The sequence below is a fragment of the Phasianus colchicus genome, chromosome 6, assembly GCF_987193195.1.
Source record: "Phasianus colchicus chromosome 6, bPhaCol1.hap1.1, whole genome shotgun sequence".
Taxonomy (NCBI): domain Eukaryota; kingdom Metazoa; phylum Chordata; class Aves; order Galliformes; family Phasianidae; genus Phasianus; species Phasianus colchicus.
The window spans coordinates 11,210,655-11,261,751 of NC_143441.1; the positions used below are offsets into that span (position 1 = coordinate 11,210,655).

Below are 51,097 nucleotides of genomic sequence, written 5' to 3' on the forward strand. Positions count from 1 at the left end.
TACCATGACTGCTGCCCTGGGGAGCCTGGATGTTTAATGCATTCACAGGACAGAGTGAGTAGTTTCTGGTTTTCTGGAGCACCAGCATGTTGTATCTGGAATCGGAGTCACAGAAATGCAGCCTGCACTTCCACCTGCAACTGGGTTAGTGAGGAAAGTGGTGAAAACAGGATGCACCCTCAAAGAAACCCCAAACAAGCAGGTCATAAACACGTCAAAAATTGACATCTAACTCACAAACAAGTCTGATCATTTTAATTACTGTGTGCTCATGGCGGAGGCCAGAAGCAGACACATGCTGTATGGGGAGCTCCATGGGAACATGGCACAGCTGCTGGCCAGAAGACACCTATCACACCAAGAGCCAATTCTGTCCACAGCCTCCCATAAACAGACCAAGCAGGGAACAGTGGAAAATCAGTATTTTTTTCCAGGGGTGTGTGTGTGTATTTCAATTCAGATTCAGTGTGAGCACAGCACAGTTTTGGCTGTGAAAAATGAAACTTTGAGGTCAGCCCCAGAAGAGGGTGTAACCCCAAGCTATGTTCTATTTCTGCAAAATCTTTCCAGCACTGATGAGCGTATCAAGCCGAGCTCAACTCTGTCGCTAATATCTGGGATAAGCAGGGAGTTAAAAGCTCTCTACCAAGTTGTGTCTTAAATTAAACACCTTGGAGAAAGAAGGCGTAAGAAATGCTAGTGGTCTTTATTTTTCACTTACGTTAAACAAACAAAAATTCTGCAATTCAAGTTCTTTTGGCAGGAGTGAAAGCAACATGTTTGCGAGGAAAGCAGTGGTTCTCACTTTCATAATGATATGAGCTGAAGGGAAATTACAGGATTTGCTTTGAGGCTCATTATGTGTGGACAGCACTAAGCGTGGGTATGAACAGGGTACACGATTGGACAGAAATGTGGAAAGATGTGTAACGTTCAAGCTATTATGGCCTAGTTCCCACTGTGGTGGACAAAAATGTCATTTTTGCAATGACAATAAATGGGGCATGGCAGAAAGAAAATAACCAACAGGATTAACAACAGCCCATGCTCTGGTTTCTGAGATTTAAGATTTAAGATTTTTTCCCTGGTCTTGTTTGCTTCCCTGAGGGGTTTCATCTCCCAGCTACAAACCAGCTGAGCACTTTGCCTGATTTTAATGCACATCCTGTATGGGTGGAAATCCCTGTCCTTACCCTCTTCCTTCCAGTGATGGAAGAACACTGGGGCAGGTTTTGCTGTTGAGCAGAAGGCATTAGCAGCACCGGCTGCTTCCCTATGGCCGCACTTGGCCCTGAGGCCACAGTGATGACAGTGTTGAAGGATGGTACCAATGACAGCTGAGTTCAGCCCAGAGTCTGTCCCAGTTGTTGCTGTTCTCTTAGTTACTTTTTACTTTTAATTACTAATTAATTACTTAGAGCTAGACCTCAATGGCATTGTGGAAATTTTGCTGGGGATGAGTGAAACCAGCATCAGCCGTACAGCAGTTCAGCAAAGATCGTGGTGTTTGGGCTTCCTAAAGAGAAGGGAACATAAATGTGATTTGCATGCCAGCTTGCAGAGAAGAAGACACACACGATGTGCAGATTCATGCATTTATCCACCACTTATCCCTTCTTTCCTCTTCAGAATTTCTGTGCGCTCTCACACAAGGTGTGCCACCAGCAAAGGGATCCTGCTGTTACCTGCAATCCTGCCCTATGCTTCCCTGGTTTCACAAGGTGACTCTGCACCCTCCTGCACATGCCAGGCTGCCCTGATGCGTTCAGACACATCCTCTGGATCCACTCAGTTGCCACTGGCAAGTGGCACTACATCACCGAGTGTCTGTAGCCAAGGGCCAACTCAGAGCAAGAAGAATGGGACCCGGCACCTCACTCCCTGGGCACACTGGTGGCTCCCTGGGTGACCCTGTTCTTGTTTGGGGATTTTTTTTCACGGTGATTGTTTTTTTTTAATTGGGATGCGACCATGCTGGCAGCAGCCCCTGCTTTTTTTTGGTGCATCTCAGTTGGAAATAGTGATAAAAGAAGGAGCATACCAGTGTTATTGAAGGAGCATACCAGAAAAGTCAACAGCAAGAAAAACATTAAAAATTAAAAAAGAACAAAAAACAAAAAACAAAAAAAACCATCTGTGTTTGAGCCACCATGCAAACCACAGAGAGAACAGCCGCTCACAGGTTTGATTGGGCCTGGGTCCAGGAGCACACACCCAACGCAGCCTACAAAGCCTGGGGCTCAGCGTGGCTGTGCAGAGCAGGGCGTGCAGCGGTGCGGCCGACCTCCCCAGAGCGACCACCGGTGAGTGCCCTACTTTCAGCCAACTCGTTTTCCTCAGTGGATGGGAATCTGTGTTACAAACAGGCTCTTTAATTTGGAAAGGTAGCCTCTGACCTCGCGAAGTTAGGGTGGATCTTTTCTATTGCAGCAAAGATGAGTAGGAGATAACGCAGTGCTCCCAGAGTGACTCCAACCAACCAGCTCTGGCAGCAGATGCTAGAGCAACATTTTGGAAATAAGGCCTTGGGATGGCATCTTGCTCCATGCACTCACCAATACACAGTGAGCTCTAGAGCTTATTTCTTGAGGTCTGGTTTGGTCGTGGGTGGTTTTGGTGAAATCTCCCAATTCTGCAAGGAGATCTGGATGTGCTAAGGAACTCTGAAGCCTGCAGCATGTAGGAGAAAATCAAGTGCTCACTGATAGTATCTGAATGACCATTATGTCCCAAACCAAATGACTGCTACTATTAATATAACTTCTGGCAAGCACAGCGGCAAAACCCCAGTGAGAGGCCACTGCTGTGGTTAGTACAGTGCTTCTTCTGCCTTGAGGCTGACTTCGCAATGCTTTGCTTCTCAGACAGTACGAGCCCAGCCCGATTTCCCACTGCCTCTGCATTTACTGTGATGTGAGTGAGCCTGTGTGCTGCAACACAGCTGGAGCCAGGTGGGTACAGGAACAGGATGGGGATGGGGGCTTTGCAGTGTGTGACAGATGAGAACATTTTCTACCAGTTAACGCAGCCCTGTCCATCATCATTCATATGTACAAAGCTACAGCTGGTCTTTATTTCTTAAATATGTCTGAATATTTAAATGTACGTGTTACATAGATGCATTTCTTTTCAGCCTGTTTTTGCTGGTGTGAATTCTGAGCCACGCAGCGGCGTTGTTATGCTTTGGCCATGTGCTTTCCATGGCAGGCTGCTTTGGATAGATGGCAAACAACATATAGTTTGAGTTCTGCACTTCAGAAATTGTGCATCAGGGCATGGATGACATTGTTCCAAATTGAGATCTGTAATTGATCTTCCAGGGGCCAACGTAATCCTCCATGTAATTCTGTGTCTTGGTAGAAAATTAAAGAAACTGTGAGCACACACTTGTAGCTATTTTTATTTCTTCAATCTCCTCTCAGTGCTCTGCACTGAGACTACTGTTCTTTCATTGAAAAGGACTTGTGCTGCAAATCTCACTTCATATTCACTGAAGTTACTGCATGGAGACAGAAATGAAAGGCTTGGTTCCTAGTTTGTGCTTTCAATATCCAAAAACTTTACATTTTGGGCTAAATTCCAAAACCTCACAAATATTTGCTGCAAACATCCTATGCTGGGCAGTGCACAGCCAACATGAGTGCAGGATGCAGAGGTGACCCGCTTGCTGCATCAGCTCCTGCCCAGTTAGCACTGGGGACGGTACTTTTGGCTGGTGCATGGGAGAAACCCAAGAGAAAGCACCTGAATGTGGGCTGTTCCCCCAGGGAAAGGCTGAGCTCAGTGGTGGCTGTGTGACCTGGCTCATCTGACTTTTGTGATGGCTCTTGTACAAAGCAATCTGCAGCAAAAAGCAGGCTTTCTAGTGTCTGGGGGCATAACAAGCTGCTGTGAGGGGCTCAGCGAGGAGCATGGCTGCCCACAGATAGGAGATGCTGCAGGCAGAGTGCAGGGGATGCAAATAGCTTAGTGCTGCAAGCCACCCCTAGAAGGCAGGTGCTTTTCCTTGCTAGTTGCTAGACAATTCGTGAGAGACATTAAACATTCTCATGAAGTTATGGCGCTTTCAGATGGCTTTCTTTTTTGATGTGCGCACTGGGGACTGTACATCTTATTAAAAATGAAATCACACTGACCCTAGTAAGTCAAAGGGTGTAATCAGCACAGCAGCAGAGAGAAGCTGAAGCCCTAATTTACCCTTAGCTTTTCCTGCATTAAGGATCTTTTCTGCCTCTCTATTAGCAAAATGGAAACATCTCAGAGACATTGGTTTCTGCTTGGTTTGCCCACCTACCAGCCAGACACATCTAGGAGGGTTAAAAAGCATCAGTTCAGAAAGCTAGCTGAGAATCCCACTGAGGTTTATATTAAAATAAAATAATCGAAGAAGAGAGTCACAGTCCTATTTCAGAGCCATTTCAAATTGGTATTTTTTGCTCCCATCTTTTCTCTCCAGATAGCAGTATCTCCTTCAAGACAAGGGAAAAATTGAGTAAAGATGGCACTTGCAAGCACAGTGAGTACACACAAATGTTGCTATGTAATCTCATTTTTTCCTTCCCCCAACATCAGTTTTCTACTCCCAAGAGCCAGTTGTGCTGCCCCACCATAGCAGTGTTACAAAACTTTCTTCCCCATGTCTTTTTGAGTCTGGATTTTTTATGTATTTGAATCTTCTCTTGGGCGTGGGTGCATTTCAAGCCATCTGAAACCCACTTTTTTTTTTTTTTTTTTTTTTTTTTTTTTTTGCTGATGGCTTTTCCCAACTAAAATGTGTGATGCTGGGGATCTTAAGCTACATCTGGTGAATTTATGCTCTCGTGGGCCACCTCAATGTGAATTTACCCAGTGTCCCACCACAGGTTCCCCACCCTGGCAAGACCAGCCTGGATTACTACAGGAATGACAGCGCAGGGCTGTCTGTCATTGGGAACCCCGCCAACGACACAGAGCTCATGTGTGACAGGAGGCAGGTCTGGCAGTTTGCTCGAACCTTCTTGCCCGTGTTTTTCTGGCTCATCTTCTTTGTGGGCACCGTAGGAAATGCCTTGGTTGTCCTCATCTACTGCAAATACCGCTTCAGGAGGAGCATGATGGACCGCTACCTGCTGCACTTGGCTGTTGCAGATCTGCTCCTCCTTTTCACCCTCCCTTTCTGGGCCACGGCTGCCTCCAGTGGATGGATCTTCAGAAATTTCATGTGCAAAGTCGTCAATAGCATGTATAAAATCAACTTCTACAGCTGCATCTTGTTTCTAACGTGCATCAGTTTTGACAGGTACATCACCATTGTTCAAGCAACAAAAGCTAAATCTTCCAAGCGAAGGCGGATCCTGCGCAGCAAACTCGTGTGCTTGGCTGTCTGGCTGGCATCTGTCAGCCTGTGCCTCCCTGAGATAATGTACAGCCAGAGCAAGCAGATTGGTGCTGTGACGGTGTGCAAAATGACATACCCGCCCAACATTGGCACGGCCTTCAGAGTTGCTGTCCTGGCACTGAAGATCACTATAGGCTTCTTCCTCCCGCTTCTGGTCATGGTTATTTGCTACACCCTGATCATCCACACCCTCCTCCAAGCCAAAAGATGCCAAAAGCAGAAGTCATTAAAGATCATCACCATGATCATCACCGCCTTTCTTCTCTCTCAGTTCCCATACAACATTGTTTTGCTGATCAAGACCATCAACATGTACACCGGGGCGGTGTACAGCTGCCAGACCATCAATGGTCTGGACATTGGGCTGCAGGTCACCCAGAGCATCGCCTTCCTCCACAGCTGCCTCAACCCCTTCCTCTATGTCTTTGCTGGGGAGCGTTTCAGGATGGCACTGGCCAGGATGGTGCGGAGCACTGGCCGCTGCTGGCCTGGAGGCCAGGAGCAGTGCTCCTCCTTGGGTGACAGCCAGGAGCACAGCTCCAACTGGTCCTTTGCCATGCTGGGGCAGCGGCGGGTGAGGAACTCACTCACCCTCAGCACCCATTTGGCCTCCTCTGTTGTTCCTGCCTCATGCCAAGTCTTTGTATAAGCCAGTGTCTCCTGAGGGTTATCAAGCATGTCCTTTCAGACATCGTTCCTGCACCCCAAAGATTGCCTTGGAGGAGGACTGGCCTCCTTGGTTGTGTCCAAGACTAAGCAGGGACACTGAGGGCCCTACATGTGCTTCCTTTGTGCCCTGCCAAGCCAGACCAGACCTCGCTCACATAGGGAAGTGAAACCTTCAGCACCACGCAGCAAAATGGAGCCAGACATATTGTGAGCCAAGCTGACAAAGGATAAGAGCTATCTCTGAGGCAGCTCTTAGAATCCATCCATTGCTCAAAACACAGCCCAAATAGCAAGCCTCTCAGAAAAGCCATGAGCATCATGCAAGGATGAACCACACTTCCATCCACGGGAAGTGGTGAGAAGGAGCTGGGCCCTCGCTGCAGGACGGCTCCATGATAACTCAATTTTTGGCCATTGCCTGGTTTCAGAAAGTGAAGGTTGCTCCCTGCACAAATGGACACAATGCTGCTTTGTGGGACAGTCAAAGGAAAGCTAATATTCTGTACTCACTACAGAATTAAATCCTTCTCTTGTATTTTAGCTCTTTGATGTAGGGTGAGAGCAGGTGCAATGCATTTGCTGCAGTTTGTATTTCTCTGCATTGACAAGCCACAGCTTGCAGTAAGAATTCAAGGCCACTGGATGCTCTGAGTTTTCTGTCCCTGAGCACTTAAACCCCAAACCGATGATTCAGCAAACCATCAATTATGGTACCTTTGCAAAGACAACAAAAGACGTTTAACCCAGAACTGATGAGACAGAGAGTTGTAAGATCTCAAACCTATCATTAGCAACATTTTGGTTGAGATGGTCCTCCTGGGACTGGTGGGGTACAAGGTGCATGTAGGTAGGAGCTGCAGCAAACCTACCAGTTTCTTGGGAACTGCAGATGGGCCAACATTGGCACCATAAGGACACAGGAGGTCTGCGGCACCAAGGCTCCCAGTAGTGCCAATTCCTACCCCAGGCACCCCCAAGCTTATGGTGCTTGTTTTAGTGCTCAGGAGGCTTTCTTGTAAATAAAGATTAATAATCTGCTTTAGCGTTAGGTGACTATCAATCATTAAAGCATGTGAGTAAGCACCAGCTTTCTGCAAGGCTTTCCTAACTAACACAGTAAATCTGGGTAGATGGGGTCATACTTTGACATACATTTTTTGAGGGTTTTTTATTGTTCTTCATTTTTTCCTTAGAGAAATAAATGCTGAAAGAGACGTGAATTTTTTTTCTAAATGTGTAAAGGTGGTATTTGTGATTTGTGTGGAGCTCAATTTGAGCAGAAGCTGAAATTCCCTTCAATAAAGCACTGTCACGTACACATCCACTGCGGGGATGGACTGGTAGTGTCTTTGCCTACAAGCCCACTCCATCTTTGCATCTGTACACCCAACCTGTTTCCTCCCGTGTCTGAGGAGAAGCAAATAGACTCCCTGTGTTTGCAATTCCCAGTAACTGACAGCAGACACAACATGCACTGAAGTACTCCCAAATGGGGAGCAATGACATAGGGAAATCCATGCTCCTGCCCAGGGACTGCCCCAGGAGAGCTGCTCTGCCCTGGGAGGTCTGCACACAGGGTGAGTGCTGAAGACAGCAGGTCCCTGAGTTGTCCCCCCCAGATGTCACAGGGAGTGACACACAAAGCACCTCAGCTTCAAATACACACAGCAGAACTAAAAAATCCCCTTCCAATCTTCCACGTGCAGGGAAAAGTGTGGAAATGAGGGCCTGGAAAATGACCCCTCTCTGCTCCAGTACTGCTCTCTATAGCGTTAATTCAAACAAAGGACTTACCCTGCTCCCAAAATGCTGTCCTCCTTAGAAACAGCTGTGCAAGCTTCAGCCATGGAATTCCTGGTGGCTGTGAGCAGCAGGCAGCAATGAGGGACGCCCGTGTTTCAGCACACAGGTGAGCGCTGTGCCCTCACTCAGCAGAAGCGCAGTGGGAAATTCTCATGCGGGGCCGGCGAGTGAAACTGCTGAGGCTGGCGACACGGCGCTGAACTTTCAGCAGGTCAGGGCACCGGGTCGTCCCCCGGTCACGACGTCCCGCTCTGAGTCAGGCAGCGCCTGCAGTGCGCGCTCCCAGCGGGGCTCAGCGCGGAGGTGCTGCTCCTCAGGGGCCTCCTTGCTGTCTGTGTGTCCCATCGCATTTTGGAGTGTGGCCCCATCCTCGCCTTTTCACCTCTCAGTACCTGTTAAGCGTTACAGTCCAGAGGCCTCCAGCCGAGGACGAGGCACTCCAAATACCAGAGAGCAGAGCAGCACTGCCAGCTGCTCCTGGGGCCCTGTGAGTCAGCCAGCCGGGTTTTGCCTCAGTCACCCACAGAAAATGAGGTCTTGGCGAAATGACAGGAAGCTTCCGAGAGCCTCAAGTAGGCCAGGAGCCTGCTGCCTCGTTCCTAGATTCCTCAACCATGCAAAGCCGTGCCATAGTGGGGACTGCCGCCAGTAGCACTGAACTGTCATTAATTCCGTATCTCAAAGGTCCCAGAGGTGGCCATGACTATCAGGCTGTCACGTAGCATCGCAGCAGCCTGTCTGCGGTGTGAGGAGAGGAAGCGACATGAGAGCTGAGGAGGAAATGCCACTTCCTGCAGAAAAACCTGTTCAACCGACAGCATCTCCCACCTCAAACACAGCCGGGGGGTACAGGAATGCCTCTTCCAGGGAGCAGAGCAACTATGGGACAGTAAGGATCGCCATGGCTGCTGCAAACATCACTTGAAGTCACATAACACAGTGTGGTTGTATTCATCCTGAAACCTGAACTACTGATGTGAGCTTGATACACTTAAAGTCACAATTTCCAGGTACAACCTGGATCAACACTCCGTGATTTCTCTGCTCAGACACCATAGATTCCATGCCCTTAGAGCTGGTTTTTTCTGAGCCTGGGATATAGGAATTTCGAAACCTTGTATTTGGACTGCAAAGTGACAATTCAAGGACTAATGGAGATTATACCATTGCCCCATGGCAGCCATACACTTTCACATGGTCCACACAGCAGTGCTGTACTGGGTATGCCAAGGCCAATAACTGGGATTGACAGTAGGAAACAGGTGGGTTAAAATCCCATGTAAGACAGCATTAGGGCTCGGATCATCTTGCCTTTAGCATGGAGGATGCATTGCTCAATAAGACTGAGAATTGATTATTGGAGATTTACACAGAGACTTTCAACAGCTACAGCCTCCCTTTTAGAGCTGTACAGCAGCTCGGATGTATTTGGTCTTTGCAGTTCCCTTGTATTCCATGCTAGGCATGGCTGAGACTTGATTCCAGTGGTGCCTCTGAGCTTCTGCTTGCAGCCCCCAGAAGAAATCTACGAGGACACAGAAATAAGCAGCAACTGAAAAAAAGAAGTGATGACTGATGGTGGTGGGGCCTCTAATACTCCTGTCCCCATTCCGAGGGCCCAGCAGCTCAGGTTAGCCTACACGGGGCCGAGTCTACAAATGCAAATAGATGTTTCTCCAACCCTTCCAAGGCAAGGAGCAGAGATAATATGTAAAGAATGCCTCTCACTCACACAATCGTTCAGTATAAATGGACTCAATCTTATTTTCTAACCTTCTTATTTTTCCTTATTCCCCAACTTTTTTTCCAGCCTAGAAGTAGATCTGATTTATCTTCATCTCTACCTGGCACAAAGCAGACATACACGCTGAATGATAAAGAAGTTTATTTTTTTTTTAATTCCTGAGGTTATAAAAGGAAAAAAAAAGCATCAAGAAACATTCCAGTACATAACTGTCTACATCTCTGTAACTGCACAGATGCTGGGATTCACAAACCTCTTTTTTTTCCCCCTTGTGGAACGTGAAATTTGATGTGAATGGGTTTGCAATTCTTTGGCAGCTAAAACCAGAAAATGTTTCTGAACAAGTTACAGTATAAGTGTCTGAGTATAATTAAAACTATAGTGCAATTTCAATTTTTAAAAAGAGCAAATTCAGGCTTTTGAAGCGGTGCTACTTCTTACTGTGCAAATCTTAGTGATTTCTCATAAAGCAGCATTGAGTAATGCTGAATAAAGGAATTACGTCATTTTCTTAAAATAACTGTATTCTTTCCTCTGCATAAATCCCCTCCTAACAAAAAACAAATTACCCTTCTTTATTCTAGCACCCAGAAAAAAACACCCAATTAGATACGCTGACTTTTTATGCACTCTTTATACATAAAGGTCACAGGTGTGACATCCCCTTAAATCAGTTTTGTGATTGATTTTAAATATTTCTCTTAATTGTATTGCAGGGGATGGTCTTTTAACCAAAGGCCCAATGCAATAAAACACCTGAACCTCTGTAGGCAAACAGATCTATCAGCACTGAAGGCATACCTCACATGAACAGGTTCTTTACAAATGAGGGTATAAAGCGCTTGAGTGAAGTTTCTTGCACAAACCTATGCTTGTGGGCAGTCCTACACCGGGGCCCTGTGACTCCAGCAATAAGTGATCTGGGACAGTCACACAACAGCTCTGTAACAAGAACAGGTTCTTTACTGTGTTCTCTGCACAGCCCCCGAGGTGGAAAAGACTTCCTCATCCAGGTGACACAGTGGGTTCCTTTACTTGAACAGTTCCTTCCAACAGCTGAGCTCATGTCCACTTGTTGCATCTTTACCTGATGGAGTATCTGCTTTTCTGAAACAACTTCTGTGTAAATGCTCTCCTCTGTGAGAAGCAAACATTAATCTTTTATCTTGAAACTACAGGTTCTTGCTCCTCCTCTTAGTCCTCTTTCAGAGAGCAAAAAAGCCAGGTTTTCCTGTCTCTCATGTGACAGGAAAACCTGAAGAAAAGCTAACAGAAAGACTCAAATGCTAAAAAAAAATCATCCAGTGTTTTTATTACCCATCGCTCAAACACAGGTTTTTGCAAACCTCAGGCCTGTCTACACGAAAAACTTGCTTGGAAAAATTTGGCCTACTACACAGAGCCAGTTACTTTAAGAATAAATGGTGCCTTAAAAATATTTGCTATTGAATGAAAAAATCTTAAGAACAACAATGCAAAGAGGAAATCCAGAGGCAAGCCTGTCAAACGGTTCTGACTACAGATAAATACTTCTGAGCAGAGATGTCATATTTTGGCCTAAAACATTTGATGGCATCCCTTTAACTAACATTTGGCATTTTAATAAAGATCTCCTAGTAAGATTAGTATTCTAAGTAAAACAGCAACAAGATGCTTTTAAAAATCACACCTGAAAGCTTAAAGGAAAACTGCAGCAGACTTCAGTAACAGCTGTGTGAAATTGCATAGCAAATGGTATACAGTATCCATTCTTCAGCAATAAATAAACTCTTCTTGCTCAATTAAATATAAACATAGCTTCAACACTGAAATATGCCATAATTCAGAGCAGAGCATTTATGTCTGTATTTGTGTCATTTATTGCCCACTTTGGTTTCTTGTCCACCTCTTTTTCATGCACACAGCCAGGGAAGGGTCTAACTCTTACTGCATCCTGTTACTCAGGAGGAGTAAGGCAGTGCACACCTCTCACCAACTCCTCTGCCCAGCACAGCACATCACATATACTGGGAAGAGACGTTTGAAGAGTAAACCATCCAGGAGCCAGACAGCATCGTTGAAAAGGCCCTGATTCCAGCTTGGTGCCGCCCTGAGTGCAAGTCCTTGTTAGAACGTCCTGAACATGCAACTTAAAGTCCAGGTGGTCCATGAAAGGCAGTCATTCTTTCAAAATCTTCTTCTGGATCAGTGTATTTATACATTGTTAATAACGGAATGAATGATTAGCAACTGTTAGCTTTAACCAGTATTTTTTTTTCCCAGAAATTTCCCTATAGCTCAAACTATTACTACGTAAACGTCAAATGTAAATGCCTCACATCCATCTTTTAGCAACCAGTCTATTGCTGTAGAATCAGATACCCCATGGAGAGTTCTGTGAGTGCTGGATATGTATTCAATTTCAGATGGATTTCTGGAGACCAATTCAAAACTTATGGCTGCTTTCCACTTAGTCTACAGAGAAAAAGGACGTTGCCGGCCTCCTCAGAGATTGTGCTTTCTTGTGAATGCTGCTGACCAAGGTGCTACAGCAGGGAACAGAAATGCTCTTCTTCCAAGTGTCACACAGTGAGTAGTACTTTATTCTACAAATTATACACCTGATTCTGCCACTGGTACTCACCAAGTGAGCTGATTTCAGTGGAACAACTTACAGAGTACGGAGAGCAAAAGTGAAATAAATCGTTGCTTCGTGTTTTATTGCTTTGTAACTGGTATTAAAGACCAAAGCATTTATAAAAGCCAGTTAAGACTTACCAAATCTTAGCTCAAAATATAAAAAACCTCTATAGTTGCTGCTTATAAAACTTGAAAGAGATAAAAAATTCTAGATGAATTGCAATATATGTCTGCAAAGATTGAAGGATTGCATAGTTGCTGTTCTGACTGCGAGAACAGTAGAGCAGAACGGAAATGGGTATGTTTATTCCTCAGTGAAGAGGTCAACCAAATTATGTATTTTTATTTGAATTTCCTTTTGAAGGATATTTTCGTGAGAAATGTCATTCAATTTTCAGTAGAGAATTTCAGTTTGCATTTAGTCACTTCCACACTTACTTTTTTCCCCACTGAAAAAAATTTGGCTGGAACATTACTTGCCCTGTTGAATCAAACAAGATGGCTTCTGAGCAATCTGTACACAGTACAGAACCATTAGTGTTCCTAAAAAGGCTTTGTTTTCTAGTGTATACATGCTCTCTATGTGCATTATAACTATTGCATAGTTTCAAAGTCTTCAAATAGTGGTAATCACAATGCTTACATATACATAAATAATAGCATTTCGTACAAATTTAATTAAAAATAACACAGTATATTCAAGGCTATGGAAAATCACTTCCATCATAGATGACAGGTCGCTCAACAGTCAACTGATAAAACACTCTTTTTGAAATAAATCTGTCAAGAAACAAAAGGAAGAAGAAGATGACTGTGTTAGATGAAATCAACTAGACAGAACGTCTTAAAAGTTAATTCATTTTACACTCAGGCAAAAAAATGACTTGTGTTAAAAAGATTTTTTTCACAAAGGCTGTCGTCTCGTTACAAACATTTTTGACTATTCTATTTATCTTCTCAGAGGTCGAGACAAACAAGTTAAAGTCTGCTATGGTGGGGAGAAGAAAACAAAAAGAACAAAAAACAAAACTCAGGTTGAAGATCTTTTGGCAAGCAGGAAACAATTTCTTACACTTACTTCCAAACAGCAGAGTAATGATACAACTAAACACTTGCACAGCCTGTGAAAGCAAGTTTACTTCACTTTTTACGCTCAGGTAGGACCTACCTAGAAAATGTGTTGTCAAATATCAGTGTGTAGATCCCAGGGTTTCTGACTTTCATCTGTCCTCTGATAGTTTCCTTATGAGAATTGCAGCGAGTCATAGGAATAAGAACCTGGAATTCAATACAAATCATCAATACCCTTAAACACACATTTGACTCTAAGAAATTCAAACAACCCAATCCATTTATCTCTTTCCTTGTGGTTTTTGCTTAAGAGCCTGGCAAGATCAGCCCTACGCAGCTACAAATCAAGCTATACTGAGGAGGAAGAAAAGAAGAATTTTGCAAGCTTGAGCACTTATTTTTACTTAATAATAGTGAGTAATGATGAGACTAGTAGAAGCTATAGGGTTTTTCAACTCAGCTTTTGCAAGCAATGTTAAATTATTAAAGATGTAGCTCTGCCTCCAGGAAAACATAATTGGAAAAAAGAACTCCTTAAAATGCAATAGCAATTAACACTATTGTGGAAATCAGTGGCTATGCTGGCTGATTCCTCTGGGGAGCCTACTGAAGTATGTTACACTTTCTAAGGTAGTAAAGAAACTAAAGATCCCACAGGGAAATAACAGCCTTACTTTGCACTGATCCAGTGGTGTCTCTTCTGATTCTTGGTAGACAACGCTGAAGGAGATGCTTTTAGGGTCTGATGAAAATATCCAACTAATTGTTAGCCCAATCTCTGTAACAGTGATAGGAATGATACTGTAAGTGCTGGATTTGATGAACAGTTCTCTGTTGCCTTCCCCAAAATTTATAATCTCCTCCACTGTAAGGGGTAATTTGACCCTGTAAGTGAGAAAAATACAGTCACTTGAAGAGATCCAATCTAATAATTGTGACAAAAATAATAGTCATCATTTTTCATTTTCTGTTTATTCAAGGCAGTCTCCACAGCAACTTTGAACAGGTCTAACATGATGCAGGAAAACTCAGCCCTAGGTGAAAGCCAGAACTGTAGAAAAGATGAAAGCACTTTTATTTTAGTAAATATGGATATTATTCACTTACTTATTTCACTTTAACTAGAAAAATCTTGAATAAAGCTTTTTAGAGCTTCTGTGATTTAAAAAAAAAGTCTGCTGCCCTCTACTGTTCCTTTCACTCAGAAATGTAAACAGAAATTTGTCAATTTATTATTCTCATCTAGACATTACTTGTACAGAAAACAGGGATCAAGAGTTCAGAGAGGGCAAAAGGATGGAATGTAAACAACAGCTCTGTCTAGCTCCTCTGGAGCTCTTACTACATGCTCTGTTTTACCCAAATAAGCTGGATAAAAGCTGATTTAATGACCCTCCAATTAAAAAGGAAGTACTCAGCATCTAGGTGATCCTGAATCCTGAAGCATTTTATTAGCCTACTTCATTTTGATATCTATTTCAGACTGAAAGTGGTGGGGACCTTTAATAGAAGAATGCTGCTTGCCTTCTTCAGAGGAAACCAGCAGTTTCTAAGAGCTGAGTAGCTCACCTATGTTATCCTAACTAAAACTGATCTAACACATCACCCTTCAGGGCAAATAAATTGTTTCCCAAGCAAAAAATCAACTCATTTGCCATAAGATACCACTCAGTCACCATGACTATTTCCTGTCCTAGAGTAAGGAGTTCAGTTACCAGTCGTGGCTAGACAGCTCATTTACTATAACTTCTGTAATTTGTTCAAAGATAAAGCTTTATACTAAGTTTTATTTACATTGTTACTTTTCCCCTTAGCTGCAATAGCTACTACATTGTTTCAACTGATCTTTAATTTTAAAAAACTAATGATAACTATTGGTTTTGCTCTGCAGCTCAACTACCACTTAAGTTATTTTGCTGGTTCTCTGAACAGTAGCAACAAGCTTGAAACATCCACCACGAAAGGCCAGCATTTCCAAGCAAGGCTTAAGAGAATGGTAAGCAAAGAGGAATAACTCCAAGTCATGAGCGTTTTTGTGCATTAGATTCCCTCTGTGGCTGTGAAAATGACATTCTGTCACTTCTGCATGTAACGGTCAATTTCTGAGCAGAGTACATGCAAGAATTGTGTGCACACAGCTCACGGAGGTTGAGAGATCATTTGCTGAACATTTTATGCCAATCAAGAATCAATCAGGAAGATAGTTCCTGTGAGGCAATAGGTTGGGGTTACCAATAAATAACAGGCATGTACTTCAAAAGCTCACCAATTCCCTCCCCATCACAAAGGCCCAAGTAGCACAGCACTCTGCCTTTGCCTTACAGTTTACTCAGAGTTTATCAGAACTATACAGACTTTCCTCTAAGCCCCTCTCTGTTCACAACACCTCCTGCAATGACAACATGAAGGAAGATTTTATGATGTGACACAGACCCAAATCTTTTCTTCTTGTTCCCTGCTTGCATATAAGTTTTTTAAGAGAAAGGACCTGGCTCATTGCTGCTGCTCTGCTTAGTTGAGATACATTCTCTGCTCCTCCTCAGACTAAATTCTGCTGTGGGACACAATCAATCTGAGCTTCCAGGAGTCTGCACAACACATTCACATAGCTGATATCTGAGATCAGCCTTTATTCTTTCAGTTTGGTGATAATAAAATTGTTCTGCTTACATGATTTCTCCTGACTTCAACAAGCTTATCTCAGCATCTTGAGCAACCTGCCACTCTTCTGATTCATCAAAGGTTGAAGAATTACACGTGCTGTTTCTAGGAGAAGAAAAAAGGAAAGCCATGATTTTCTGAATAGTGTGGGGTCAAATATTATTTGGAAGCTCAGTTCTTCCTTAAACAGAAATGATTTAATAGCCACAGTGACAAATTACGTAATTTTTATTTTGCACATTCTAATGACAAAACTGCCAGGGCAGAACTGCAGCCCTGTTCTGCTAACCGCTGTGCAAAATGCAAACAGCTTCTATCCTGGCTTCATGGGCTAAGAGAAATGCATGCATCCAGAACACCCCTTCAACAGTCTTAAGATAAACTCCCTACTGAGATGCTGCCAGGTTAGAAGCTTTCATCATAGGTGAAAATCTAGACATGGGTGGCAGAGACAAGCGGCACAGTCTGGACTCATCTCTTAAACAAACCCTCCCCTGGAAAATGACATTTGTCCTGGATTTAGTCGGTGAGGCATTTTACAAATACATTCTCCAGCTCCTTATTCTGACACATGGTACACAAAATGTATTTTCTCACGTAGAACCACTATCATACATCTTCTTTCCACACAAGAAATACTGGGTGGTTCAGACAAACACACTGAAGAAGCTGCCACATGATGACAAAGCTGTGTGCCTCCTACCCACCATGGTAAGAGGAAGAATCTCTTATCTACTCCTTACCTCAAAAAAGGCAGATGCACTGGATACACTCTGGAATACCACGAACTATGAATTACAGGGCTGAGGCAGAGATGTAAGCAGCAAAGAAAAGAATGAGTTTGAGAGTCAGTAAACAAATTCTGATAGTTTCCAAGTGAGTTAGAGCTTCTCTAACTGATACTTTGCTTCTCTGCATTGCAGCAGGCTGGTAACTAAGACAGGCTGATATTCTGCCAGAAAATGCCAGAGGCACTTATATACAGAGAATCAAACAGCTGGTTCATTCAAAAGTCAATGGAATCTAATGAAACGTGACCATCACTTACATGTGCTTTTGAACAATAAGGTGTAATCATGTAGAACGGGCAGAATTATTACACTTTCTGTAGACTAATCTCAAAATCAGTGCACAGTTTAGCAATTCCTTTTAAATTCTAAGGGATCTTGCTCTACAAGCAATACTGAGAAGGGCAAGAACAACCCCAGGTAACAGTGCGTCCTTCTGGTCATTAGCAGCATCTGGATATACTGCATCAGTACATGCAGTCATACATGAGCTTAGTGGGCTAAGCATTCAACTGTCACATCATTACACCATAACACCACTGGCTGGAACTAGGAAGAATTTACTGATATGACTGCTAATAAAACTGCATATTCAACTTCACCCACTGTCTAACACATTTCCTGAACTGATAAAGCAGCGTTATCTGTGGCATTCAAGTTCTCTCATTGTTTGAGCAGCTTTTGATGCAATCTCACAAGCTGTTCTCATCACCCTTACAGTAGCATTCCCTCCTGTATGACTTTTTCACGCTAGGTGGCAGCCAGGAGATCATTATGAGCATGCAGACCTCTGGTGGATCTGCTGAAATCCAGTTTCTCTTCCTTTTCTTTTAAAAGTGAAATGAATTGGGGCTGATAAGGAGGAAGAACTGAAGCATGGAAAAGCCTACAACAAAGAACAATTCAGAGAATCCTTGAGACACACAGCTGGAGGCTGGAAGAGCATTTTGAAAAAAAAATATCACTTCATTCTTACCCTATTCTTATGCTTTCCCTCAGGTCTCTACAGTTAGTAACTGTCTCCCACTGCATGGTCTAGTACAGCAGGACTGCTCCTGTATGCAGAAAACTTTTCTCCCAAATGATACTAAAAATGTTGTTACCAACATCATGAAAGGCTTTGGAGTTATAAACAAAAGGACCTTTGCAGAATTCAAACCTGGAAACAGCTGGTTCAACTTTGCACTTGAAAATTTTCTGTCTCACAAGCACCTGAGCTCTGGTAGCTGCAGCTTAAGTGCCTGAGCGGCTGATTTCATGTGGCTGAGCTGCAAAAGCTCATAAGCTGTCTACTGTCAATAGTGCAGTGACTTCAGGAAAGAAATTTAGTCATCCAAAGTCAGAATCTTACTGAGCTATGTGAAAATCAGAAACCTGAAATGGAGAGTGGAAGATATGCAAAGCCCCCTCACTGCTGCTTAGTCCAGGAATCACCTCTGCAAATGCCTCTGATGCCAAGACAAGTGAAGATGTTATCATAGAATGCATAAATGATTTACTGGGCTTGCTGCTAGCAAGCAGGTCAGATCCAAGCCAGGCAGTCTAAATTAGTTATCTACCTTCCCTTCCAGCCTATCAAAGAGAAAAGAAAAAAATAACACCTAGTACAGTGAAGAGTTAGAAGAAAGGATGCACTGACAACTCTTGGAAGAGAATGATTTGAGATGAAGCATGAAGGATATGGAGCTCTCTGAGTTTGAGACAGAGTACACAAGAATACTGTGTATGAAGGAGCACACGTGGGCAGAAGTGGGCAGAGGGGCCACAGCAGACCCATGACATACCTGGGCACGTCAAAGTGACATGCAGACAGCTGAGGAAAAAGAATGAATGGACCTGAAGATCTGCCACTATGTGCTGTGAGTGACCCATACATTAGTATGCAGGAAATCTCAACTATTTCTCAGAATTTTTAGGATTTAACTATGCTACATCCAGTATGAATGAAAAAAACCAGCCCCACGCACACAAAAAATGGCCTTCCCTGCCTTAAAACTGTTGAACTCTGTATGTAAGGTTGAAAGCAACCTGAGAACCAGAGAAAGCAAGTTAGGAAATTATCAAAGTAAAGGGATATCTCTGTACACCAAGTGACAATGTGCAAAATCTTTCAAGATTTTTTCACTCTTGTGATATGGAAGAAGCTTAGCAAGACTCTGTGATTAAGACAGCTGTCAATCATTAGACAAACACAGTGTTTGCAAGATGTTCAGAAAATAGATTTCAAAATAAGGGACTACCAGGGTGCTTTTTAGCCCCATCCCCAGCAGGAAGTAGCAACAATGATTATCACAATCAGTACTAGAAATACTGGCAAGCCTCTGCTCCCGAGATCCTAAATATTGTGTTATCTAGGGGTCACTGAGATTACAGCCAGCTCTACATGTAATCCTATCTGATTTCAGCTGTGAGGTATTTGCTCTCAAAACAAGCTGCTTTTCCTCTCAGAAGCAAAAGTAGTATAAAATTAGGTGAAATTGCTCTATTCCCCCCTGCTCAGATATATAAAATTTGTAACTTTTTCAAGAAACACATATTGGCAAAAATTACTGTTTAGAAAGATGATGCATTATACAAAATGAAATTTTTGGAGAACATTTGAAAATATTTCAACAATAGCTTTATATAAGCATGGACATACATCAAGCTATAGTACTACAGTGTACTTTTCAAACGAAGTATTCAGATATCCAGACGGTCTTAGATTCTCTTTGCTGCTAACTTATGTAGAAGCAGATGTAAAAAAAAAATTACTGAAAGCTGTGTTTACTCTAGTTTTCTTATGGAGGGAAAAAAAAAAGAATCTCATATTTAGCTGCACATTTCCAGTTCTTTTTCTTCTCTGTAAGCAGTATCTTTTAAGTATTTAGGAATCCTATAGAGATAGACCAATTATTTCACACTGAATTCAGTGAAGAGTGTCACAAAAAGAATAGATATTTACTTATTTCCCTCCCCTTCTTGTTCTCTTTCTAATAAGTAACAGTGAATCTGTGAATCTGATAGAATCATTTAGCTACTATTATAAATTAAATGTGAACAACCAGCAACCTTTGACAGCCTGCACACTGATTTTAATGGTGACAGCTGGTCTGGGAGAGCACAGAACTGGGACTACTCCTTTGCACTGTGGAGAAAGCTGGAAGGCTATGGTGGAGCTGTCTAGATTTACTAGATTTGATGCTGACTGCACAAATGGCTCACAATTATTTTGTGTAGTGAACATGTGACTGAGCACAGACGTGTCTTCTCCTTATGCAGAGGTTGGCTACCTATACTGAATGGTTAAAAAAAATCCTAACAGGCAAAATTCAGAAGAGCTCCCTCTCCATGAAACGGTGTTTACTCACAGATCTGTCACGCTTTGATCCAGAGAATCTCTATCCATCTGACTTTCACTGTGGAGCGAGTCCGATTCTTGTACTTGGCAGAGCTCCTCATCAGTGATTATATCAAATGCTGCATCATCTGGAGGTTTTGAGGCTTCGCCTGCAACTGTGCCACAAAAGGACATTAAAGAAACATTAGTAATATTAACTAGTTCAGAAAACAAAAAGCAACCTAAATCCTTATGAGTAAGACTAGGCCATTCCTCTATCTTTGCAGAAGCATTAGGTAACTACCAAGAACCAACCATAATCCTCAGGCAGACAAACCCACATTTAACATACATACAGAATTCTGTCAATACCATTGGGACCAGTTTAATCTGGAAAACAGTCCATGAATATGAAGGTCCCTGGAACCAGAGGTGGCCATGTAAGACACCTACTTACTTCTCAGTGGCATGCAAAAAGCACACTAACCAATAGCCCTCTCACCTGGTGACATCGGTGACTCCAATGAGCCTGGGGATCCTTCCTGGTTGGCACTGGATCCAGAGTCATCTGCATTGTCCACAATCACTCTGGGCTTATTAAAGCAAGCTTTGCAGCAACGCTCCTTTCTCCCACCAGGTTTTGTCACCATGTAGTTGTTGCAGCAATAGTAGCAGAAAATGCGACCGCACATTCTAGACATTATTCAAAACCAAAGGTGTTAGAATAGTACCACACACAGGTGGAAGACATTTACATGACACAGCCTGGGGCTTTGTCATAATGGTCTCACTCTCTGGAAAAGCCCAAATGTCACCTCCAAAGCAGAGGTCATGATACAGACCATGCTGTTTTCTGAGCACTTCACATTTATGAAGTTGTCACAGTTTTGTTTTTCAAAATCATTTAGATCATTAATGGGTATTGGTAAAAACACTTGCAGATCTAACAGGTTTTACTAGAAATGAGCAATTTGAAAGTTGTTACTAGAAATCACTTCACTGTTCACTAATCTCTACTGAATGTTCTCCATAGAGACATTTCCAGTAATGCCTCATCCCTTCGCAGACTTGTTCTCTTTCAGGCTCTGACACAACTTCTATCAATGCTTTTGACAAATGAACTATGAATTTCAAAAAGTATTTCATCTGTGTAAATGCTCATAGCAGATTTTGATTTTGAACAGCACAACAGAGTTAGCAAACTGACCTGCAGTGGTGTCGGCGCACCATCCATGAGAACTCCCTCTGGCAGTCCAGACAATGGTTAACCTCTGTGTCACCCTGCCACTTCTGCTCTGCACTAAGCTTCTGCTGGAACTCCAGAGCATCTGATTTTTGCCACAAAGCATCCTTATCTCTACAGACAGACAGATACAGAAATGAAAAGCATATAAATTATTCATGCTCGTTTACTGTTAACTAACCTCAATTTGAATGCTGGTGAACTTCATCACCAAAAATTGCTTTTTCTGTAATTTCTCAGAAACTTTTAAGAATGAAGATAGATCAAGAAACCTATTGAAATAGTTGGGAATGGAGGAAAAAATACATGTCATGCAGAGAACTACATGCTTTTGCAAACAGACAGGAAATTAAGAAAATTGCACTGTTGTTATATTTTTGACTTTGTTAAAGAAATGTAAAATTTAATTTTCTTATGATCTTGGCTATTACCTGCATCTTCAAATCAAGAATACAAGCGTGAACCACCTAGGCAGTATCCCTTATAATTCTAAGCTAGGATTTTAATTTCTGCTTGATGTTTGTTTTTATGCCAACCTGATAAGTTCTATTAAACGTTCTTCAAGGAACTGTTTTGTTCTTGTCAAGTCATCCAGCTCTGCAAACAACTTCTGGTCATTGCTGTCTTTGTCTGCTGCCACCTTGCTGAGTTTCTCACTGTAATCCAGGGCCTGCTTTTTGGCTTCATCAGCTTCCTTTTGGGTCCTGATCAAATATAAAGGTGATTAAAAATCTTTTTATTAATTCAGGTGCATTCAAGACTTCCCCGTGGAATGTAGTATCAATGAAATTGTTCTCAGCATACATATTTTTTTTTATACCTAACCAGAATCTCCCCAGTTTTCTGCATCACTGACAGAGCACACAGATTTGTTATTCAGTGAACACGGTCAGCAATCAGTAATTTCTTGGATGCCCTGCTTATAGCAAACATTACAATGGCTGCTACACTGGGAACAAAATCAGTGTCCTTTGAAACGTCTTTAATAACTGCAAGCTGAGCGAAAGAGACAAAGTCCTACAGACACAGGTTGCCCAGCATTTGCAGATTGCACTCAAAAAAGCATTTAACACCCCTTTATAGCCTTCATGTTCACAAAAGAAAAGCAAAACAGTTTCTCAGGATATTCTTCAAACACAGAACAATTAAAAACCATAAGGTTATGAGATCTCAGTTCGCTGCACAGTCAGTGGTAAGAAGTGTCACCAGAAAGCTTTGCGGAATGCAGGTTGTGGCTTGATGATATCCTAAGTTGAGTACTTAGTCCTGGCAGTGGACCAAAAATGCTTCAGCAGTGTAACACAAAGGGCCCAGCCAGTCTGAACAGACTCAGCCAATTCAGTTGAATTCAAATATTTTGCTGAGTTTTGTACTGACAATTTTCATCATAGGTAAGAATCACCAGTCTTCCCATGAAAATACATGATATCAGCATAAAAACGTATGAATACATAGGATTTTGTTAACCCATCAGTATTTACGACTCAAGATCTGTTCTGGACTGCCAGATAATCTACATCACACTGACTCACGTTACAGTCCTTGGAAACGTAGCCTGCATTAGATGATTAAAACAAAGAAAGCTTTAAGATAAGACATGCAGGATGTGGTCCCATTTAAATAATTCTCACTGTGTGCCTGAAGCATCAAGGAAAGGAGAGAAAAACAAACTGTCAAAAAATGTTGATTTCTTTTTTTTTTTAAAAAAAGTTTTTTTTTAATTTTATTACTAAACTACAAGGTAAAAGGTTTATGAAATTTCTTGCAGATTCATAAAGGAAGAGAGACAATAAATTTACATCATTAATTAAATTAAGCAAGTACTAAAACTTAGACCTTACATTCACGTGTGCTGTATAATTTATGTGTTTCTTGTCTGAAGCATCAATTTTATATTCCCCACAGAACCCATACATTATTTCCCCTATATAAACTTAGGGTACATAATACACCACAGCAATTTTCAGTACGTTTCACTTACTGGCCCCTCACTCAGCTTTCAGTTAATGGCTTGTGTAAAAGAACCAGAACTCCTACCTTTCTAAGAGTTCTCTCAGAGATGTCACCTCCTCTTCCTTCTGCAGCCGAGCAGATTGCAATTCAGACAGCTGCTCTCTTGCTTCATCCAGCTTTCTAGACAAACTTGTGTTTTCAGCCTAGTGAAATATTTTTTATTTACTGACATATAAAAACAACACTTCACCAAGCACTGGGCTGTTACCAACACACCTAAATAATGCTTTGAAAGAGACAGTTAAAGCCAAACCACCAATTAAGACTATTACTGTATATGTAGACATAAATTATTTGTGTACTAGTGATTGCTTATTTCTGTCACACTGAGTAAGGGATAAACTCAAAAGTAAGATGGTATTAAGCAGTGCCTCTAATTCTTACTGTTCTGTCATTTCAGCTTTTGTCTCCATACCAAGCAAAATCTCTCAAAGATGATGGCAAAAGAATAAGCCATTATTAAGTTTTTTTCACTACCTAGAAGTGAAAAAAAGAGTCCTGTTCATTAAAGCTGTATGAAACATGAAGGACAATAAAATCAAGAACTTATTTCATGGCTAGCCTCTGCAGACAAAACTGACAAATTGAGTCCTCAAGGCACGTAATTGACACAACACTGTCACTGTGTAGGTTCACAAATACCTGCCAGCATGCATGGCCAGGTTCAACAACCTTAATTTTCTTCTTTCCCTATCCCTTGCTCACACTTCAGCATGACACTCCCATCCCATCTGTTCAATAAACACATTACAAAAATCCTATGGCTTTTTTTTTCCAGCTGGGCTATTTCTCAGTCAGATCAATTCTCTTATGCAGTGCTTCTTGCAGCCTGCAAACTGTTGGATCCAAATGTGTGTCTGTGTGGAGTGTGTGTATGACAGATACCTTCTAAACCTGCATCCCCCATTTAACTAATGTGCACATGCTCAGGTCCTGAATGAAACCTGACTAGCTTTAAAAGCAGGACAAGTCCTAAGTGCCATTGTGATTTTAATAATTGCCATTTCCATGGAAAACTTTAGACTGCTACACTTGTATTTACTCAAGGACATTCTTAGACTCACACCTATTTATGCTGCTTTCTTTCTCCCTTTTTAACATTAATGCATGCTGAAACCAAATCTCTGTCTTTGCTTAATCAGATCAAGCGCTTACTTGTAAACCCGCAATCTCTTCCTCTGTAGCATGCTGTTGTCTCTTCTGCTCTTCAACTTGCTCTCTTAGTTTCCCACACTCTTCATTGGCAGCCTAGCAGAGAGATCGAGTCAGCAGTTAGCATTCCTCTAGCTATCCCCACTTCACCTAAAAAAATTTCTAATCCTGAATCATGAGCACTCATACTGCCCTTTATGGTATAAAAGCAATACTCATGAAATACAGCTATGAGAAACTCAGCTTACGGACTTGAGCATCCTCCGTGGTCACAGACTAGCTGTGGTTTGATGTTACTTGCTAAGGACTACTACAGCTGTCAGCAACAAGGCAGCTTAGCTTACTAGGCCTCAAAAGAGTGAGGTAGCCCAAATCATACTCATGAATCCATGATTCTATACTGAGGTTTAAGAAGTGTTTATGAAGAAGAAACATAAATGAATGTACACTATTTTCTCAAACTTGTGGGATTTCTGAATAGTACCAGTGGCATGCATAGAGCCCTGATTAACTGATTAATCTTAGACTGTCTCAGAATGGCAGAATAAACACAATAAAGTCTTTAACCACTAGGCATGTCATTTCACATATACAGGGTTAACTTCTGATTTTATGGAAGAAAAACTGGTCTTCCTGGCTTCTGCCTTGAGCAGCTGAACACAAAAACGGAGAAGGGAATTATCTGCACATTATGCCAAGAGTTATATTATCTCCACACCATCCTAGCTCATCCATATAGATGATCTTTGAGGTACTTTTCAAGCCAGGCCATTCCATGTTGAGACACTTTTAGATTCCCAGGCTAAGGCTAGTTGCACGCTAGTCTCAGAGCCTGGACAACATAAACCCTAGGATTTCACCCTGTGATTTCTGCAGCAGATGGTAAAGCAGGGGAAATCCTGCACAGCTCTTTCAGCTGTAATAATCACATTAATTTACCTTGAATTTTGTCTGATAATTTAGAATCTCTGTACTCATTTGAAATTTTATTGCAGACAGCTCTTCTTGGCTGGTCTCCTGAAAACTCTGTGCCTGTTTCTTTGCTGTCTCCAGTTGTGCTTGCAGACTTGGGACAGCTGAGACACGTATCTGAGCCTCCTCTAGTTTCTCTTGTAGGCTCCTGTTCTCCTGTCTGAGACTAGAGACGTCATGCTTCAGTTTCTCCTGTTGCACTGCTGCCTGTTCTTCTAATTCTTTAAGCCTCTCTTTGGCCTGGGCTAACTGCTCTTCTGCATCCACCTTTTCAGAGGACAAGGCACAAATCTGAATACCAAGTTCAGCCATTTCTGTGTTGGTCCTATGGAGGAGATCTTTGTTTTCTACATTTTCCATTCTAGCAGCTTCCAAGTACTGCTTAACCTTGGAGAGTTCTTCCTTTAGACTCAGCAAATTATTTTCTAGCTCAGTTTTTTGAAGGGCTACTATCTCCTGTTCTCTTTTCAGCACTTCTTCTCTTTCTTTGCATTGCACCAGTTCTTGCACATGGTTTCTGTTGAGGAACTCTGTTTGCTCTTTCAGCTGTTGGACAAGCACTTTTTGCTCCCCCAAGGCAGTTTCTGTGATTGCCAGCTCACTTTTCAACTGCTCTCTTTCATCAGTGGTCTGCTGAAGCTTGACTCGCAGGTCAAGGAGTTCTGTTTGCAGCCTAGACACTTCATCTCGGTTGACTTGCAGCTGCTCTTCACTTACTGTAAGCCTAGAGGCCAGCTCTTTTGCATCTTTTTCCAGAGAAGCTGCCTGCTGTAGTTGGTGCTTTTCCATTGATTCCTTTTCTGATGTGAGGGATTCAATAAGCTTTGTCTGCTGAAGGCATGTATTTTCAACACTGAGCTTTTCTACCTCAAGAGTCTCAGCTTTCTTCCTATGTCTTTCAGCTTCTTCTCTTAGCTGCTCACATTGGCACTCCATGCCTTGAAGCTCTGCTTCCTTCTCTGCAAGCTGTGACTGAAGTGACTCCTTGCTCACCTTCAAAGTGTCTAAGCTTTTTTCTACTTGTAAACTGTGTTGTTTGGCACTCTTCAGCTGTCCTTCAAGTGAGGCATAAGATTCCTTGGTGGTCTCTTCTCTTTCCTTTAATTCTCTATAGTCTGAATGCAGAGCCTCTAATTTCTCCTCCAGAATTTGGCTTTGTCTCCTGGCATTCTGCAAATCTTCATCCAGCTGTTTATTCTGGCTTCGGAGCTTCTTTTCTTTTTCATCAACTGACACAAGGGCATCATCTATCTCACTCTGAAGCTGTTTCTCAGAGGCCCTCAGCCTGGCCACCTCGGCTTCCAGACAATCTTTAGAGGCTTCCAGATTTTTCAGCTTCTCTTCCATCTTCTTCTTGGACTGCTGCAAATCTGCATTCTCAGTTTTCAGCTTCCTGCTCTCTTCACTCATTTCATTTACTGCAGAGTTTTGCTGCTTCATCTGATCCTCCAGCTCCTTGACGTTCTGGCTCAGATGCTCTTTCTCATACAAGAGCTTCTGCTTTTGCTCCTCAAGGCTACACACAGTCTCACTCACCTTTTTTAAATGACCCTCCTGTTGTTCAAATTTTTCTGCTTGTGACTGGGCTTTCTCCTTAAGTGCCTCTTCCATCTTACCATACTCCTCGAGTTTCTCTTTTTCTTTCCTTGCCTCCTCAAGATCTTTTTCCAGTGACCCCACCTGAGCCAGCGACCCCATTACCTGGGTCTGGAGCTCAGCCATCTCCTTTTCTTTCAGGGTCAAGGCCTTCTGAAGTGCATCAATTTCTTTTTCCATGGTTTCCAGGCTCCTCAGCAGCTTTTCACTCTCTTCTCTGGAATCAGTAGCAAGGCGATTATATCTGGACTCCAGTTCCTTCTGCGCCTCTTCTTTCAGCTGCAGCTGCTCTTTTGCGGTTTTCAGCTGACATGTATGTTCATCACTGAGTATTTGCATCTCTGCCTTTTCCTTTTCTGTCTGCTGAAGCTTCTCTAATAATGCCTGTATCTGTAGGGCAGAGTCACACTGGGCTGTAGCTTGCTGTCCTTTTTCCTCCAAGGCAGCATCAACTTTTGCGAGCAGGTTGAGATTCTTCTGTTCTGTGGAACTTAGCTTTGCTTTAAGCTCATCAATGCAAAGCTCCTTCATAGCAACTAAAGCCCTACAGACCTCCAACTCCTCATTCAACAGCTGCAGTTTTGAGGCATAATCCTCCTTACTGGTTACCAACTGTGCCAGCTTTGTTGAATATTCTTTCTGCTGCTCTGCGGCATTCAGTTCCAGTGATTGAAGGCATTTCTGCAGGTCATGAACAGTGCTTTGAGTGGAGTGTGAAACCTCACACTGCTTCTGTAACTCTGTGATCATCTTTGTCAGCCGGGAGTTCTCCTCACTGTAGTTACTACTCTTCTCTTTTTCCAGCTGCAACTGCTCTTTCTGAAGGCTGACAGCTGCCTGGAGCTCCTGGTTTTCCATTTCTAGCTGGTGAATACTTCTCTGAAGTTCCTTCTGCCTCAGCTCAGCCTGGTCAAGTTCTACACGCATCTCTTCAAAGCCCTCAAAGTGTTCAGCATTTAGTGAATTATTTGCATCAGGGCTGGAGGGAAACTCTGGAGCCTAAACAAGCAGAATGTGAAAAAAAGATTTTAAAACTTGAAGCAGAGCTGCATTTTTCAAAGAAAAAGACTCAAACATTCCAGAAATCAAGATGGCTTAACTTTTTGCTTTTGTTTTTTGGTGATGACGAGAACACCGAGGAGGCATTGTTATGGTACGCAGCACCTCAACATCTGAACACCTAATTTTTTAAAAATTATTTTGATTTGTTAGTGTAAGGTAAGTTTGCAATGAAGATTTAACCCAGCAAAAAAAAAAATGTAGACCTACAAGCTTCAAGAGAGATTACACATGCTACGTTCAAGTGATAGCAAATTCAGGTTCTTAATGCGCACCTTCTGTGTTGGATTCGTAAAACTACAAGACATCAACTTATAGGAGCACATAAAACAAATGAAAACATACCTATCTTTATGTTGCCTTCTGAAAATATCTACTTTTTTCATCTACAAGATTGGCATGCAATTGAATCAGCTACTGGACTGATTTTAATTGGCTTTTATTTAAAGTAATCTTTCTGATTATGAGTCTGATTATGAGTCATAATTATCATAAAACTTCCAATCTCTTTGGAATAATACCATTATTTAAAAATTTCCTTCGGCACACATTTAGTTGTATTTTGCTTACCTGCAAGTAATTGCTCACTAAGCTGCTCATGCTGGAACTGCGACTTGGGGGCTTCCATAAGTATGCTGAAGATCCAAGTGAGGACAGTGTCCTCCTGTTGATCACACGGAGATACAATATGTAAGAGAAGACTAAAGACATCATACGTACACATCTTTCTACTGCTGTGTGTAAGATTTGTCTAGTTATAACTACCACTCACAACTGTGTCTATTGTCTGAGCTAAAAACCACTGAAGCTGATGGAAAACAGAACAGGAATATCAAAAGCACCTAGAAAGGATTATGAGGTTGGTAGCTGTGGCTTCCCATATTCACAAGAATCAGTGCAACTTAGCTTTGTGAAATTGTACTACAGTGTGGTGGTGCTCAACCAGATGGTGGCAGCATGCAGCCCTGGAAAACTTCCACTGATAGGCATGGATCTGGATCAAACCTACAAGTTCTTATACTTTCCACTGGTCTGGAAAAAAGACCAGTTTGGTCATTGACTAATTACATAGAGAAAGTGTATACCTGCTCCAACACACCTTTCCTACATTTAAAAGCAGAAGGTGACAATGTGTTGTTATCTTACCTGGCAAATGCTGGCCAAGCAGCATCTAAATCATAGCCTCGTGATGCCAAGTCAAACTGAACATCAGTGAGCTCATAGAGTTGACCCACAATGTCAGAACTCATTTTGGGATTCAGAAATGGGCTTCGTGCATAATACCAGTCACTTGAAAACAGAAACAAAAAAACAGAAGTAGTATTCATTCATACATAAAAAACAAGCAGTTTCACTTGCAAAAAAAAAAAAAAAACACCCACAAAAACAAAAACATCATTATTCACTCTTACCCAGAAAAAAATGGCATGATACTTTAAGTATAAACTGAAAGCAACCCTTTGGTACAAGTGAAACCAAACAGACTGAATGAAGTTCACAGAAATATCATTAAAGGAGTCCCTGCACAAAACATCTTTTGCTCTAGTGCTTGGGCAAAACACTGATAAGACAAAATACTTACTATACAATGGATAATCACACACTAAATACATAAAGCACACAATATGTCAAGGATAAAGGACAGAAAACAGCAAGCAAAATTAAATACACTGTACAATGAGTTGGCTTTTTCTAAAAGCCTTGCAAGCGTTCCTTCCAATTAACTATAAGCTGTCTTTGGTGTTTGTTGGCTGGAGCAAGCCATTGCTCTGTATGACAAGCCAGGAATATGTGCAAGTGCTTCCTGAAGCTTTGTGCAACACTAGCAAATTAATTCTTCCTTATGATATTCAGTACAGAAGATCCAGCCAAAGATCTTCAATGCTTATAAAAATGTCACCTTCAAAGCCCACATATAGATGCATCTACACCATCTGCTTTACAAGCATTCAGCTATAACAACTTTCAGTATTTACCAATCTAAGATAAGTATGAGCCAGTGACCCAGGCTAGAAGGTCTATTATCCTCTGTATCCTATTACCAGTCCTGTAAGCTAACCATTTGGAAAGGTTTCAATTTCTCTCAGATGATACTGGGTCATGTTGCCAATTCACAGTGAGCAAACAGTTATTAGTTAGCAAACTACTTTTCTATTCACCTGGTCACCTTGGTGTTCATAAAACACTGCTGTAAGGTATCTGCAAGCCTTTGATGAACGAGGGAGTAACGCAGAAATGCTCTTCCTTTCCCAAGAGATGTTCGTAGCTGGAAGAGAGAAACCACAGAGAAAAAACTCCTAAATATTGTTTGCAATCATGTAGGGAGGCATGGTGAAGACAGTCTACATACATGCATAAATACACAAAAAAGACACAACAAGCCACTAGCTGTAAAGGAAGAATTAAGAACTACCACTGATAGATGCATCCTCCCAGTACTGTCACTGGGACAAATCTTTTTTGAATGACAGATTTATAACTGTAGTCAGCAGTTGTCCATTTTATAATATCAAAACATCACAAGCAACAAAATCTTCTAATATACCAAGTACACAAATACAGACTATGCTAAGGGCAATTCCTGACAAGGCAAAATCTGAGTGTGCCCACCATATCTGGAAGTGACTGCTTTACTAATTTAAGGTGTTTATGGCCACAGCTGGAAGAGCCTTAGACCCAGTCTAGCCATAGAACAAAAATGTATATCCCCATGGACACAATAACCTCCCAAATGCAAAAATTCTTTATTAATACTTAGCCCTTACATTGATAAAATCTGTTAGATCAAGAACATCTGCATTCAGTGAATCTCTTAAGAAGAATAAAAAACAAACAAACAAAAACAAAACTAAACACCAACACCAGAAGCCACTGAAAGAACTCTTTTCTTATTCCCATTGGTTTATCAATTTGAACAGCAATTATTTTTTACACATGGAAATACTAGAATGAATGTACATGACCAGAGAAGAAGAGGAGGTTGAGGAGGAGCTGGTCAAAGATCATTTTGGCAAAAATCAATGCCCACCAATCCACGGGCCTCAATTGGTTTCACCCATGAGCACTGAGGGGGCTGGCTGAAGTGACTGTCAAATCACCCTCTATCATCTTTGCAATGTTATGGAGAATGAAAGAGGTTCCTGAAGACTGGAGGATAGCTAATGTCACTCCTGTCATCAAAAAGGACATAATAGAGGAACCAGACAACTAGAGGCCTGTCAGCCTCACCTCTGTTTCTGGAAAGATGATGAAGCAGCTTGTTATGGATGCCATCTCCAGCAATTGGAAGAAAATAAGGTTATCAGGATTAGTCAGCATGGATTCACCAAGAGGAAACTGCTTGACTAGCCTGGTAGCCTCCTATGATGTAAACACCAGCTAGGTAGATGGCAGGAGTGCAGTGGATGTTGTGTACCTTTATTTCAGCATGACATTTGACATTGTTCCCACAACATCCTCGTTAAGAAGCACAGGAAGCATGGGATAGATGAGCAGACAGAGAGGTGGACTGAGAACTGGCTGACATGTAGAGCTCAGGAGGTTGTGACCAACAGTGCCATCTAGTTGGAGGCATGTAACTAGCAGAGTTCTCCACGGGTGTTGGGTATGGTCTTATTCAGTATCCTCATCAGTGATCTAGATGAAGGAATAAAGTATCTCAGCAAATTTGCTGATATACAAAGCTAGGAGGAGTGGCTGAAACACTGGAAAACTGCACTGCCATTCGGCAAGACATGGACAGACTGATGAGTGTGGCAGAGAGGAATCTGGTGAACTTCAACATGAAAAAGGAATGGTCCTACACCTGGGAAGGAATAACTGTATCTATCAGTACAGGTTAGAAGATAACCTGCTGGAAACAAGCTCTGAGGAGAAGGACTTGGGTGTCCTGGTGGTAACAGATGAGGCAGCAGTGTGCCCTTGTGGCCAAGAAACCCAAAGGTACATTTGGGCGCGTCGAGAATGGTCAGGAAGTCAAGGGAGATGATCCTTCCTCTCTACTCCACTCTGGTGTGGCCACATCTGGAATATCACTGTGCTGCTCAGTTCAAAACAGACAGAGATCTACAGAGAGTCAAGCAGAGTCACAAAGATGATTGGGCGCCTGGAGCACCTCCTGTTCAAAAAAAGGCTAAGAGACCTGGGAGTCTGGAGAGAAGACTGAGATGAAATCTCATCACTGTTTATAAATACCAAAAGTGCAGCAGTCAAGTTGATGGGAGTAGACTTTTTTTGATGGTGTGCAATAATAAAACAAGAGGCAATGTGCAGAAACTGGAACATGGGAAGTTCCATACAAACACAAGGAAGAACTTTAACGTGAAAGTGACAGAGCGCTGCAACAGGCTGTCCAGACAGGTTGTGGAGTCTCCTTCTCTGGAGACATTCAAGATCCATCTGGACACATTGCTGTGCAATGTACTGTAGATGACCTCCTTTAGCAGGGGATTGGACTTCCAATCCCTACAACCCTGTGATTCTGTGAGAAGTAAGAGATGCAGGGAATACAAAGCCTGCCTCTGCTGCAGTACTATGGCTTTCTTTCATATGACTCAAAACAACATTATCTGGAGATGATGCTATGGTGGAATTGTTGAGAGAATTGGTAAACATGTTGTAAATAGTAACTTGTAATACAGGTTAGCATTGCTTACAGATAAGAGAACTGAGTGTCAGGACAGGACTGGTTTGCACCACCACTTCACCAAAAGGGAAGTTCTCTCTCAAATGATTCCAAAGACAGAATCAGCATAGAAAGCTTCTCACAGCATTTATTTCACCCAATGATTGAGCTGACGATGTAATGTGGCTGTTAGAAAATTACACTTTTATTACTATTTCTAATAAAGATAAAGGTTTTTGAGCTTACTCAAAGAAATAATGTGAACTGTCCTGAGCCATTATATCATGATTTTTGACATAAAGGAAGAAAACTGAGTTGGAAGATGAAACTCTGCTCTCAGTCATTCCTCTTTAACTCTGCTGACCAACTGAGAAAGTCTTAAGAATGTTCAAACATGGTGGTTCTTCTCTCTTACACTTAGACTTAAGTCCAATCTTAAAGAATACTGAAGATACAGGCTCTACCCTTGGCTTATTTTTTATTCATTTTTAGAGAAAATGACACTTATTTAATGAAAAGGCATGGCACAACCAGATACAAATAGAACTATTCATTTGTGTAAGTGGTCTTCAAAATAAGTAAACAACTATCTAATTATACATAATTTGGTACTCTACCAAAAAGATGTAACCTTGCATTTTTATACTTTACCTGAATTTTTTTTTTTAAAAAAGTGCAAATATTTTGTCCTATGTTAAAAGCAGTATATTTTATTTTGGTTTCTCTGCTTTCTGAAAAGACACACCAAAACACAAAGCATGTATTGTGATGATTAACTGATATACTTACTTCCGTAATAGACTTGACAAAGCGAATTCCATCATTAGCTCCTTTGACTTTTGCCAGACAGTCACAGAAATAATCCCAGTAGTCTTTTCTGTTCCCCAGCAATGTGCTTTTTTCTTTCTGGTCAAACTTAAGCAAGGAAAACAAAAAGCAGTGAACAAAACTTAAACATAAATACACTTACATACATATACTGTGGAATTCCACTCCTTTCCAACCAGTGTCTGTGTTCAGAACTCCTCTTAAGTTTTAGACAATGTATTTGCAAAGTACACTAACACTGTACTGCACTGACATAATCCAGTGGTTATTAAACGTGCTTTACAGACAGTAACAGACAGTAAAGTTCTTGATTAAATTTAAATACAAATGTCCATTAAAAATTGTTCAAATAAAGGTTAGCAGCAGTTTTAGGAGATGTTCAAGGTCAAGGAATTGACATTCAATTGCTGAGAGCCCTTCAATCAAGTGTGGCAATATCACACATGCACCTACCAGAACAAGCTGCAAAATCACACTCAGAGCAGTGAGGCGGTGAGGGTACAGACTACAGCTTGATGCATTCGAATCCCAAAGGATTTCTTCAGCACCTGCTGAAACCTCTAAACACAACTAGAACTACCTTGCCTAAGGCTAGATTATCATGTCTGTGTTTCTGTCAGTGGCACAATTACAGCATATGTGTACACAGACAATGCAAACTTAATTTCACTTTGCCCAGCAATGTCCCCCTTTCACTGAAATTTTAGCCCATAAGCAGCATTTCAGATTAAAAATCAGCCTTTTGCATTAAGATTTTCATACAATACAAATGAATTTCTGCAATGAAATTGCTAAAAATACTGTAAATTACTTATGCCACTGTATTTGCGTTATCGGCTGTCTACTACTATTTATTTCGCATTAATATGCTGTCAAGATGTCATTACTACAATTTTTTCATGATAATTTAGAAGTGTACATCTTCAAAATCAAGCTCAAATCTTTCAGATCAATAGAAAAATGCCTTATATTCTTCAATCAGCCTATCAGCATTGCCTTTTGATTACAATTATTTGCTCTCAGCAAAATACATACAATAAGCTGCACACGTCAGTCCTGAAAAAAAAAAAAAGACTCAAATGGAAACTTAAGATCATTTGAGTTAAACCCTAAGTACTAACGAGGCAATAACAGAAACTAAGGTCTCACTTTGATGGTTGATTATAAATGACACATATCACTTTTTACCTGTAGAAGATACTCAAGCTTGTAGGAGAATTTTTGCAAGTTGACACTGTCATCTGTGATTGGTTCCCCTCCTTCTTTAAATTCTTTACTTAATTCAGCCACAGCATCTTTAAAACAAGACACCAAATGATTAACTAACGTAAGAAATATATAACAGTGAATTCATAGGCAAGTAAGTAAATAAGTTTTCTGCCTGGATATCATGCACATGTATTTAGTTTCAGCTCAGATGTCTTAATCACAGTGCAAAAAGCTTGCTGATGTGCTTGCAATTTAATACCGCATATAACAAAAACTAGAGCTCAAGTTATGTCAGTCTGGCATACTGACTTACTATTTTATTCTTAAAAAGAGCAAAACCTCTTCCTTACACTTACCAAAGAAGCAGTATCAGATAACTGCTAACTGGTTGTTCAGCAGAAGAAGGAAATACATTTTCACTGTCTCATGTGCACATTAAGGTTCTGCTATTGCCACATGACAAACAGAATTCTGATTAGAAACAACAAAGCATGTAATCTGCTAAAGGGGATCAGTAAAATGAGAACAGTTGTTCAGTCAGCACATTTATCTTCTCCATGCAATATTCAGGAAGGTTCAGCTTGTGCTGCTTACAAAACACAAATGGGAAAAGAATGTACATAAAAATAAGCTTACAGCCACTCCTCTCACCTAAAACCTACTCCCATGGGAGGGTGAGGAAATCTCAAGTCAAAGCAAATTGCCATGTCCTTGGATGCACTATCCCCCAAAGAGTGCACTTCTCAGCACCAGAAATTACTGATTTTGAACGTGCCGTCCACATAACGGTACTCCTTTTGGATGCCTGACTGAGCCTTAGCACCTAGTCCCATTAGATCCACTTTGCAAATTAAAATTTACTGTTGTTAGCAAGCATGTAGATCTCCTACTTATGCTACAGGAAAATCTTGATTCCCAGCTCTGACAAATATTATACCTTATTTTTAATACATATGAAAAGGAAAAATACTCAGATCTTGGTATAGGCAGCTGATTGGGACAGAGACAGCAGAAAAATGGTTATGGATCTGCTGCCAATTTTGCCTATAGTAGAGCTGCAGAAAAATGAAGTTGGCTACTGCTAGTGGAGGACAAGGCAGATGCACAGAAAGCATGTAGCTCTAGCTACTTGGAGCAGATCCAGCTGCCCAGTACTTCCCTTCTGGATCTCCATTCCCACTTTGGGCTGCCCTTCTTGTTTTTTTGCCCTCACATAAGAGGATCAACTCAACACCAGCTTTCCATCAAGGGATGGCATAAAAATCAGACCTCCTTTTCATTCTTATATGAAATCTTATAACTTAGCTCTACTCATGCGAACATGTTCTAGCTCACACCACACAACAGAATAATTTTAATTTCACTCTGCAAACTGTTTTTTTTTTTGTTTGTTTGTTTTTGTAATTGTAAGGCTTATTTATAATCTTGTTTATTTAAATATGCAGAATTCCGGAATTTAGGATTTTGAAAAAGGTACAGCACCTCTCTCACAAAATATCAGTCACAACTATAATGAGCACCTAGCATACCATAACTACGTTATTACAACTGCTGCATAGAAGCACTATATAATCAAAAACACAGCTGCTCTGTTACCTAAAACACGGAGGATATTTCAGTATGTCAGTATACCTTGCAAGTCCCTGATAATTCGCTGCAGTTGGCTTTCACCAGTAGCTGCCTCCATCTTGAAAACCAAAGGGGCTCCCCTTCTGGGCTGTTAATCTTTTCTTCCATCTAGATAACAACAGCAAAGTTCATATTCTTGATGATCATTGGGCTGATGACGATTATTCTTCTCTGTGACATCTGCAATTCTGTAAAAAATGCAAGACTTTATCACCTCAAATGAGCAGAACAGAGATGCTTTGGAATATAAATCCCATTTAGGAATAAATTCTCAGTGTCAACTCTTTTCCAGGAACCTCCTCTATATTTCTTTCTAGATTTCACTTTCCTTTTCAGTTATTTCTGTTTCCACCTTTCAAAACTACTCAGCAAACTTCAGAGACCAGTTTTCTCTCGTTGGAGTTACAACACAGTCTTACAGCTCAGATCAGGCTGGCATTTCACACAACTGATCTCGTGACCCGGAGGAAGGTTCTGATGACATGGGACTTTCCCTGCAAAAATCCTCTGCCTGACCTTCCCTACAGCCTGCAGAATTAGAAGACACAACACCACTGCCATCACAGCGAACCTCTCAAGATGCAGAGCAGGCACAGATCAAGGTGTTCAAAAATGATACATCACGATCTTCTGGCACTGAAGGATGGGTTTTTTTTACTAATAAGAGCTACTACTTGGGACTGGTTTTATCAGGAGAAACAACTCTCATCCCCGCCTCAGAACCCACTGTTCCAACATGCGTAAGAGGATACCACTTTATTTTAAGCTCTGCTACAGCATCCCTGGCTGGATAAAGATACCTTACGCATTAGAACATCCACTTCCCTTGTTCAAAACAATGATGAGTAAGTTATACCTAACACTTGTAGAGAAATTTCATTACTTAAAATAAGCGAATTAAAAATCAACTAAAAGCCTCAAGCACTTTAGCAAAACAACCATGCCTGGTTACCCAACTTTTCAAACACTCATGGGAACAATCATTCCAAAAAGCCACCTGGGGATCTTACCAAGTATCCTGTCTTCATAAGTTGTTCAGAATCCTACCTGCAATGGTACTGCCTAATTTTCAAGCGAGCACAACATCAGAAGTACCGAACCTTTAGAAAAATTGCAGGTAAACTTCTGTGGTTTTATTAGCAGTCAAACTGAGCTATAATGAAATCAAGTTGCAATTAAAAGCTGACAAGCTTTTGAAATAAAAATGTGATTACATCAAGCGATCCTACTTCCTTTCTCATCTCTTTCTTTCACTTCCAAATTAACTACATTGGCAGTGCTCAAGCAGGTGTCTGAATGGATCAAAAGAAACATCCTTCTGCTCTACATAGCATGGTACTGTTTGGAAATGATGTGACTGTATTCTTTTCTTTTTGATACAAGGTAGAGGTGCCTCATAGCAAACCTTAAAGCCAACCTTGACAGAGGGTAGAAACCTTCAAAATACTATGTTTTTCCACTGTGTTTTTTTGGTGTCTAAACAGGACACCAAAAACAATCTTATCATATATACAATATTCCTATCTTGATTCTACTTAGAGATTGTGTAAAGTATGCAATTTCCTGGCAACTTGCTGAGTTTAGATAGCAACGAAAAAAGGCAAGAATAACAAACCCAGTGAGTCAACATTTCCTCTTCCAGTATCAGCCATATCTGTCCAGTCTGACAACTGTACCAGAAAGGAGCATAAGTAAGAAGAAAAGACTACAATGTGGGTGATGGCAAACCAAAAGGTGTGGCCAAACCAAATATTCTCCATCACACAATGGGAGAAAAGAGCAAGGGCAAGAAGGAGGATCTGGCTTGTCCTTCGTGAGGGTATTTTTCAGCCTGGGCTATTGCACAAGAGGAATGTGCCAACACTTCTAACTCCTTTCTTCTCTGCTAAACAGGGAGAAAGGTGCATCTCCTACCCATGCTCCTTCCAGAGATGTGCTTAGAAAACAACACATTCCACGGAAAGGTGCAGAGTTCTCACCTCCCATCAGCAAGGAAAGCTGACAACGTACCTTAACTTGTTTCCTGAGGCTTCAAAATAGGAAGAGCATCTGTAAATACCTGGTCTAGTCATTTCTGACCACAGAACACTTAGCCCAGAATTGTTTAGGTCATAACCCCATGGTCATAATCGCAGAGGACCACGCATTTCCTATTCTATTTTTGTATGTCAGTAATTATCTGCCCCATCAGAGCAGCATAATATATGTGTGAGGCACAAGTGACCTGCTTTGGGTCAAAAGCTTTTTAGGTGATGTATCACAACCTCTTACATAACAGCATTTGACTAAGGCCAAGGGCATTAACTTGCAGAACAGTGCTGGGCTGTAGAGGACTCAAAGGAGCTGCACCACGGAGCAGACACAGAGTATGACAGGGAAGGGAAGAGAAGGTATGTCCCTAGTCCCCTGGGCTGTGCCTGCTGATATTTGAAGATGGTTATTCTGTCTCCCGCGGGCTTAAGTATCCGTGTGGGGGTAACAATCTTCTTTGCTGAGGAGGATGTCCTGGAGATTAAGGAAAGAAGCAGAAAGGAAACAGCCCACTCACAGGAAAAGATTTAGCTAAAGGGGAGAGGGACACAGAAGAAGCCACAAGCAAAACTTAATGACCATAATTAAATTGCTTAGTGGCGTAGCTAGTGTGACCTACTTTTACTCTGATTTCATGAAATCTCTCCTAGTATTACTGTGGGCATGTCTACATCTCCAGCAGCTACATTTTTTTTAATTCACTGGTCACTTTTATTCACAGAAGATAGCAGTTCTCAAAATATTACTCACATCCATGTGCACTCAAACCAAGAGGCTGGGAGGAACTGAGTGAGCAGAGTTTCTCTTCCCTGCCTAAGAGACTGCCTGTTACTTTGGTTACAGCCTGACGTCAGAGAATCCCCACCTCAGTTGAGTGTATTTTCAGCGTACACCAAGAGCAGAGCTAACACAGCAGTCCTAGAGTAAACTAGATTAAAAGTAAATCAAATCTGCAAGACAAATTCACTGGAAACCAAACTCTACTACTTCCAACTTCTCAGGGAAATGTCTTATGCTAACTAATTATTCTGATCTAGCCATTCCAAACAAGGGCCCTTCATCACATCTCCCTTACTGAGATTGTCCTTACAGAGATCACAAGATCTTCAGTTATTTGGTGTCTGCAATTCTATACCTGTTACTCAGAAATACTGTATGAAACAAAACAGGAAAGTGCTGACACTGAGCCAAATCCTATGTCCATGAGTCACGTTAATTTTAACTGTGTTATTCCCTTGTGTAATGCGTGCATGAGTTGTCCCAGAAAAGCAGATACTGACCAATGATTGTGGGAATATATTCCAATGCTTCTGGAATGTAACAGAGGAAAACAAACTACATACAACAGCTATGAGATACACAGATTAAAGAACACAGCACAGAAATATCACAAAGACAAGGGAAGAACTGGGAAAAGAAAGTCTACCTCTCAAGACAGCAATACTACTGACTTAGGTTAGTAATTTTATTCCAGTAATTGCCTGGAAAAATTATTTTGATGTTGCAAGAAATATGTAGTCCCAGTGGATTTCACTGTAGCTGTGCTGATAGCTTTTCTCATTTGGTACTATACAGGCACCTGCACACCCATTACACTGAAGAATTATTTGCAGCAAAGAAGAGTCTGAGGTGACCTGCAAAACAGACAGCATGACTCTGCTCTCATGCACACATAAATGCAACTCAGCTGGGAAGCTCAACCCTTTGTGCTTTAGTACCACATAAAGATACATGGCTGCTAAAAAGGGATGCTGGACTACATTGGATTGGATGACTAAAAGCAAAAGGCAGGCAAAGCCTGAACGTCAGCTAAAGTTTCTGAGTTTTGAAATTAGGTTCCATTCTGAGAAGTGAAATTCTCTTTCTAAGTGAATCTTCCCCCTTCATTTTCTACACCAACAAACCTTCACCTTTCAGTTAGAAAAACATGGCTTTTAGACAATATTTTATTTTACTTTTTACTTCTTCTAGTACTACAAGCAGGTTGCAGGAGAACACACTGCAAACCTATGCTGGATTCCCACTGCCACCATACATGAAAACCTTGTTCTGAAGTGTTTGGATATATAAACATACAGTAGTAGAAAGCATCTGGGAGGAAATGCACACCCAGAAAAAAAAGTCATGGATATCAAAGCATAGCAGAAAGGAGTGATGAGGCGAAATGCACAAAAACACTATATTTTGCAAATGCATTGTTGAAAAGTACACAGGGCTCCTTACATTAAAGCCCAATTGTGGGTAGGCCTTTGCGTTTCACAGATACTTTCAGTTTACGACTCAAATTAATGGCATTCCTAAAATCCTGTTTGCTGTCAGGACAGCCACCAGTGAGTCAGTAAAGACATGTATGACTCTGTGCAAACTTCACCATGCTATGGACAACTGGCCTGCATTCTCTATTTTACTCCTTGTATTTGAGAATGGTTCTTACAAAACAAACAAACAAACAACATTTCTGGGTTTACCAGGGGCATTGTAAGAACTTCATAAGACAGTAAACTTTAACCCTAAGTAGGGAAAGCTAGCAACTATAGCAACTTCTTTTAACACTGCACCTACCAAAATCAGGCCTCTAAGGCTTCACGTAACCCTGTCTAAAACATCACACCAAATGGACAAACAAGACGGATGTGTTAGACCAGGGACACAGTTTCCTAATGTGGAGACTACAGTGTATTGCCTCACATTGGTAACTGTTGAAGTGTGAATCCAAATGACTGCTTTCAGCAGCTACAAAACAAGGATGTGCTTGTGTTTATCTCACAAAGACAACCTTGTTTCATGATGGGAGAAACTGTTTTTTTGAGGAAGCAGTCAGTTCATAAAGAGAAGAGTGCTCCTCTGATAAGAGGAATTGTGCTAGTATCACTCTCAACAAATTCATCTGTCCTTTCTCCCTAAGGCATGCCACATCTCATCCTATGTCACGAAAGCTATACCATGCTTATGAGTACCCCTAAATTAACCATACCCATACCATGACCTATCCTCAGATGCTCCAAACTTATTTCATGGGGAAATGCATCCCTCCCACCTCAACTGGTGAGCTGAAAAGACAAGTACCATTCCAAAGTGAAAAGATTTTTTCCCCTTTACAGTTGCATTCTTCCAAGTCACTCTTCCTCCCCATAACTCCCCCAACTACTGAGATCTCTCTTACACATTCTTCAAGCCAGGCACCATATGCTCAGATGCTACTCGGGGGAGCATCACAAAGATACCTGTAGAATTAGAAAGAGTAGAAGACTTCCAGCTGCAGAGGAGTGCTAGTGATTCACAATGCTCAACCTGCTCACCATATAAGCCTGGAGCCTTCCAAAAACCTCATTTTCAGGTCACCAAAGTTGGTCTCTGAGAAACGGATGCCATATTAACATCCTCAGCAAGCCTGGCCTGACCAATATGTCTCAAGCACCTCTCAGACTTTAGGAGTATTAAAAACAACAACGATCACACCACAACTCTGAACTGCCTCCATTCAAATGGGGGCTTGGCTCAGCAGGATTTTTTACCTCGGTATCTACTGCTCCACGCTGTGCCTCCAAGCAGAGATTGCAGATGCACTTAAAAAGGCTGCCTCCAACTAATAGTTCTGGGAAGCGTGGCAGCTGGATATTGAGAACAGTCCACATGTAGCACTTCACCTGTCCTCGATCCAGTCAACAGGAGTGGTAGCTCCTTAGGGCAACTCCTTACCTATGTACTTCCCAGAGAATGAGCAACAAGCAATGCTAAAAATTACAGGTTTTGGACACGCAAATGCAGATCAAACAGGAGGCAAGCACATTAAGCAAAAACCAGGCTAAGACAATTGAGGCTGACTGGTTGCTGGGTGAATCATGCTACCCTTGGGCCAATAGCAAAGATTCCTGCCTTCTTTCCTCTGCAGCAGGAAACACTGAGCATTTCCTCCCTCCCCATTTTCTCCAGAGTTTCCCAGTGCTGATCATCATTCTGGGGGAGAAGGAGGAACTGCAATTATGAACTCCAAAGACTTAGGAAGCCTTTGGAAGAGAAATCTGTAGAATACTGTAACCATCAGACCTGCTTGGAAACAGGCAGGCTCACAGATGCCAAGCCCAGAGATGACAAGTTATTCAAGGAGAGACTGATCCAACCTGTTCACTTTCAAAATCTACGCTGGCTCGCAGCAGTAGAGAGACCTTTTGTGTGCCCATCCTCTTTCCCAGTAGGAAATTAAATGTCATGGTGGACACACGTGCAGGTTAACAAACACCTCTGCTTAGGTCACTATACCAACAGCAGCTGAAGAACACTGTGATGAACAAAAGTATCAAATTAACAATAGGGTGTAAAAGTAAAGGTGCTGTGCAGGTTTCACAGGGTTTCCGTGCCTTATGGGGCTGAGAGCGTGTGCATGTCATTTTCCATTCCTTCTATCAGTGTTGCAAAATGTGAAGCCTTCTGAATATATCTGAACAACAAACTTCAAAGTACTACTAGTATGGCACTGTTGGACACAAGCAACCACCACTGTCTGGAGAAACTGGAATTGCTACAGAAAAACATGAAAAGAAAACAGACTAGATTCAAATTGCTAAATATATATATATATATATATTTGCATTGGCAAACAAATATAAACATGGTACATAAAGATACAGAAATAATAACATGTAATAATAAAACCACTTAGGGTTCTTACAATTCCCTCTGGTTCAATAATCTAAACAATATCTAAAAAATACCAGAGGGCTCAGTGTTCATTCCATGAAGGGGTAACTATAATTTCTAAAGCAAAACAAATAACAATCCAAGCTGTAAATAATTTTCAACACTGCTTTTCCTTCAGTCCACTTTGATAATTTCTGTAATTTTACAAACACTCTTTATAAGGTATTTTTAATAGTTTTCTCTCCCCTCAGGTCTCAATCTCTCCCTGACCAAGTCTTAGCAGAGCCTGGCTTACAGGGCATGAGGACAAATTCCCATTCCTTTTATGTAATGGTCTGACAGCAGAGAGAGGGACTGCAAATATAATACACCCTTTCACTATTGTCAGGTGCTGTACAAAAGAGGTTCCTGTGTAAAAGAAAATCTTTTTTCTTCATAACGAAATAACTGGCCCTTCAGAAGGAGTAGTGATACCATGTTCACACAAAACACTGCTGAATATATGTACTAGGACAGGGAAAAAAAAAAAAAAAGGAAAACCACCTTGCATGTTTTCCACCATAGGTAACGTAGATACAACTTTTGAACAGCAGGGCTTCTAAATGCTAATGTTTGGAAACACTGTTTGGAACATCTGGAACATCTTTTAAATTTAAACACACCCACAAGGATCCTTGGAAGACGTGAAGCAATGAATGCCTTCCACACAATATTTGGAATGCACAACATGCACTGTTGTTGGAAGACAACGTGTTTTCTCGCTGCACTCCTGCTACACAACATCAGAACTGAAAACAAGAAAAACACCAACAGAAGTCTCGTTGCCATGTTACTGACAAGAATGAGTCCAGGCTCTATCCTGGATATTTAACCGCAGTCTGCCTCCGTCAGAGCCGAATAAAACCAAACAGCCACTTTCACTATGTAGATGTAAAGGCAGAACGCCTGCTGCTCTTTCTCCTTTGTTTACACTTGGGAAGTAACTCGGTGCACGGCGAGAGGCCGACGGGGAGCGCGGCAGCTACAGACGACCAACTCCGTACGCCAAACAAACCTTTGCGCTGGCAAAAGGCAGCCGACAACCCACACGGCACACAGGCAGCGCCCCTGTGTTTGTTTCATTTTTCCCTCGGCCGCCCGCTGGGGCAGCAGCGTGCCCGCAAACCTTTCTGCGCACCGACTCACCGTGCGCTCACGCATTTCGCCAAAGCCTCGCTTATTCTCCTTGCCGCCTGTTGCACAACGTACCGGGAGGAGGGCTGGCTGCGCTCCTGGCACCTGGTCTGGAGACAGACCCGTCCGGCAAAACTCCCCCTGTCACCCGACAGAGATTTGCCGACACAAGGGCGAGCGGGATTAGGGCCGGGCAAATATCTGTGTGTCAGCACTGCGCACCCGCTGAGGCACCGCGCAGGCCGGTGTTCGGTTTCTGTCCCGGCCCCGTGACTCTGCTCCTCCGGGAGCAGCGGCGCCCGGCCAGGGAACGGCAGGGCCTGCTCGGGGGTGGCATTTAAAGGCGACGAGACGGAGGTGTTTACGCTGGAACGAAATCACGGCTCGGGGGCTGCGGCGACGGCACCCCGTGCAGCCGGGCCGCTTTCCCCGCCGTACCGGGCCGCCCCGCTCTCTCCCCGCCCCGGGGCCCCGCGGTACGGCTCCCCCGTCCCCGCGGCTCCTCCCCCCGAAGCCGGGCTGCAGCCGCAACAAGTGGGAACTGCCGAACTTCCTTCCCCCTCCCCGCGGCCGCCGCCTCTCCCCCGCCGCCCCCCGCGCTCCCTCGGGCGGGGCTGTCCCGCCGGTACCTGCGCGGCGGCCGCCATGTCGCGGCGAGGGCGCTGCGGGACGCTCCGGTGCCGCTGGCCGCCCGCCGCCTACAGCTCCCGTGAGGCCGATGCGGTGCCTCCCCGGCGGGAGGACGGGCCGGGCCGGGAGGCGGCCTGGGGGAGGCGACGGCGTGAAAATAAAGGGGGAAAGAGGTGTTTGGGAGTAAAATCGCTGCTCTCCCTCGAGCTGAGTGGTTGGGGTGGTTTTAGGGGTTTGTTTCTTGTACCCTGTTACCCTGTTCTTGGTGTTACACTGTGTCGCCCATCAGGAAATATGACTTGTTTATATAGGGCCCGCTATCACTTCCCGTACAGCTCAGTGTTGCTTGTTTTTTTGTTTCATTTTGCTTATGCATCAAGCACAACTGAAGTGACTTTGAGAGCTGTGCTCAGTGAAGCCAGTATGTAGCACATTTCCCCTTTCTGTTCTCGTTGATGAAAGGAAAACACTTTTCCCACAGCTGTAAGACAGCGGTAGGGATCGATAGGGATTGATGAAGACCATGTATGGCAATCACGGAATAGAATTTAGGATGGAAAAGCCCTGTAAGACACCTTAGTCCAACACCAACCCACCCCACCATGCCACTGCCCACATCCCTCAGTGCCACATCCACACGGTTCCTCAACACCTGCAGGGACGGTGACTGCACCACCTCCCTGGGCAGCCTGTGCCACTGCCTCACTGCTCTTTCTGAGAGTTCTCCTAATTTCTTAGAGATGGGGAGAAAGCTGGTGTGAAACTGGAACATAAGATTCCTTGCTAATGTGGGTTACTGGCAGTGTGCTCCCACACCTCCCGGCACAAGCTTGTCCTTCCACAAAGAAGCTACTTCCACTCTTTTTCTATCACACATACTGCTCTCTGAAAAGACATTTTTTTCACAGTGTCTGAAGTTGACTACATTTTTGTATTTAAAGTGTACTGGAAAACTGTTCATCTGCTTTTTTTCATTACCATTGCCTTGTTAAATAAACAATTTCAAATAAAACTTGTGACCAAGCAGTTTGTTATCAATTCTTGCTTCAATGCTTGTGACTATGTTAATGTCGTAAACTTCAGCTTTGGCAGCCATAAGATCAAAGCATCCTATTCTCAAGACTCCAAGGAAATGCACGTGGTATGTAGTCACTGACACATCTCCATCACCCACATTTTTCTCATGTTCAACATAAGGATGTTGAAGTGACCTTAAAGTTTTGGTGAGTAGTCTTCACCTAAAGTATGATTTTGAATATCTGGGAAGCATTTTAATATCCTCAAAAGTGCAGGCACAGGGCTATGCATGTTTTGGGCACATGACTCATAAAATGGCTTACACTGTTCTGACCAACCTTTAGGCTGACTTCTATTGGCATGCTTCACTGCATCATGCAGTACACAACCAGAAGCATCTGCTGAAAACAAATGGTTGTTTTCCATTGATCTGTAGACAGCTGGATGTCTTCCAAAAGTAACCTCAGATGCAAATAATGATAAATCAGATGCCAGATAATTTCATTGCAGTGGAGGTTCTACACATTTTCAAAAAATATTTTTGTGGTTTAATTTCTCACATATAATCAAGCACAGTGGATTGTTCCTGCTTTTTAATGATGTAGTGGCAAGCTACTTTCAGAAGTATTTAATTACTGACATTTGTTATTGAATCTGCCTGTATAGATAAAAGTGTCTACAGAGAAAAACACTTCCAGTTAAGTCCATAGCTGACCAACTCTTCCTTAGAATTTTCTGTGTCTTCTAATTTCTTAGCAACAAAGGAGTTTCAAGATTTTTGTTTTTGGAAGCTTCCCTTGGGGAAGGAAGAAAAAAAAAAAAAAAGCAAAAAAGCCTTTTCTGTTGCATTTATGACTTTCCTTGTTTTTATTTTGGGAAAATCTGTTATTAACTTCTTCATAAACTATGACAATTTGGATAGAAAGCATTACCAATGTTACTAGCCCAAGAAAGGTAATGCCAGTCACTACAGCAAACAGAAAGCCTTTGTTGGGAAAAATCTTTTGACTAGTTGATGGAACATAACACGATTGCACATATATTCCATAAATGTATGTATTTCAATAGCTAAGGATCATGAAAAGATCATGTTGTATCCTTGAGATTCTGTTCAAGTGACTGAACTGTAGGCCAAGATATAAAGGCTAAAATCAACCTTCAACGTTGGAAACTGAGCTTAGATCTAATGCTAGCTGCAGTCCTTTCACACACAGAGTGATTCTTAAAATAAATTTTGAATAAGATTTTTTGGTTTTATATTTTTGCATTTTGGTGGCACTAGAAGTCATTTCTGTACAAAGACTGCAAATAAATGTAGAAACCTTTGGTTTTAATGAGGATACGTAAATTTGCACCAAGGTGCTCTTTATGTGGGAAGAGCTTCCCCTGTAGAGGCAAGCCAATTCACACTGCCTAGCTCATCAGAAAGTACAATTATACACTGTCATCAGCCAGGTCATAATGACAACAGTTTGGTGCCTCATTGAATAGAGAATATCTTTATTAAACTGAGCTCCATAAGTAATAACCAGGGTTGGTTTTGCTTCCATTGGTCACCTGAGGTATCTAATGAGGGTAATGCTCCCTGGTCACCCTCAGCAGATTAAGATACTATTGTAGCTGGACTGAACAACAAGCTGCTGTTCATCATCAGAGACTTTTTGTGACTGCGGGGAGAAAGCTTTAGAGTACTTTTTTGCATTTGTTTGCATTCTGCTTTGCATCCTGTTTGGTCAAAGAGAAAATGATTGTTGATAGATATAAAAATAGAGACAGGCAAAACAAAACAAGCAGAGCTCTAGAAGACCCCTAGAAGCAGATCTGGCATATTGGATGAGTTGGCCGAGGGACTGGGAAAAATGTTTTTCTTATATCAGTTCAGCTTCTGAGACTGATTGCCATCTGGAATTAGGAGCAACCACTGCTCAAAACAAGCTGTATTTCACAAAAACTGAGTTGATGCTGCTTCAACTGAATCAGCAATAGTACAGGAGAGCCAGGACACAGACTTGGGCTGTGCATTTTAAATGAACCAGAGTTTTGTGCACATATATATGGATGTGTGGCATGTGGATAAAGAGCATACTTGGGTTTTGGAGATTAAGAGCTGGTTAAGATGTCTGGAAGGCTATAGCCATCAAGAAGAAACAGAACTTATAGTCAGGAAGAAGCACTGTTTGGAGGAATAAAACAAACTCAGAAGTATGTTGTGTTTGGTATCTCAAAAGTTCCTGAATATGGAGTTAAGTGTTCCACTCTCAGCACTTTTCTCTATCATTTTCAGTTCTCTGCTTCACTCCAGGCAGGGTCTCCAGTCGTACTTACACTGCTTTTGTGATTCAAAGTTGAAGATAATGTACATTCTTTGGACATTTACAGCATCTAAAGCTTCAATCTAAAAATGCCCATGATCTGTCAGAAGGGGCTGGGTTCCTTTCAGACTTCTCCCTTGCATGCAGTTTTGCAGTTAAGCATACTGCTCCCATATGCATCAGGGAGGGATTTCTTGTTTCTGTGTCCATGAATAAATCTTTCCAAGTGCTGAAAATTGCCATTTCCTTACCTAAATACAAAAGCAAAATGAGATATTTAAGCTGCAGCATGTTTTTTTTTAACCGGTATAATCTCCACTAGGAAATCAATCAATGTTTTGGACAAAAAACCCAATTTTTCAGTTCAAAGTTTTGTGTTCAGTTCTCTCGAGGCTGAATTCTAGTCTAAAACAAACTTGCAGTAACTTTTATTTCATTTAACGTTTCTCCAGCAACAAATTAAACAATAGTAGAGTAGCTTATATTTAAGACAACCTCTGGACGTCTGTAATCCAATTTCTTTCTCAGAACAAGTGTAATCAGAAGAGGTTGCTCAAGGCTGTGTACAGTAAACTTGAACACCTCCAAGAGCAGTGATCCCACCACCTCTCTAAGTCCCTTTTTCAGTATTTGACTACTCTTGTAGTAAAAAAATAAATGTTTATCCCTAACCAGAATATACCATGTACCGGTTTATATTTGTTGCTTCTGAATCCCATTGCTATGTACCTCCAAGAAGAATTTGGCTCCATCTTCTCAGTTTCCTCCAGCCAGGAAGCTGCAGACATTGCTGTTCCCTGAACCTGCTCTTCCCAAGGCCAGATGAACCCAGCTCCTTCAGCCTTTCTGCGTCCATCATATGCTGCAGCCTCTGGCTCGGTGGCCTCCAACTCCGGATGTGTCCTCACAGATGCCAAAAAGAGGGGAACAATCACTTCCCTGGTTCTGCTGGCTATACTCTTCCTAATACAGCCCAGGATGTGTCTGGCCTTCTTTCTTCAAGCATATTTGTTGGATTATGTTTGAAGACCTCCACATCCTTTTCTGCAGAGCTGTTTTCCAGGCAACTGCCTGCCCCAGCCTATGTTGTTATCCTATCTCAGATGCAAGCTTTTTCAAATAAAGTAAGAAATGAGTAATCAACTTGCTTGCAAAACCCAAATAATTTTCTGTATGGCCAGCTTTACCAGGTTCTATAGTCTTTCATCACTAACACTCTTATATGAAGGTGAAATGCAGAAAAATATTTCTGGTGGTAGTCCCCTCCCATGGGGACTCATGCTGTGAGATGACTTCAGTGTTCATTGTATCCTAATGTGGATCAGATTCTTTACGTAAATAAATGGCTTGTGGTTAACTGGCATTTGGTATGCATAGGAGTGGGTGAGTTCATTTCAAGAAAACTCTGTACTGGTAAGTAAAGTACTGGTGGTTGTGTTTCTCATTTATGATGATGGATAACTGCTCCTCATAGGTCATCTGTACTGGTACTTCTTACAGTTTGTTCTCATTTTGACTTGACAGCAAACTTGCACTGTTTTCCATTCTAATTTTTGCACTTGCTTTAGTTTTGCATCCTGAAGCACATAGAGGTATTTGATCAGTACAGCAAATACCAGTCAAGCTTCGAACTGGTTAACACAGAGCCCTCCTGTTTCAACAGCAGATGAGTGAGAACATTTCAATTGCTGAGTAACCATAAGGAGAAGATAAAATAGAATTTTATTTATGATTTTAATAACACTGTTGGTGTTTTCCAAATACTTAGTCATAGGAGGAGAAGGCATCTTTGTTCCTGATCAAAATGCTCCTTGCAATTAGCAGTGTACGCCATGCTTTGTCTGGCACATTGCACTCATTTATGAGTGTAGTGTCTGACTCTTGCTCTGATTATGTTCAGAAGAAAAATTATAATTGATTTTACTAGGAGTGGGGATGTCTTTTTAAAGGTGTGGATATCTTCTAATTTTAAGAATATGCATTCACTATAGAAAGGATTAACTTTGTTACTTGCCTTACTACTTAGCATGCTGGCAGATACAGGCTTCCACAGCCACACAAAAGCTTGGGAAATTTATAGTAGTGATGCTTAGTTTTGCGTGGACCTGCTGAGAAGAGACAGGTAAGCTGAGAAACAGAGTCCAGCTGAGAGCTTGCAGGAGGAGCTGGTTGTTCTCCCATTCCATGGGGTTAAGCTTTATATGAACTTAATCAGAGCAGGAAGAGCATGTCCACTGAAATGTCGTTTCCAATTAAGATTAGTGGTGCCATCCTGCATAAAGGCCCTCCTGGAACTGTGCAAGTCATAGTACCAATGCCAGATGTAAGAGTGCAACCACCCAACCCGATCCCATTCCCTTCCCTAAAATAAACTGTAGTTTCTAAAAGCAATTAATTTCACCTTTTTCACTTCATAAAGTTCTTTCTCTCAGTTCTTCATTTGCTCAAGCCAAATAATAGTTGATTTATTCAGTGAAATTAAAGATTCAAAGTCCTCTGAGCATTACAGTTTACCCAGAGTAGTCTGTATTTTCCACGTTCCTGGAAGTGCCGGAAAGAAAGAGATTTTTCAGGTAAGTCTGTAATGAGAATCCTGAGCTGCCCATCCCTAGACATGCACTAAGACTATCCTGTGTTTCAGTAATATGCATATAAACAAAGACAGAAGCTACGCCAAAGCATTTTCTCTTTACAACAGATATAGCTCCAAGTGCTTGCATGTCTTGATGTACCACCCATAGCAAAGGGGAATTGCTTTGAACTATTTAAATAAACTGGATTTGTAGACTTCTGTGGGACTGAGCAGGATGCATATGATGTTGCTGAGGCTGCTGCCCAGTATCTTTGCAATGCGCTGTCTGTTACCTAAGAAGGGTTGTGGTGATTGGTGGGGGGTGTCACTGATGGTTTGAAAAAGGCA

General features: G+C 41.9%; 2 protein-coding genes across 8 annotated transcripts; one reads left to right on the plus strand and one right to left on the minus strand.

Moving 5' to 3' along the window:
* The first annotated feature begins 2,006 nt into the window (after positions 1-2,006).
* CCR9 (C-C motif chemokine receptor 9) lies at positions 2,007-7,354 on the plus strand. 2 transcript variants are annotated; one of them, XM_090142426.1, is made up of 4 exons: positions 2,007-2,303; positions 2,865-2,951; positions 4,457-4,516; positions 4,863-7,354. In XM_090142426.1, exons 3-4 carry the CDS (start codon positions 4,499-4,501, stop codon positions 6,024-6,026), a joined length of 1,182 nt encoding a protein of 393 aa, XP_089998552.1. In that variant the 5' UTR covers positions 2,007-2,303; positions 2,865-2,951; positions 4,457-4,498; the 3' UTR covers positions 6,027-7,354. The 2 variants fall into 2 exon arrangements, with proteins under 2 accessions (XP_089998552.1, XP_089998553.1); XM_090142427.1 differs by lacking the exon at positions 2,865-2,951.
* Positions 7,355-9,703: 2,349 nt separating this feature from the next.
* FYCO1 (FYVE and coiled-coil domain autophagy adaptor 1) lies at positions 9,704-45,554 on the minus strand. 6 transcript variants are annotated; one of them, XM_031590335.2, is made up of 19 exons: positions 38,387-38,467; positions 36,380-36,564; positions 34,727-34,833; positions 33,500-33,625; positions 30,246-30,352; positions 29,233-29,376; positions 28,657-28,750; positions 25,399-28,026; positions 24,463-24,555; positions 23,332-23,450; positions 21,831-21,998; positions 21,259-21,408; positions 20,554-20,744; positions 20,083-20,227; positions 16,688-16,747; positions 15,954-16,049; positions 13,958-14,168; positions 13,381-13,490; positions 9,704-12,992 (listed from the first exon to the last, which is right to left on the minus strand). In XM_031590335.2, exons 2-19 carry the CDS (start codon positions 36,432-36,434, stop codon positions 12,917-12,919), a joined length of 4,680 nt encoding a protein of 1,559 aa, XP_031446195.2. In that variant the 5' UTR covers positions 36,435-36,564; positions 38,387-38,467; the 3' UTR covers positions 9,704-12,916. The 6 variants fall into 6 exon arrangements, with proteins under 6 accessions (XP_031446195.2, XP_089998557.1, XP_031446191.2 ...); XM_031590331.2 differs by lacking the exon at positions 38,387-38,467 and adding an exon at positions 44,848-45,554 and having other exon boundaries at positions 9,705-12,992; XM_031590333.2 differs by lacking the exon at positions 38,387-38,467 and adding an exon at positions 44,294-44,686 and having other exon boundaries at positions 9,705-12,992.
* Between the last annotated feature and the right edge of the window lie 5,543 nt (positions 45,555-51,097).

Bases quoted from the DNA above. Each gene is read 5' to 3' on its own strand.
- FYCO1 (XM_031590335.2), bottom strand. From the start codon at position 36,434: ATGGAGGCAGCTACTGGTGAAAGCCAACTGCAGCGAATTATCAGGGAC. The intron at 30,353-33,499 runs GTAAGTATATCA...TCTCTCTTCCAG, and splicing joins TTGTCAAGTCTATTACGGAA to CTACGAACATCTCTTGGGAA. The intron at 21,999-23,331 runs GTAGGAGTTCTG...ATATTTGATCAG, and splicing joins CTGAGAGAACTCTTAGAAAG to GACCCAAAAGGAAGCTGATG.